Source organism: Musa acuminata, chromosome BXJ1-6, assembly GCF_036884655.1.
Source record: "Musa acuminata AAA Group cultivar baxijiao chromosome BXJ1-6, Cavendish_Baxijiao_AAA, whole genome shotgun sequence".
NCBI classification, from domain to species: domain Eukaryota; kingdom Viridiplantae; phylum Streptophyta; class Magnoliopsida; order Zingiberales; family Musaceae; genus Musa; species Musa acuminata.
The window spans coordinates 19,088,729-19,143,930 of NC_088332.1; the positions used below are offsets into that span (position 1 = coordinate 19,088,729).

General features: G+C 41.5%; 2 protein-coding genes and 1 long non-coding RNA gene across 7 annotated transcripts; 2 read left to right on the forward strand and 1 right to left on the reverse strand.

Annotated features, from left to right (window-relative positions):
* The first annotated feature begins 3,936 nt into the window (after positions 1 to 3,936).
* On the forward strand, positions 3,937 to 6,873 carry LOC135676587 (RPM1-interacting protein 4-like). Its single transcript, XM_065187925.1, has 4 exons — positions 3,937 to 4,183; positions 5,465 to 5,923; positions 6,059 to 6,232; positions 6,618 to 6,873. Exons 1-4 carry the CDS (start codon positions 4,178 to 4,180, stop codon positions 6,648 to 6,650), a joined length of 672 nt encoding a protein of 223 aa, XP_065043997.1. The 5' UTR covers positions 3,937 to 4,177; the 3' UTR covers positions 6,651 to 6,873.
* Positions 6,874 to 7,142: 269 nt separating this feature from the next.
* LOC135676586 (violaxanthin de-epoxidase, chloroplastic-like) lies at positions 7,143 to 13,020 on the reverse strand. 2 transcript variants are annotated; one of them, XM_065187923.1, is made up of 6 exons: positions 12,874 to 13,020; positions 12,028 to 12,311; positions 11,764 to 11,936; positions 9,805 to 9,901; positions 9,315 to 9,706; positions 7,143 to 7,973 (listed from the first exon to the last, which is right to left on the reverse strand). In XM_065187923.1, the coding sequence occupies exons 2-6, from the start codon at positions 12,301 to 12,303 to the stop codon at positions 7,472 to 7,474; spliced, it is 1,440 nt and encodes a 479-aa protein (XP_065043995.1). In that variant the 5' UTR covers positions 12,304 to 12,311; positions 12,874 to 13,020; the 3' UTR covers positions 7,143 to 7,471. The 2 variants fall into 2 exon arrangements, with proteins under 2 accessions (XP_065043995.1, XP_065043996.1); XM_065187924.1 differs by having other exon boundaries at positions 12,832 to 12,883.
* A 20,914-nt stretch (positions 13,021 to 33,934) lies between these two features.
* LOC108953135 (uncharacterized) lies at positions 33,935 to 54,136 on the forward strand. Of its 4 annotated transcripts, none has more exons than XR_010514338.1 (4): positions 33,935 to 34,191; positions 34,273 to 34,347; positions 34,709 to 34,907; positions 53,760 to 54,136. It is a non-coding gene; the product is annotated as an uncharacterized LOC108953135 (long non-coding RNA). The 4 variants fall into 4 exon arrangements; XR_010514337.1 differs by having other exon boundaries at positions 53,821 to 54,136; XR_010514339.1 differs by lacking the exon at positions 53,760 to 54,136 and having other exon boundaries at positions 34,704 to 34,917.
* The last annotated feature ends 1,066 nt before the right edge of the window (positions 54,137 to 55,202 follow it).

Sequence of the window (55,202 nt, forward strand, 5' to 3'; positions counted from 1 at the left end):
ATATATATATATATATATATAGCTTTCTTGTTGTTTCGTGGGCAATTTCATGAATCCTTTTAACATTTATGAACTCTCATGTATACATTTTTTTTTAAGTTTTATTTATCATTTTAAAATTTTTATTAGCATAAAATCTATAATCATGCTATCTGAAATGTAAAAAAAATCTTTTATGTTAAGATTGAAATCAAATAAAATTAGATATAATAATATTATGATACATACTTTTTATTGTTGTTCAAAAGAATAAATTTTATCTGATCTATAGACTCATCATCATTAGATCTGAGATATTAATGTGTAAGAAGAACTAGAGATTCTTTCTTCTCTCTTTTTATCTTTTCAAAGATCACTTAAATTAATAAATTAGGGAGAGGGAGATTGAAAGAAAAACCTTAATCTCTTAACTGCATTGACATCTTCTTTTTAATTCTTAGAGGTCCTGTCTATTTATAGGTGACAGCAGAGGATCTAGGATAAATTATTATGAGAGTTCCTCCCATCAAAAACATCATTTAAATAATCTTACGAACTTTTTTTCTTTTGGTCAATAACCAATTCAATCTTATCTATAATATATCTTACCTAATTAAATAGAACCACGTAATCTAACAGTTTTACCTATTTTTATATGTATCCAAATATTCTACAAATCCCCAAAAGAAATTCTAATGAAATTTTTTCCAAATTTAAATCTCTATAATATATCTTACCTAATTAAATAGAAATTTTTACTCCTAAAACGAAGCAATCTAATTGTTGCGAGCTACTGAAGCATGGTTAGTTCAATCTCTACCTGTTTGTTTTTTCTTTTTTCCTTTTAATTATTTATTATATTTGCCATCCTCGCTGTGGAATTGTCATCGTTGAATAAGTGCAAACTAACTCTCAGTCACGGCTTTAGATGATGAAAATCTAAGAGGAGATAGTTAAAGGCTTTTAAATGTTAATTTAAGAGAGGTTTGAATTGTCAGACTTGTCGGAGCAGATGTACATCACAGATTTTGCGATGAGAGAGACCCATGTTTGGTCACCCCTCGTTGTAAAGTCTTTTTAGGAGGATCTATTTTGGGAGTAGTGATGCAACAGTGAAGTAAAATTCCTCTTCTTTTGCCGGGAAATTAAACAAGTATACTTCCTAAAATAAATTAAGAATATTTATTTACCAAATACATGCATTATGTCAAAATATCCAGTTCTCTCCATATCCTATTGATCTTGCTAGTTTTAGGGTGATTTGCAAGCCATCTTCACATTTATTATAAAGTACCGATCTTCCTTGTGATTGTTCAAAGTCAGCACTAGTGCTTCTACATCATAGTCAATCTAAATATTTTGGGCTCCTTTCTTCAAAGCTTGTTTCATCTCTTTCTTAATCGTTTCATTATAAATAATGAACTTATGTTGCCTATATATGCATTATGATCTCTAATAAGGAAACTTACTCCATTCATTTTCTTGGAAGAACCATCCGTACCTATAATTGGACATCACTTTTACTTAGTTATTGTTGTATGCCAAAATCATGACTACAATAATCATTATCCTGTAGCATACATTTCTATCATTTCTCAGAGATAAATGACTTCAAACCCATGACAGTTAATTTAACAAGTCAAAAGGTTTAATTATAGAGCATGTTTAAAAGACAGAGTCTCCTAATAAAGAGAACTCAAGAGACTTTTTTTGTAAGGGACATAAATTTTAAGATCACATCAGTGTTTTTTCAATGTCTAATAATGAGTAATTCAAGAGACTCTTCTAAGTAAAAAGCTGAAGTCAGATATATATATTTTTATTTATATCAAGTAAGTTAGGTTAGTAATTATTTATCATAAGTCCTATGTTTATCAATTATCCTTTGCAAATATTATATATATATATATATATAGTTAACTTTGCTAGAATTTACAAGGTTAATAGGCTATGGAGGGAATTGGCCTCTTGAATTTATTTTATTTTATTTTTTGGAGCTTTTGGGAAAAAAGAACATCTCTTGCAATATTTTATTGAAGTAAATTATCTTCTTTAGAAAATAATTATTATCCCATTACCACATAACTTTCTCCATGCATCCATCCACATCCATGCCTTAATTTTTTCATCTAAAATGGTGGTGTCCCTTTCTCTTTCTTTTTTTTTCTTTTATATTTTCCTGGGTCCTACTCAATGATACATCATCCAGGGTTTTTATTTGCCTTCAATTATTATCCCTCTTATGCTCCTAACAGGCTTATACCCCCTTCCTTCTACTATGGCTTCAGACTTGGCACATCCAGCAGTGCCTTGTATGCCTTTTGTTTGATGTCATCTGTCAAACTTTTCAAACCAATTCATAGGTCCAGAGGTTCAGGTTCCTGCAGATCAGCTGACTTGGAATTCAATTCTTCAGCAATCTGCAGACCAAATCAAGCCTATCAAATAGTCCTGCCACCTACCTGTCCCAATTTAATCCCCCAGGAAGAACTGCAACTCATTGTCCCATCTTCCATGGCTCAAAAATACTCTTAAAACCGGAATGCTTTTTTAGCAAACCTAATCTTAGCCTGTTTAGTGATCCAATGAGAGTTACAAATAAATTTCTGAGCTAAACAATACCTGAAAAGACTTGGAAAATATATTTGAAATAAAAAATATTCTCAAGTTTGTGCTGACATGACAAACAGGTGACTCAGCAGTTTGTTCTGGAGTTTCATGACGATAATCCGAGGGTCGCCCCGCTCCCACGTCATCCTATAAGAATCGTCAGTAAAACCTACGTTCCGCTCCTCACCATAGGCTAACTGTCTGCTCCTCTCCACTCTTCTCTCAAATTGATCCTCCCACCATAAACCAAATCCCTCGACCTCTCAGAGAAGAACTCGCCGCATCGTCGCCTAACGATCGACCCCCCTTTCTATTTTGTTCTCTCTTTTTCAGGTTCGTACTGATGTGAGTGATAGAAGATAAGATTTTTCTTGAGGAAATCTCTCTATTCTATTGAGGAAAATCTCTATTCTGTTGAGGAAATTATTTCTCCTAATTTATATAAATAGGAGAAGGAACATGTTAATGTATTGAAGCATTTTCATTTCTTCAATAAAGCTTCTTCTCTTTTTCAATAAAGTTTCTTCGATAATTGTTTTTATCCCTCTTCTTCGAATGCTTTGTTCGTTTCCAACCCTGCGAGTTCCTTGTTGTCGTGTGCTTTGACGATTTATAGGGTTGTGAATTCAATCATCTCAGTCGGCCTATAAAGTTGTGCCTTCTTCTCTAAAGCTGTGCTGTGCTGTGCAAGTGTTTGGAGTCAGTGTTAGAGAGAGCATATGAATGCTCATATTAATATCATCACTGTTGGTTGAAATTGAAACATTGTTCCAGTTTTAGCGATCTCCAACTTTGACCATTATTTTTCCAAGTATGAAGGCCAAGATCTGACTACCAAACCAACCAAGACATGGGGGAATCTACGTAGCTAACCGGACTGAAGCCAGCTCAAGTCTTGTATTTTTGTGTTGGATCTCTTCTTCTCTGCCAAATACAATAAAATAATAATAATATTAAATTAAGAATATATATATATATTTGTAGCAAAAAATTAACAATACAAAAAAATAAATTTGTAGCAAAAAATATATTTTCTACATTTAACCGACCGACAGATCGACAAAAAAAGGTTTTTTTTTTTTTTTTTGGAAGGATGCCAATTAACTTGGTCGATAAAAATTATTATTAACCCTAATATTTTGAGATGGAATCTCGTTTATCATTTAAAGAAATATATATATATATATATATATTTTTGTTTTATCAGCAAACAGTTAAAGATTAAAGAAAAAAAGAAAAAAGCTAAAATATTGCGTGTGCAACCAACCAACCCATCTCGATGTGAAATATTTCTTGTTTTAAACTATTAGTTAGTTAATCGCAGACTTACGCAGTAGCGATCGAGACATGGAAGTATTCCTCGTTTCCCACTCGCGTTTCCGAGCTCGAAGACAAGTTCAAAGTCGTGGCCAAGTTGCTGCTCGTCGACGGTATCGTCATTGCTATTATTGCGATCTCCGGTGCCGTCTCTCCCTTCCATCATCCCTTTGGCTTTCTCCATCCAGAGTGGGGATTGTTAGAGCGATTCAAAAGAGGAAACCCGTGGCAGGAGAAAAGCCCGCACCTTTTTAACTCCTTCGAGCATCGGATGGCGGTGTGTCTTTCGCCTTTTTCTGGTTTTGATGTTTTGGTTGGTTCCATCGGGAAAAAGATGGAATCCTTTTGCTGCTTTGGGTGACTATGATGGTTGCTCGAGTGCTCGGTGGCTTTGATGTGGTCGCGCCGATGGTTCCCTTGATGCGGAATCATTCAGAAGCGGACGTTTGATGATGGGTCTGGGATTTTATACCGTCTGATATTGTTTTGTTTCTGAACTTGTGTCGAATAATTTGAACAGATTTGAATGGGTTTTTTCTGCCTTGTCTTTCTGGAGAGCGCAATCATATATTGCGGATTTGGGGATTTTGAGTTTTGAATGCCATGGAAAGCAGATTTAATTAAATTTAGTTTCTTTAAATTTGCTTCTTTTATTCAAATATTACATGACATGCGCACTTGACACGTACAAAATTTCAAACTCTGACCTCTTCCTAGGAGATCATTTGCTTTGATTCTGTATGGAGTTGACCGATTTAAGATGGTTGAGAATTGAGTTTGTCCTTTCCACAGGGAGATGGTGATCATGTTTAGGGAGTATGTTTCTGGTTGATGTTGTATCGCTTAGTTTAAGCTTAATAAATTTTCCTTTTTCATTTAGAAAAAAAAAAAGAGAAAGCTTTTCGTTTTTATTTTCTTCAATGAGGAGAAAAAAAAAAAACTGATGGCCTAAATAAAAATAACATCTTACTCAAAAGACATAGCATTGGTTGCTACTGCACAGTTGCTATGAATAAAAAACAAGTGATTTAATTACCCTCCGCCAAACTTGTGCCACGAACTTCAATTTTAATCCTTGCTACTTTAAACAAGATTTGTTGTGCATTTGGTAGATCATTGGGATATGTATGAATATTTCAAATCTGATGAGTATTTGGCAGATACCAGTCGATATGCATGTTTCATCTAAAAGACAAGTGTCTCTTTTATTTTGTCCTGTGATACATGCCTTTAATAACAAAAACATGTTTACTTCTGTCTCTCTCTCTCTCTCTCTCTCTCTCTCTCTCTCTCTCTCATATGATTTTTCTGCATCTTTTGGTTCTTGATCAGACTCTTTTATCTGCATGAATCGTTGCTTAGTTTCTTCAAAATGTAGGAGAAAATACTAAGCATTTTGATGTTGAAGTGTACAGGATATTTCCAATTACGTTGTGCAGTAGGGAAATCATTATAGGATGTCAACATTTCTTTTTCAATTTCAAGTTTTTTAATGCATCATGTTTCATATTTTTTTTCTGATATGAGAAAGTGTGCTGCATGGTTTATTTGGATGCAGCAACAAGCAAAAGTACCTAAATTTGGCAACTGGGAAACTGCTGAAAGTGTCCCTTACACGCAATACTTTGATCAAGCTCGGAGCAAAAATGACAGAAAAACCACTACTAATCCAAATGGTGGTACTGAAAACTCAAAGATAGTCTCTACTGGTGTAGAATCTCTGGTCGATGCATCTTCAACTAAAACTGGGTCCAATCTTGAGACCACCAAACCTAAGGATCCAAGACCATTGAGGAAGGATGCTGGTAATATCAATCAAACTGATACACCTGTGAGTAAAGAAGGTGTTGTTCGCAAACCCGATAACAAGAGGAGATCAAACAGACAACATGGTGGATATCAGGGTAAATCGGTTGACAGAGCTGCAAATGATCCTCCTCCATCGGGCAAAAAGACAGCATTGGAAGGTACTCCAGGAAGAATTAGAACAACTCCTGGTGATCGAGCCTGTGGAACGGTAAGTACTTGCTTCGGTTGTTCTTCCTATGTTGCATGATTGAGTTGGTGCATATCTGAAGAAATCTAAGAGGCATAATTCGGATTTGATGAAAAATGAGTTAGTAGTCAGCTAATGTCGTTCTTTGGGTAGCAGCCTCACCATGATGTGACAGTGCCACCTTTTGCTGGATGGGATGAAAATGATCCAGCATCTGGTGAGGAGTACACTGGCATCTTTAAGCTAATAGCTGAGAACAGAAGAACTCCTGGTACTCCATATGAGCCACCACAACCAAGTGGTCAGAAGCAAGAAAGTACTGGAACTAAGGTCAGGACCTCTTCTTTGTAATCTTTATAACAGAATACAAATTAGAATCATCTAAGCAATGGAAGTCATGTTTTCAGATGAAAGACCTCCTTTTTAACCACTCTTGTAGCAGAACTACTACTTAGGTTCATATGCTTTTGTGGTTCCATGTTCACATATTATCAGGAAGCCAGTTTCATCCGTGTTGTCGACTTCTTCTGTTCCTTTTTTGTTACAATGCTTTTTTTTCCTTCTTTCCTTCCCAGGCGAAGGAAATGCTTAAGAAAGAATAATATAAATTGCGGCAACCTCTTCTGCTCTGAAAGGAATAAGAAAAAAAGGAAAAAAAAAAAAACTCTTGTGCTGTTCATCATAGTTATAATGAAATTCTTTGTTCCTACTCCAGGGTTGTGGGTGCTTAAGCTGGATTTTGAAGTGAAAATCTTCGTGGTAAAGATTTTGGAAATCTAAAGCTGCCAAATTCATCGAGAAAAGCCTTTTTTAGGGAGTTCTGTTTCGGAAGTATATATTTTCAGCATTTAAGCATAATGAGTGTTTATATGCAATTTAACATAATGTTCTTTTTTCTTATTTTTGCAACTGCTTTCTGTGGTCTCCTGAACATATTTCATATGCCATCAAATTTCTTGTTTATGGTTTAACTGTCATTCTTTAGTCGTAGAAATGCAGATTTGTGTAGATGAAATGAATTCAATCATTCAACATCATGGAAATCAATGAAGTATTGTATAGGCTTATGAGCTTATTGTTCATTTGAGAACTAGAAAAGAAAAAACTACATAGAAAACTTATATTGGTTGTGGAAAGATCATTACTGACATCAGCATGAGACAAATTCATGAATCCTTTGCATGAAACTTTTTTTTTTTTTTTTTCATTTAGCTTCGTATCAAATATTGCAATTGTGAAATAAGTAGTCAACCTGTGGTTCTCTAAGAATATTTGAATTATCACAACCTTAGCTCATGAAATGCATCCACAGAAAAATATTCAGTGCTGTGAAGAAACAAAAAAATAGAAAGATAGGACTCTTTACATACTATTTCTTGAATTCAGTATGCTGCTGGCATCCAATTATGAGAACCACTCCAGCCCACAAGCTTGAATCTTGGTTGGCATCTTGAAACAATCCTTCTCTAACCCCTTTGACGTCCTAAAGGGAGAAGCCGGATCGAAAACTTTCTTGATTCTTGATTCTTCTGCTTTCAGATCTTTGGAGACCCACTCGACCATGTTCAGCTACCTTAGCTTCCTCAATGGAAGTGCTCGGCCGAAAACATTTTCAACTACTCTCGCTTCCATCTTTAGATCATCCAACAGCTCCATCTCTTCCTTGCTCAGCCCTTTCAGTAAATTCTCAGCGTCCCGCTTAACTTCCATGAATCCATCTGCAAGCCTCTGTAACAGCGTCACTTCAGTCTTTCCAATCTCCTCAACCTCTCCTTCTATCTGTTCTACTTCTCTTATAATCGTTCTCTCTCCCTCCTCTACCGTTTTCTCCAGCCTTTCCACAAGGGGAGGCTCAGGGCCACAGGTATTGTCTGTCCTGATGAACTGACTAAAATCATGTCCAATACTCTTTGCGGCCTTTTCTAGTTCAGGAACTATGCTTTCAGGTAAAACAGCACTCTTTGTGTATACAACTGCACCTCCATACCCATCCCACGCATCATTTCTACCTCGGTAGTATACAAATATATAATCATCTTCTTTGTTCTCTACCTTTGATGAAATAATGTACCTGAAGAAGACATGGAAAAGATGATAAACTCCCAGTTCTTAAGCCAGGTAAGTGAACTGGCCAAAATTCAATGATCTACAAGCTCAAAATAAAAGGCTATAGTGACAGATTGATAAACTACTGTCATAAGCAGAGACTCATAATTGCATGTAAGGTTGGAATAAAAACTCATCCCAAAGGCCATATATTGAAGGGACACTGTTTCCACTTGATCAGTTGAATTTACAACCATCACATAAAGTAAAGTTCTCTAGCTAGGAAGCAATGGGTGGAACATTGCTTACATGCATCTTCTTTTTATAACTCATTTTTTGAATCATCGGTGCTCTTACAAATATAAGATTTGATAGGGTTATATGTTGGATATTGTATTAGCAACATATAAAGCACTGAATCCAGGATAAGAAAATCCTTACATGCATCTTCTTTTTATAACTCATTTTTTGAATCATCGGTGCTCTTAACAATAATTCTTGCATCTTAATTTTATAAATGGACATATACCAGGAAGTATATAAACCTTATGGATCATAAAATGGTTCAAATTGTACTGCTGCTGCAAATATAGGATTAATTAATTTTTACATGAATAATGTTCACATATATTTAAAACATGGCATAACCTTTTTGCCCCTTGTTTTTCCACATATTTATTTTCAGAATTTCGATTCTTGACAATCTCTATGATTTGTATCTCTAGAAAATATACCAAAATTTCATGATACATAAATGACAAATATTTTTTTTTTTTAACTCTCCTTATGTTTTGTCTCTAGAAAATATGTCAAATTTTCATGATACATAAATAACATAAATATTCTTGACTGTCCCTATGATTTGTATCTTTAGAAAATATACCAAATTTTTATGATACATAAATAACATAAATATTTTTCTCGACTGTCCTTACCATTTGTGTCTCTAGAAAATATGTCAAATTTTCATGATACATAAATAACATAAATGTTCCTGACTGCCCCTATGATTTGTATCTTTAGAAAATATACCAAATTTTCATGATACATAAATAACACAAATATTTTTCTTGACTGTCCTTATGATTTGTGTCTCTAGAAAAAAATGTCAAATTTTCATAATACATAAATAACATAAATATTCTTGACTGTCCCTATGATTTGTATCTCTAGAAAATATGTTGAATTTTCATGATATATATAGATAACATAAATATTCTTGATTGTCCTTATGATTTGTATCTCTAGAAAATATGTCAAATTCGTATGTTACATAAATAACATAAATACACCATGTGACAAACAGAACATATAGCAAACAATTAGGGATGACAGTAGATGGATTTATATGAATCGAGAGAGATACCAATCATCTTGATAGTGGAGGTACTCATTGTCATGATTGTAGAGTACCCCAGGCTGCGAAGGATCTTGTACAAATCTCTGGACGGTGGATCTAGTGAAGAAACCACTATCTGGTGTACGTATCCTCCAAGACAAATTTCCCACGAGCCTGTCTGATTCCACGTGAAACTCATGTAATTGGCAGTCAAATGTGTCAAAAGTAGGATTTAGGCCGCTTGTTATGTACCACTTCCCACTGAAATCTGATATATTAAACGTTCTGACAACAACAGATGGATCGGGCACAGGAAACTCTCCGACATTTGATTTTCTTGGAACACATTTCTTACGTGAGACTGCACAGTCATTGAATTCATCTACAACACTGTTCTCAAACAGGTCCCCACATTTAATCTGCAGGATATAAGAGCTAAAGCAAAGTCAAATAAATAATTTTCAGCATATGTAATTATGCATGCACAACAGGAAGAAAAAAAAAGAAAAGGGGAAACCTGGCATTCAGTCTCATCGGGCCTATCATTGCAGGTTTGCAGACATGCAACATTTGCAGCGCAAGAAGGGTTAGCAATGCACTTTGCTAGTTCCACCCTGAGGAAAGAGAAAAGAGCATGTGTAGCAATTGAATAATCATGCTCATTGCAACCAACAAGAAGATTAACCATTTGTTTGGCCTTGGAGATATGTGGGCCAACTTTGCTTAATCTTCCCTGAATTCCATTTTTATATCTACCATTTCAAAGTAGCACCTTGCTTGATGTTTTATGAACTTTAAACTGCATATTTAGTGAGGTGGTTATCTTTCCCGGTTTAGTCTTCTATATTTGACAGGAGATTTCACTCTTATCAACTTGCTAACTACACAATAAGAACTAAGAGAACATGGTAGGGCAAATGATAGCTGAAGCCTCCCTAACAAAGAGAACATGTGGTGTCAACCAAGGATTGTCATGCCAATTGGTAGAGCAAAGATCCAAGTGTTGGCATAAACCATGTTGACCATGCCAGAGGTGCTGACACAATACTATATGGTGCCGAAAAGGTCTCGGCAGACTCACACGCCAGGAAACAACAATCCTTGTTGGTAACACATAAAAACAGAACTTATGGGTATCTTGTCTTGGGAACAGCACAAACCATCTCTATAAATCCAATATTGCACATCCGAAATTCTATAATAAAAATGCAAATATAGACTAAGAATCCAAATAAGTAGCTGCAATAAAATCTTATATCAACATAATCTTCCACCTTTTCAAGTTGAAAGCATGCTAGTATCAATAAATCAACGCATCAATTATTTCTGGTGTTTAGTTTTGTAGAATAAGAACAATATTTGTATCTCTTGTTAGAATGTTGTCTATTTAAAATAAATTACAAGTGAATTATAATTAGATCCCAAATCGTAATTCAAAACTATAGATACCTACCTTGAATCCATCATTGGCAAGTCTTAGGTACAATTCATGGCCATCTAATAAAGAAACTATGAAATAATTTTTTGTAAAAGAAGAAGAAGAAGATATCTAGAATACATCATTGACAAGTCTTAGGTGCATAACCTTAAAAGTTTAGCATCGACAAACTCAAATTTCATGGTAACAAGCCATTTCTCATCTTTAAATTTTATATCAAGTAACTAATAATTTTATATAAATTGATAAATGGTCAAAAATATTAACTAATAATTTGTGCTTAAAGTGAGAATTTTGAAGTGGTGGTGGTTATGGGCAATGCAGAAAAGAGGGAAACAATACTTGTTATGAACAGTCTGTTCTATAGAATGCTTGATTCATAGGTCAATGGCTAGAAAAAAGACAGAGGAAGAGAAATACAAAAAAAGGAGAGAGAGAGAGAGAGAGAGAGAGAGAGAGAGAGAGAGAAAAGAAAGATGACAATTACACAAGGTTTCTGTAAGTTGGACATGGAGGAGAACAAAAAAGTAAGGAACCAAATTCTCAAACCTAGCGCATAAAAGAATATGCAAGTCTTTTGATTGAGTTTTCGAAAAAGTCCAATACAAAATTTAACCAAATAGACAATCTGATAACAAAGAGAACAGACTCACAAACTGAAATGAAATAGGCTCAACACAAGTTAGATGTGAATATTTGTCTGAATAAATACAGAAAAATAGACAAATTCTAACGAAAACTAACACTAACGAATGCTCCAAAAGCCATACATGTCGATACAAACTCGATAGAAAGGTCTGTCAAAATCCCAGATCAGCTAGTAAGTACCAAAATCCATGAATGTAAGTGTAAAATCCATGTCGAACTCAACAAGAAGTGTTTGTTGTTACTACTTTGTGATTATATGCTGTGGTTAAATTAAAAAGTTCAGAATAGACATTTTTTAAAGCAAGCAACACAGTTACAGCAGTGATAGAAGCATAAGGTTGGTTGGGGAGGAGGGAGCAGGAGAGAATGTTTTAGCTCAGACAAAATTACCTGCATTCCTTCAATAGGCAAGAACATGTCTTGAGGGAATCAACTGCCTCAGCTGATGGCACAAATAGAAGAGTACACGCTAGCAACCCTGTTATAGTTGTTACATACAACTGATTCCACTTGTTAACTATGGTAGACAAAAGCAATGTTGACGATTCAGTTTCTTCTTCAACCTATGAAAAACACAGATTTAGATGGTTATTAGATGTGTAAATTGAAAATATACATCGAAAATTCTTTATAGTGTCACTCTTTGACAGATACCTTATATGTACATAAAGAAGACCTGCTTGCCACTACAATATCTCCACTGTCAAAGACAGCTTGCCTCCTGAACTCCAATCGACAGCGATTCATCTGAGATTTACGCCACATGATCCTTGGTATTCCTCTGTTGGACCACGATTTTACCTTCTTCGAAAATGAATGGTACGTAGAGATGCTCCGTGGAATCTTTCCATTAAGCATAGGAAACTGTTTGACATGCGGAACAAAGCTTCTATTCGTGGAGAAACCAATTGTAAAGAGGCCAGATTTCATATCTATGACTGAAAAATGGCAAAGCAAGAGTGACTTACAGAAGTCAAATTACAAAATAACCTTAACTTTCAACTTCAACTAAAAACATGGGTTATCTTGATGCTGTATTCTTCTTCTTATTTGAGATTCTGCTTCAAAAATCTGTCATCTATTTCAACTTTTAATGGATATAAGTATCACTTAGAGATTCAAATATTAACTACGGAACCTATATGCATTATGAAAAAGGCCAAGAAACAAACAATGGTAGGAAGCAAGAATCCCATCATGCTCAAGGTCCCGAATGACGGACCTTCCGGTTCATCACCACCCCGAAACCCAACCAAAACAAAGAACCCGAATCGATGCGCCAAGGAACCATGCAACCCTTAGATGATTAAAATCACAGCCCTAGTATACTCGATCTTTGATTCTTACAAGTAGCGACACCAAAAACCCATAAATCGTCAAAGCACACAGCGAAAAGGAACTCTAATGGTGCAAAGCGAACGAAGCATTAAAAGAAGAGGGGAAAAGGTTTAATATTACTCTGCGAAAGATAGGAGCGGGTGTTCTCATATCGGGACGAACCTGCGAAAAAAAGGGGAAATCTGCAATGGTTAGGGATCCGAATAGTTCTTCTCAGAGACGTCGAGGGATTTGGTTTATGGCGGGAGGATCAATTTGAGAGACGAATAGCAGAGAGAAATGAGTGACGGGGAATCGGATAAGAGAGCAGCTTACGGTGGAGTGGCGCGGAACGTGGAAGCGTACGGCTCTTACGGGTAGCTATTTCCCACAAGTCATACGCGATGACGTGGGAGAGGGTCGACCCTTAGGATTCTGACCATATAACTCTACAACAATCAGTTAGACAATTTAAAGTTATGTTTTTTTAGTTCACGTCGCTGTACTCCACTGCCAGAAATCAGTTGTGGATTTCTAACGGACTAATCCACGTCATTACATCTAACTCATCACTAAGAGAGAGAATAAACAGACGATGCGTAATCATAAGATATATTTTGGCAGGTCAGCAATTGGAGCACCCTCACACGCTAAGTCAGAATCGATACTGAGACACTGTTTGGCATGTCCCGTCCCGGAGGCTCGGGGTGGCGCCGTTTGACGTCGTCCCGCACGTCCCGGGACAACGACCGCATAGTACCATCTCATCCCCCGAGGTCATTATTGTCTTCGCTCTCGGTTCCTCCCCAATGGTGACAGGGAGGACCATGGTCTTGAGCGGGGAGATGGAATCCCTCGTAAACCTGGTGAGTGCTGACGCCATGGGGGTGAGGTCTCCCTCGGTCAAATCGAGCTTCTTGAAGGCGTCGAAGTAAAGGACGTAAGAGGAACTCCCGGTGTTGACCATCACCCTTTTGACTCGAGAGTTGGCGATCTGGATGGAGATCACCAGAGCATCATCATGATGGGAGCGCTCAACTTCTCTAGCCCCGAAAGTGATTTCTGGCTTGAGCTCGGGCCGAGGACTTTTCTCAACCTTGCCACAGGCGTAGGCCTTCCTCGCCGTAGAGTTATCGCCGCCGGCTACTGGTCCTCCGGAGATGATGTCGATTTGTCTTTCAACGGGTCCCCTAGGGTGTGGAGTCGCTTCCCGGGGTTCCTTGAGGTAGTGTTCGAGGTGACCTCTCTGGATCAGTGCCTCGATATGATTCTAGAGGTCATGGCAGTCCTCCGTATTATGGTCGTAGTCCCGATGGAACCTGCAATATTTGGACCGATTTTTATGAGTGGCCCTTAGGGGATGGGGTTGTCGCAAGAGACCCTTTTCCCTAATTTGGAGAAAGATCTCGGTGCGGGACATATTCAGGGGGAGAGGCAAGGGCCTCGGGAGCAGTAGCTCTTGTCAGTCGAGCCCTCGGTGGGGTGGCATCAGGGCTGCTGAGGTTGTTCCTCGAGATTGTTCTGCCCTTGGCCTCTTGCCTTCCATGCGCTTCCCCACCACCAACGCTTCGGCGACGACGTACTGGTTGGCACATTGGAGCATTTCGGAGACGGTTATTGGCTGCTTCTCGATCAATGACAAAAAAAACCTCGAAGGCTTCAAACCCATCAGAAATGCCTGCATGATTAGAGAGGGGAGCGTTTGGGAATCCCCGGATCTCAGTGGTGAAACGTGCCACGAACTTTGAGAATGACTCGTCTTCACACTGAGATAACGTGAGTAGGGTGGCCATGGAAGGCCTAGGTCACACGTTGGCAAGGAAGTTCTGCTCGAACTCCCTAGCGAGTTGGTCGAAGGATGAAACTGAGGATTGGCGCAGCCGGCTGAACCACGCTCGTGCTGGTCCCCTCAGGGTGGTCAGAAATGCCGGACACATCAATGTATTGAAGGTGCCATAGAGGGCCATCTGAGCCCAAAATGCAGAGACGTGCTCCATAGGATCGGAGCCGTCGTCATATGTCTCCAATGTCGGTAGCCTGAAGTTGAGGGGTACTTGCTTATCCTATACTTCCTAAGTGAAAGGAGACCCGCCTGAGCCGCCTTCGCTGGACTCGCTCCGCGATTTTCGGAACTCGCGCTGGAACTCGTCCAGGCATTGGTTGACCCGGGACAGCTGGGCCCTAAGCGAGTCGTCTACTGAGTCAGATGATATGGTGTTAGGCTCGAAGTGGGGTAGTGTGACTCAGCAAGGTGCGGGTTATTGAATCTCAAATTTTGATGATGAAACCAATTGATAAGTGTTTATGATTTAATCTACGTTTTGAGTGACGTAGGATACTTCGATCAGGATGAGACAATTAAAACAGGAAGAATCATGTTAGGCCGGAGGATTTGTCGACATATCGACAGAAGGCTTCGGGCCATGGATTTGAGCATCGGGCCAAGAAGAGTGGATATTGTGCCAAGGATATCGGAGTTGCGGAGGTCAACTTGCCGATTGGGCAATAGGCTGCAAGAGAGGACGATGCGCCGAAGAATCGGACGAAGTGTCGATGGACCAATGACATGTCGGACAACATGATTCATGCTTAGTAATAATTGTCTAGATCGAAGTATATTTTTGTGTGTGTAGGATTAACTACGATAGCAAGACATAAAGCAAAATGAAGTCCTAGAGAAAAGAACGTGATTTCGTTGGGAGTTCGAGAGTTCGATGGAAGTTTGGACGTTCGTCGGAAGTTCTACGGGAACCAACTGAGAAGTCTAGGAGCTTGCCAAAGGAGCTCATCAAAACTCACCAAGAAGATCATCGTGAAGTCCAGAAGCTTGCTGGGAGTCCGTCGGAATATTGCCGAGATATCATCGAAAGTTTGTCGAAAGATCGTCGGAAGCTCACCAGAAGAAATCGGACTTATCTTGCTTAGATTATGTCTTAAGAATCGTAGTTAGCACATAATTGGAGTTGGGATTAGGAGGTAATCCCATCACCTCTGTTAGGGGCCAACTGAGCTCGAAGTTGGATTGGTTTGGGCCAGATTCAAGGCCCAACCAGGGTGCTGAAACCCTGGCCAACGGTGGTACCGCCCCTGTTCGACAGTGGTACCGCCCAGTACCAGATCCTGCGGTTGTAGTACCGCCCAGGAACGATGGTGGTACCGCCAGTACTCAGGAAACCTAGGAGGAGACCTTTTTAGGCTCCAAGTTTGAATCAACTTGAAGCCTATAAATACCCTCTCATCCCTGGTTAACAAACATAAGCACAAAGAGTTTAAAAGTAAAAAAAATGCTATATAAATCTCTTGAGAAATCCCTCCTCTAGATCTAACTTTAGTATTCTATTTAGAGAGGAGTGTGTGTGCTTGTAAGGGTTGTCTCCTAAACCCGGTAAAAGGAGAAGAGGGGTGTAAGAAGGAAGTTGATCTTTGCCTATTAAAGAAAGATTGATAGTGGATGCTGGTGGCCTCGACGGAAGAGGAATCAGCGAAGTGGATGTAGATCACGATGACCGAACCACTATAAAAATCTGGTTTGCATTTTCTTTGTACACTTTACTTTAACTACAAGCCTCATTCTTATTGCTTTCAAAGTTAAGCATTTCCGAAATCGATTTTATCGTACAAAACGAAATTTCTTAAACCAACGTTTTTACCGCTGCACTAATTCACCCCTCCCTCTTAGTGCCGACTCGTTTCTAAAAGTTGGTATCAGAGTCTCATATTTCTTATTTGGTTTAACACCCAAGAGAAATAACTCTTTTTGGCATTCAAGAGGGTCACTCTCTCATTCGTCATCTCTTGTTCAATGGGACGAACTACACTTATTGAAAAACTTGTATGAGAGTTTTCTTGCTTTCCTTAAACCTTGATTTATGGAATATTATTGAAAATAATTTTCGAAGGTCTTCTCTTCCAATGAACCATTGGAATAATTTGGAGAAGAAAACATTTTCTTTAAATGCTAGAGCTATGAACACTCTATTTTGCGCTTTAGACAAAACTGAGTTTAATCATGTTTCTATATGCGAAATAACTTTTGACATATGGCGCACTCTCGAAATTCACAGATAAAGGCAGTAGCAAAGTTAAAAATTCGAAAATCAACTTTTTAATATATGATTTTGAACTTTTTCGAATGAAGCCAAGCGAAACCATTGTTGAGATATATACCCGTTTTACGAATGTCATCAATGGTTTAAAAGCTATTGATAAAAGTTTTTCGAATCTTAAACTTGTGAATTAAGTTTTACGCTCATTTTCTAAAACTTGGGATTCGAAAATAACTGCTATACAAGAATCAAAAAATTTGAATACTTTTTTGATCGAAGAACTCATCGGGTCTCTAATGACCTATGAAATGACGTGCAATACACGTGAAGAACTCAAGAACAACCTTCCAAAGAACAGGAAGGATTTGATACTTAGAACACATGAAGACCACTCGAGCATAAGCTTATGTGATGGTAAACTTGAACTACTTATGAAATTTATAAAGTTAATGAAACAAAAATTAAAGAACAAAAAGAACGCAACTACTTGCTACGAATGCAAGAAGAGAAAAGAACTTTGGGATGAATCGAGCTCCTCCGAAAACGAGGAGAAAATCAATAAAGGCAAGGTGGCAAACTATGCCTTAACGACTTTCTACAATGAGGTTAACAACTCAAATGAAACTCCTTTAACTTATTTCGAAATTACATGATGCTTTTAATGAGTTATTTTTAATTTAGTTTAATTATTTTTCTTGAAATTTGCATGTTTAATGATGTAATAAAAAATACAAAAATAAAATATGATCATGCTTATCATGCTAGTAATTTTAAAAATGATAATAAAAATTACATGTTTTATGTTAAAGGAATAAAATGTTAGATTTAAATCTAATGATAATCCTATGTATGTTTTTCAAGAAGAAATAATGTATATCTTGATGGTTTTCGTATTGATTTTTTATTTTGTTTGAAAATGCTTTATGTTAAATGAAATCATGATTGATGAATATGCTTTTTGTTTTCTTTGGCTTGTATGTCTTATCATGATGAATGTTTTGAAAATAAATATTTACATCATGTTTGATGATTTTATTGCATGAGGACTTGAAATAATGATTTGAAATCATATGTTTTGGAATTATGTGTTACACTTTTTGATCTTGATGATTTTTTATCTTTCCGTTTTAAACGTTGATGTATAGTTTTCATACGAAAAACTTGAGTATGCTTATATGAAATCAATCACTTAAAATGAAACATATAAAAAGACAAATATATTATCATTGGAATTAAAATGATAAATCAAATATCTTGTTTAAAGAAGCCTTATGTTTAATATGTTATACTTTTTTAGTCTTGATGTTTTTTATGATGAAATTTACTTTTCGATCCTAAATGTTAATGCATGTTTTTATTTGGCAAAAATGAAAAAGGCATGCATCTATGAAATCAATCTTATTAATTGAATCACTAAAAAGAAGAAAGCTTTTTCCTTAAAAAATTTCTCTATTTTATCGATTTTTCAATAAGGAGAGATTAATGAATCTACCTATGTTTTTTTATAAATCTCTTGAAAATAATTTTGATTTGATGATTTGAATATTAATGAGTTTTATCTTAATTTTTTGAGATTTATAAATTGAGATTTCTTATGCATAAGTCAAGATTTTATATGTATGAATATGAATGCTTGAGTATCTTGTATGATATGATGATTGATATATTGTTAGTATCATGCATAAAGAAAGGATGAAATGTAAGATTTTGAAATTATGCATATTTTAATTTGAAACTATTATGATGCACAAACATATTGAAAAAGGATTGATACTTTACCTTTATCATGATTTGAAAATTTTTGTAAAGGGAAAAGAATTACAACATTATATTCTTCCCTTCTTTTTGACAATGACAAAGGGAGAGAAAAATTACTAGCTCAAGATGAAAAATTTGGAAACTTACATATTACAAAAGAAGCAAATTTGCTAGCTTTCTCATCTCAAAAGAGAAGCAAAAAGTGCTATCTTGCAAATCTCAAGACGCACAAATATAAACTTGCAAAATTTGTAATTTTGCACATCATTAAAATTTATGATGATTTGGTAATTATGCATATTCTAAAATGTTGTAAGATTCACTAGCTTGCATGATGTAGAACTTGCTATCTTAAACATCACCAAGAAGTGCTATCTTGCCTATCTCAAGAAGCAAAAAATATTAACTTGCACATCTAGCAAAACTTATAGCAAGAGTTTCTTTCTTGAACATCTCAAAATTGCTAGCTTGCATGTTTTAAAATATTGTAAAATGTTGCTAGCTTGCACTTTGCAAAGGAAGCAAAAATGGCACTTCTCAAAAAGAAGAAAGAGCTTGCTATCTTGAACATCGGTATCTTGCATTTGCTTTCGAAATTTTTGCTAGCTTGTATGTTGTAAACTTGCTATCTTACTACCTTGTATATCTAAATCTTGATAGCTTACATGATGTAACACTTGCTAAATTTTCTAGCTCACAAATTGCATGATGATAAAACTTGATATTTTTTATGCAATGATTTAAACGTATATCTCAAACACTTGATAGTTGGAACTTTTCCATTTTGTTGATGATAAAGGAGGAGAAGTATAATCATGTTATGCATGATGACGTATTGCAAATATTCATGATGAAATTTACAATGACTTGAATTCAGCTTGAATTCAAGGTTATATCAATATGGCATATTGATAGGGGGAGTTTGTTTAAACTCCGAGAGTTAAGGTTAACTCCGTTATCAATTGGTTGTCATCATAAAAAAGGGGGAGATTGTTGAATCTCGAATTTTGATGATGAAACCAATTGATAAATGTTTATGATTTAATCTTCGTTTTGAGTGACGCAAGATTTTTCGATTGGGATGAGACAATTAAAGCAGGAAGAATCATGTTGGGCCGGAGGATCGGTCGACGTATCGACAGAAGGCTTCAGGCCATAGATTCGGGCATTGAGCCAAAAAAAGCGGATATTACGCCAAGGATATCGGAGTTGCAGAGGTCAACTGACCGATTGGGTAATAGGCTGCAAGAGAGGACGATGCGCCGAAGAATCGAACGAAGCACATCGACCAATGACATGCCGGACAACATGATTCATGCTTAGTAATAATTGTCTAGATCGAAATGTATTTTTGTGTGTGCAGGATTAACTACGATAGCAAGGCATAAAGCAAAATGAAGTCCCGGAGAAAAGAACATGATTTCGTTGGGAGTTCAAGAGTTCGACGGAAGTCCGGACGTTCGTTGGAAGTTCTACGGGAACCAATCGAGAAGTCCAGGAGCTTACCAAAGAAGCTCATCGAAACTCGCCAAGAAGATCATCGTGAAGTCCAGGAGCTTGCCGGGAGTTCGTCGGAACATTGTCGAGAGATCATCGGAAGTTCGCCGGAAGCTCGCCGGAAGAAATCAGACTTATCTTGCTTAGATTATGTCTTAGGAATCGTAGTTAGCACATAATTGGAGTTGGGATTGGGAGGTAATCTCATCAACTCTATTAGGGGCCAACTAGGCCCAAGTTGGACTAGTTTGGGTCGGATTCAAGGCCCAACCAGGGTGTTGAAACCTTGGCCAGTGGTGGCACCGCCTGGGGAACAGCACCCCAAGATTCCTGGGCGGTGGTACCGTCGGCAGCAATGCTGCCAGTGGTGGTACCGCCCGTGTTCGGCGGTGGTATCGCCCAGTACCATATCCTGCGGTAGTGGTACCACTTAGGAACAGCGATGGTACCGCCAATACCTAGGAAACCTTGGATGAGACCTTTTTAGGCTCCAAGTTTGAATCAACTTGAAGTCTATAAATACCCTCTCATCCCTGGTTAACAAACATAATCACAGAGAGTTTAAAAGTGAAAAAACACTATAGAAATCTCTTGAGAAATCCCTCCTCTAGATCTAACTTTAGAATTCTGTTTAGAGAGGAGTGTGTGTGCTTGTAAGGGTTATCTCCTAAACCCGGTAAAAGGAGAAAAGGGGTGTAAGAAGGAGGTTGATCTTCGCCTATTAAAGGAAGATTGATAGTGGATGCCGATGGCCTCAACGGAAGAGGAATCGACGGAGTGGATGTAGGTCACGATGACCGAACCACTATAAAAATCTGATTTGCATTTCCTTTGTGCACTTTACTTTAACTGCAAGCCTCCTTCTTATTGCTTTCAAAGTTAAGCATTTCCGAAATCGATTTTATCGTACGAAATGAAATTTCTTAAACCATCATTTTTACCGCTGTACTAATTCACCCCCCCCTTAGTGCCAACTCGTTCCTAACACGGGTATTTCTGCCCGGGCGGACCTCTTGGGTCCGTCGCTTGCTCTCGGGCTTCTCCGGTCCTGACCTGCTCCCCGCTCGGCCTCTGTCGGGTCAAGTTAGTCGAGGGAGTCGCTAGCCGCACGATTTAAGGAATGAGTGAAGCGAGCATCTGCATCATGCCCGCCATGGTGTCACGAACAAATATCTAAACAGGATGTTTGATGTAATGCTTATGTATGTCCGTGTCTTTTGGTATGTTCATGCTTTGCACAGCATGTAGAGGAAAGGTCGAAGGCTTAACAACCCCATTTTAGTTTGGTTTGGTGGCCTTCTTCGGCTTGTAAATAAAGGTCGTGTCATGTAGAAACTTGTGAGAGATATTCGATCTGTAATGGACCATTTTGACCCTTTGTTGTGTAACTGTTCAGAGCTTGTAAAGTCTGTTTACAATTTGCATTGTCTATGAAGTGTTTTCGGAAATGTTTGCTTGTGAATCTCGAGTGAGATATTTTCTCTAATCCATTTTATCTTTTGTGGGTCCTAAGTGACCATGGGAGGCTTCAGGGAGGTTGACCTTTGCGGACGGACATAGGTACCATACGACTTAGGCAAAACCAGCTAAGTCCGTGGCAATGGCTTGCACTTGCTTAGTCAGGCCGAGGAACGCCTCGGGTGTCATGGCCGAGAGTCCTGTGGTGAGTCCAAGGGGCGACAATCCCTGGTCATTGAACAGGCGCCAGTAGCGGTCTGGCATTGAGGCCAGGATCGCTCCTGTGACATGGCCCTCCTTCTAGTGCCAAAATGTTAGCGAACAAATATACCGTGGTTGATGAGTCAGCACGGCAAGATCCGTGGGTCAATGTTGGGAGCTTTTTGTAGAATGAGCTGGATGATGGGGCAATCGTGCCCTTGGGAAGGAGTGCTGGTTGGTGTTGTCCCCTGGGTCGAGACGCTCACCGCTCGCGGGTGGTCGTTCGCCTGCAAAAAACGGCCCTCACGTGGTGATCCCCGGCTTTAGCCCCTCTGACGAGCAAGTCAGTAATGGGATCGATTGTTTTTTCTCCTCCTCTTGGCCGGAGGCCGGCCTGGGGCTTTATACTATTGCATGAGGGTGGCAGCACGTCGATTTGACGTGACGTTGGCCCTCGAGGGATGGGACGGCACCTTTGACCGGCCGTCGTCTCGGGGCATGCGAAGCAGCGTCAGACGGCACCGCCCCGAGCTCTCGGGACAAGACAAGTGGAATAGCTTCTTAGTATAGTTTTGACTTGGCGTGTGGTTCTGACTTGACATGTGGCGTCATCTGTGACGTGTCCGGGACTCAAAATATGTCGTATCACACCCAACACGACTACACCCATCAAAGTGGTCGAGCCATCGATGAATTTGACAGACTTAATAAGATTGGCGAAGGCTCTTATGGGGTTGTCCAAAGATAAGAAGACGAGAGAAATCATGGCTCTAAGGATACTAAATCTGACCAAATCGGGAAAAATGATGGATGGAACAGAGAAAAAAAATGATCCATGGAAGATAGAGATCGATTGTCTGATGCGATGTCACCGCTTGTCCATCATGGAGCTCAAGGATATGGTCTGATGCAATCGTAGATATGATACTATATTCTTGGTCATGGAATATGTCGAGCATGAACTCTCGATTGCATGGAATCGAGGAGAAAGGCTCTTTTTGAGAGTGAGATAAAGCTTCTCATGTATCAGTTCTTGGTAGGTGTTAAGCATCTCCATGACCTCCAGATGTTTCATAGAGATTTCAAGACTGAAAACATCCTACTGAGCGGTCATGGAAATTTGAAGATATGTGACGTTGGAAAGTGTCATAAGTTTGGATTCTTATTCTCATTTAGTTGTTTAGCTTTATGTTATTTTTTCTACTGGTCATTCTCTGCTTCACCTTTTGTTTTTTATATTTGTTGTACAGAACAGGCAACATCTGGATTTGTTGATCTGATGACATTTCAAAATGAACAATGAAGCTTGCAAACCAGTTTCTCCAGCAATATGTACCAACGCCAATTCCACATAAATAATTTATGCAAGTTTGGTACAAGCAGCTTATTGTATAAAACCCTATGAAGGTAATGTTAAACGGTAAAACTTCTATGCACTTGTGAATCACAGGTTCAGGCTGCAAGAGTTGTTAGAAGGGACCTTTTTTTTCTTTTTTCTTTTTTATAATTATTGTAGGCCTATGCATGTTATTATCATGGTTTAAACATATTTCTTCTTTTAACCTTGTTTTTATTTAACTCAGTGTATGCTACTTATTAAACGGACAAGGTAGACTATGTTCTTGTGGTAGTAGATAGTTGGATTAACCTTCTTTTTTCTTATTATAGTTATCCTCTTCATGATAGATTTCTTAATTGAGAGCATCCAAATGTGCACTTTATGTAGATATCTTATTTTAAGTTGATACCATTGTCCTCATGGTAGGCACTATTTTCATTTATCGTAAAAAAAAACAATTGGTGGATTTTAATAAGGAAAGCCAGAAACATGATTGCGGTAGGTGACAACACAATATATGCAGTAATTTTCATCAACTAGATTAAAATACGAGAAAGTATATTCCTATTCACCCAAACATCCTTTAGATTCATTTAGATTAGCAAGCACATTTGATATGAATAAAAGAAAACCAGAAAGATGACTGTGGTTGTTGATAGCATAACATCTGCAGCAATATTGGTCATTTAGATTAGTATATGAAACTATTGAACTAATCACCCAAACATCATTTATAATCATTTAGCTTCTATAATTTTTGGCAAATATAGAAACAACACCTTTTTTCCTTGTCTTCTAGCTTTTTCTTAGGTCTATCATGTATGCTTAGATTTTTGGTGGTTTAAAGTTTAAACATGTTCCTTTTTTTTACCTTCTTGTTGTTGTTTGGAGCATGGCTACTTGGCTCCTTTTGTTTTTGTGCATGTGGTGAGCAAAATTCTGCAAATGTTTTTCATATGGACATGGTACACTGAGTAGTTCGACTCCTTCAAGGAGATATGTGAACCGCTGTTGTCGTCTTCAGAAATATGTTAATGACTTCAATAGTTAATCTCTGATCTGTGTTTGCACTTTCCATAATTTTCTAACTATTCTATATGATGTTTGATGAGAGTGAATGATATACTCGTTTCACAATATGTTGTATCTCATTTCAGGGTTGTTCTACAATCTTCCTTATTATAGATCTATCTCTCTCTTGGGAGCACACAAAATTGCTGCTTTAAGCTTAGGCACTACTACATTCAGGATTAATTGTGCACTACATTCAAGATTAAACAATAGAAGAAAATAGAAAACATGAATGTGGAAGTTGACATCATAACACAAGCACGATGATGAAGAATCGGAAGATGTTTGACACCAGTAGTGAAAGAGAAATCAAAAGAACCAAATGGAAAGTGAAATTTTTTTCTCTCTTTCTCTGTCTTTCAGAGAGGCTTATTTATAGCCAAACCCATCCAATAAGAATCACATGTCAATATGCAGTAAGCTGTCATGGACTTAGCCGAAATTACCTAAGCCGTGAGGTACCCTTGCAGCAAAGACACGAACTTAGGTTGAGTTGTCTAAGTCGCGAAGCATCCTCGCGCTAACTTCTTGGACTTAGCTAGAATTGCCTAAGTCGTGATGCGCTCTTACAATATACGTCCGTAAAGGATCAACCAATTTGCAACCTCACTCAGATCCCGAAGGACCTGTAAAAGAGAAAGTTGATTAGTTCAAAAACGAGCGACGTACAAGTCCCAACGTCTCGCAGAAAGGGGAAGCTTTACAAGCAATTCAATGAGCACCTCGCATGCATGAGAGAAAAGAGGGAAAGGAGAAAAACAAAGACTTTAGAAGGTAGAACGAACAGTTGCAAGTCCACAAACAACTACTCACTGGGTCCCGGGTGCGAAGGCAAGTTCCCGTCAAGTTAATATACGAACTTGTGAAGATTTTTCAATGCCCGATAATATACAGAAGCTCCATTCAACCTTGTGCCACCTAGGGGGTTCTAGAGTGCTTAGATGGCTGACATTTGGTGTACTACTGCGACTTGCAGAAAATAAGCAGTGGCACGTGAAAACGGAGCCATTTTGGGGTAGTTCGGCCCGGCACGGCGAGTGGTCGCACTGTAGCATTGTAACCTGTTTGAACATGCATTTTTATAAGCAAAAACACACAAAACCAAGGCAAAACAGGCTACTATATCTCTATACAACCATACAAAAGCAACAAATGGTTCGTTGAAGGAAGTTGTTGTGAGTGCTTGACGACCGTTCGTGACATTCTCTCCCACTTAAATTGTCGACATCCTCATCGACGCTTGTTGGTAGTTGTTGATGACTATTTCTTCATATCGTAGGGCGTCTTCAAGCTCCCAACTAGCTTCAGTTCGAGAAAGCTTTCGCCACTTCACCAAGTACTTAGTCTGCTCAGTTCCATAGGGTAGCTTTATCTTGCGATCCGCTAAAATGATTTCAACTTGCTTTTCGTAGGAGGCTCTAGTGGGGTGTAGCCGAGTTGGAACACTTTGGAAAGTATCTTGCGGATCTGAGTGGTAGGCTTTTAAGTTACTGGCATGAAAAACATTGTGAATTTTGAGTCATGCTGGCAGCTGCAACTTGTAGGAGACATTGTCTTCCCTACTGATAATTGGGAATGGCACTTCATACTTGCGCACCAATCCTTTATGTACTTTATTCTTAAAGAATTGGAGTAATGCTGGATGGAGCTTTACCAACACCAAATCACCGACTTTGAACTCCTACGGTCGCATTCCCAAGTCTGCCCACTTCTTCATATTTTTGGTTGCCTTCTCCAAGTAAGCCCGCACAATATCTGCATTTCGATGTCATTCTTTTGTAAAGTGTTATGCTGATGAACTACTCCCAGTATATTCAATAGCTAAGGTGCGAGGAGTTGACAGTTGTTGTCCTGTAATGATCTCGAAGGGGCTCTTGTTGGACGCAGAGCTCAGTTGCAAGTTGTAGGAGAATTGGGCTATGTCCAACAACTTCACCTAATCTCATTGGTTGGCACTCACGTATTGCCGAAGATATTGCTCAAGGAGCAAGTTTATCCTTTCAGTATGACCATCCGTCTGGGGGTGGAGGCTTATGGAGAAGTATAACTTAGACCCCAACAATTTGAATAGTTTGGTCCAAAATCGTCCCAAGAACCGAGCGTCTCGATCATTGATGATATTGTGCAGGACTCTCCAATAACTTCACCACATTCTTCATCATCAGCTTGGCCGCCTCCTCTGCTGAACAATATAGGGGTGTAGGAATGAAAGTTGTATACTTTGAAAATCGATCGACCACCATGAGTATTAATCCGAGTCCCCCTACTGCCGGTAAGCTTGATATGAAGTCCAAGGAAATGCTCTCCCACGACCTTTCTGGTACAGGCAACAGTTCCAAAAGTCCCATCGGCTTCCATTACTCCACCTTGTCTTGTTGGCAAGTGAGGCACATTCGAATATATTCCTCCACATCAGTCCCCATCTTCGGCCAGTAGAAGGCCCTCTCCATGAGAGCCAAGGTTCTGTGAATACCTAGATGTCCAGCCCAAAGGGAATCGTGACACTCTCTTAAGAGTTCATGCCTCAAATTGTTCACTCGAGGAACATAAACTATATTCTCTTTTGTGTAAACAAGTCCCTTTTGGACCTAAAATCGTCGTGTCTTACCTTCTTTGATGAGCTGCATCAGGGTTACCGCATGGGGATCACTGTACAGTCCATCCCTGATCCTGGAAAGGAAGTTGGAGTGCAACTTACTTGCTTGGCCTCTGCCCTCTAACTGTATGGCATTCACTCGCTCCACTTTCCGACTCAATGCATCGGCCATGACATTTGCTTTTCCGGGCTTGTACTCCATTGCTATATCAAACTCAGCTAGGAAGTCCTGCCATCGTGCTTACTTTGGGGAGAGTTTCTTTTGAGTTTGAAAATAACTCAAAGTGATGTTGTTTGTCCTTAGCACAAATCACGATCCAAGAAGGTTGTGCCGCCAAACTCGTAAACAGTGGACTACTACTGTCATCTCCTTCTCATGCATCGGATACCGTTGCTTGATCTCGTTAAGCTTGCAACTCTCATAGGCCACTGGGTGACCCTCTTGCATGAGTACTCCTCCAATAAGGAAGTCTGAAGCATCTATATGGACTTCGAAGTGCTCTCCATAGTCCGAAAATTTGAGCATCGATTCTTCTAACACAGTAGCCTTAAGATCTTATGGAATACAACTTCACATTTATCAGACCACCTCCAAGGCTACTCCTTCTTCAGCAACTCCGTCAATAGAGTTGCACGCTTCGAATACCCCGCTATAAAGCGCCGATAGTAGTTGACGAAACCAAGGAATGATCTCAGCTCTAGCACCTTCTTTGGAGTTGTCCATCTGAATGGAGCCATTACCTGAATAAAATATTCTCCCTGAGAACCTTAAAAATTATCCGAAGGTGCTCGATGTGCTCCTCGAGCGTTTGGCTATAGATGACGATATCGTCCAAGTAGACAAGCACAAACTTATCCAAATAGTCTTTGAATAGTTGGTTCATAAGAGCGCAGAACGTGTCCGAAGCATTAGTTAAGCCGAAAGGCATCACCAAGAACTCAAACACTCCATACCTGGTCACGCAGGTAGTCTTCACTTCATCGTCTTCAGTAATGCGCACCTGCCAGTACCCCGACCGGAGGTCAAGTTTGGAGAAATACTTGGCTTTGCCCAATTGGTCGAACAAGTCCGTGATGAGTGAGATGGGATACTTATTCTTCACCGTTACTTTATTGATAGCTCGATAATCGATGCATAATCAGAGGCTCCCATCTTGTTTCTTTTGGAAGAGAACTGGAACTCCGAATGGTGCTTTGGTACTATGGATAAGACCATTGCTTAGCAGTTCATCTAACTGCTTTTTGAGTTCTGCCAACTCTGGAGGGGGCATGCAGTATGGTGGTCTCGCTGGAAGCTTCACTCTTGGCTCCAGCTCGATATGATGATCAACGCCTCTGCGTTGTGGCAGAGTCTTTGACAACTCGGGTGGCATAACATTTGCAAACTCCTTCAGAACGTTAGCCATCACAGCAGGTTCATGAATGACCTCATCATCGAGTAGCTCTAGCTTCATAGTAGCCACGAATGTTAATTCATCTTTTCGTATCCCTTTCTTTAATTGTAATGATGATATATGTTGGGTTTCCCTGGTTCCTCTCCGAGAGATGGGAACCACATAGGGGTTGCTATCTCCCATCATACATAGGGAGTTTAGGAACGGTATTGGCACCAACTTCGCCACGTGCATGAACTCCATTCCAAGAATCACTTGGAAGTTGTCCAATGGCACCACCATCATGTTTATGCTACCGCTCCATGTTCCGATCTTGATGGAACTCCCTTTGTCAACCTAGAGATTCACTTGGCCTCCGAATTCACCGCTTTCATTCGACTTGGGTTCTTCTCCAAGATCAGCCCAAGTCGTTTTACTTCTCGATCAGTAATAAAGTTATGGGTAGCACTCGTGTCCACCATTGCACGGGTCATTTGGCCATTGAGCTTAATGTCTACGTACATTAGCTCACTACTTCATGCTTTTTGTGGCCTTTCCTTCATGTTCTCCCCCACTTGACCCTGCATAGCATTCAACAAACGCATTGCTCCCATCCGGGGTCCTTGCGACACCTCATTGTCGCTGATGAATTCTGAACTACTCGAACTAAGAGCGATAGCCTTGCCCTTGTCCGATTTGGGGGGATGGATAGAAAAGCTATTAAAGCATTGAGTGCTTATTTCTATAGGCACTCTCTCATCATGTGCAGCCCTCCACATAAGAAGCATCTGCTAGGTTTTGGGGCCTTGCCTTTTGAGCTTAGCCCTTTGTGGGAACTCTTCTTCCTTTGTTCGCCCTCAGGCTCCTTCCCTTGAGAATATTTTGGAGGGTGGTTTTATGAAGATTGTTTCCTTTTTCTTGAGTCCTCCGAGGAAACAAAGTCAATGAGCCTTTCTACGGCCGCAATTGCCCCGATCACATCAGTGACACTCCTTTGATGCAGTTCTTATTGAGCTCATAGCTTCAAACCATCAAGGAAGCTGAACAGCTTATCCTTCTTGGACATGTCCTGTATGTCCAGCATTAGTGCAGAAAATTGCTTCACGTAGTCTCGAATGGAAGTGCTTTGACGGAATTGTCTCAGTTTCCTCCTTGTGATGAACTTTATGTTCTCAAGTAGGAATTGAGTTCTCAACTCCCACTTCAAATCCTCCCATGTGTCCACCCGACACCGACCTTGTTGGATCTCCTTCCAATATGTTCGCCACCAAAGTTTTACATCCCCATTCAAATACATGGTTGCTATCAAAACTTTGGTTTCTTCAGAATCAGGCCTCGTAGCTCGAAAGTATTGTTCCATGTCAAACAAAAAATTCTCAAGCTCTTTAGCATCTCTGGCACCCCCATAACAATGCGGCTCGGGTGCTCTCAAGTTTTGTGGCGGCACAACGCGGGTGTTGCTTCCTCTTGCATTCAGTGCCCTTATGAGCATGATCACCCTGGAAGTGAGTTCCGCCATGACTTCGTGCAGATGTTGCATGGAGTCTTTGGTGTCATCTAGTAGTCGGTTGACTAGGGCCTCAACCTTATCGATCCGAGATTCAACTTCTTCTTGCGAGCTCTCTACCCCAAGAAGCCTTCGTTGGCCATAGTAAAGTTCCTCCAAACTCGCTTCAAGAACATCCAAGTGGGTTTCTACCGCTGTGAGTCACTCCTTATAGCTCTTTTTCCTGGTTGGCGCTCTAGATTGTGCCTCTTATACTCGTGGAGAGTAGCCAACTTCTCGCTCATCATATTCACTATCGCGCTCCTCCTGAGTGACTCCAACAGCATGAGAGCGAGTATGCACTTGCAGCCCACCTACAGCTGCTTGGGGCAAGGGTTTGGCTTGCCCCTTCTTGCTTAATTCGCCACGATGCTTTGCCATGGTGAGATTGCGAAGTTTCTTCGCTACTTGCTCGAATTGCTTGCCCGCTCCGATACCACAATGTCATGGACTTAACTGGAATTGCCAAAGTCGTGAGGCACTCTTATGGCAAAGACGCGAACTTAGCTTGAGTTGTTTAAGTCGCGAAGCACCCTCGCACCAACTTCTCGGACTTAGCTGGGATTGCCTAAGTCATGATGCGCTCTTGCGATATGTATCCGCAAAGGGTCAACCAATTTATAACCTCACTCAGGTCCCGAAGGACCTATAAAAGAGAAAGTTGATTAGTTTAAAAACGAGTAGACGTCTAGCGGAAAGGGGAAGCTTTACAAGCAATTTAGCCAGCACCTCACGTGCATAAGAGAAAAGAGGGGAAGGAGGAAAACAAAGACTTTATAAGGTAGAACAAATAGTTGTAAGTCCACAAACAACTGCTCACCAGGTCCCGGGCATGAAGGCAAGTTCCCGTCAAGTTAATGTGCGAACTTGTGAAGATTTTTTAACACCCGACAATATACCGAAGCCCCATCCAGCCCTGTGCCACCCGGGGGGGTTTCGGGGTGCTGAGATAGCTAACGTTTTGGTGTGTTACTATAGCTTGCAGAAAAAAAGCTGTGGCACGCGAAAACGGAGTCATTTTGGGATAGTTCGGCCCAGCACGGTGAGCGGTTGCACTGCAACGTTACAACTTATTCGAATATGTATTTTTACAAGCAAAAACACACAAAACCAAGGTAAAACAAGATGTCATGTATATGTACAAGCATGCAAAAGCGATGAACAGTTCATTGAACGAAGTTGTTATGAGTGCGCGATGACCATTCGTGATAAAGCGACGGAACAACACGTGGGTGGTACCTTTGCATAGCCGACTACCATGCCATAAAAATAAGGGTAGTACCTGCACAAAGCTAACTACTGTGGCAAGGATAAAAGGATGATTTTATAATATGATAAAAATATAAAAAAATAAAATATTAGATCAAATTCTCCAACCCAAATTAAGTGCACGTGAATGAGTTTAGGCTAATCATCCTGCATAGCAGCATGGCAAATGTGGATAAGAGAATAAAGAAGGGAGGAAGAAACGCTTCAACTGCTGATGTCGGACTAAAGGCCTTGCACGGTGAAGAGAATTTGAGTTTTTGCCCTTCATGTCCCAACACAACACACCGTTAGAATTGCAAGGTGGTAAGCAATTAATTATTTCCTTAGAATTTTGACAGCTTTAAGGAGGTACATTTGGCCTCCGCTATCATATTTTGTGAAGATAAAGGCCTGAAGTTTTTCCTTTTTGTAAGTTTTAGACGGCATACTTTTCACGATATTCGTCGTTTCTATTGCTTATAGTTTTATCCAAAATACTGATTTCCTTTAGTCATTTTAAGTTAAGATGAATTTGGTAGTACTACATGCAAAATTTACTAGATTATATTGTTTACTAGTTAATGTTGTGGAGCACTGAAGGCTTCACTATTAAATCCTTAAGATTTAGTGACTGGTCAAATTGTTTGATCTTGGTGACATAACTAAGGGCTGCTGAACTGAGGTCTAGTTTTTTTCTTCTGTCCTTTCTGGACCTTCTGTGACTATTTTATGTGTTGTTTAAACTTTAGTAATAAATGATATACACCTTGGTGTGCTTTTGTAATGAGAAGAAATATGTTATACGCTTCTATGTGGTATGATATTTTTCAAACTTGACACTAGTATCCATGTTATATCTTAACACACAGCTCAGATTTGCCTGTATTATGCAACTTTGTATGATAAAAACCGTTAGAGTTTTAGAGTGGTAAACTAAAAACCATTATTATGCAACTTCGTAGCGGTAAAATAACATTGGTTTAAACAACTTCGTATGATAAAAACCATTTCCGATGAAAAATCGTTTCGTAAAGGTAATACTTTGAAAGCGTACATAAACGTATTGAAGGCAGTAAGCTATTAAAGAGGTTTGTAGTATGTAAATGACAGAAAGTAAATGCAAACCAGAGTTTTAGAGTGGTTCGGTCAATCTTGACCTATATCCACTTTTGGCTTCCTCCTCCGACGAGGTCACTGACGTCCACTAGAGGTCTTCCTTCAATAGACGAACGCCAACCACCCTTTTACAGCTTTTCTCCTTTTGACGGGCTTAGGAGACAACCCTTACAAGCACTCACTTACTCGTTTATCAAACTAGTCTAACACTTAGAAGAGGGAGAGGAGATCATATAAGATTTTAGCAACGTTTCTTTCTTTTTAAACTCTTTGTGCTTGTGTGCTTTAACCAGGGATGAGAGGGGTATTTATAGGCTTCAAGTTGATTTAAACTTGGAGCCTAAAACTTTCCCATCTCGGGTTCTCCGGGCACGGGCGGTACCACCACTTGCATTGGGCGGTACCATCGCCCAGTGTCAGTCGATGCTGATACTGTCCTGGGCGGTACCACCGCCCAGGTGTGGTGGCACCACTGCCTGGGGGGTAGTGCTGGACGGTACCATCACCTGGCACCTTGCCAGGGGTGGTACAATCACTCAGACTAGCGATACCACCGCCTTACACAGTCTCGAGGTCTGTGCCACGACGGTGAGACTCCTTGGGGCACTATTTGGGCTTATTAGACCAACACAGTTCTTACATGGGCCTAGCTAGCCCCTAATTGGGTTGGCTTAAATCCAAACCCAATTACGTGCTAACTACGAAATCCTAAGACATTTACTAAGCTAAATAAGTCCCTATGTCTATCTTCCGGCGAGCTTCCAGCGATCTTCCCGTGAACTTTCGACAATCTCTCGGCAATATTCCGGCGGACTTTCGGCAAGCTCCTGGACTTCACAATGATCTTCTTGGCGAGTTCCGACAAGCTTCTCTGGCAAGCTTTGCGACTTCTCGGCTGGTTCCGTCAAAACTTCCGACGAACTCTCGAACTCCCAACGTGATCATGTCCTTAACTTCAGGACTTCATTTTGTTTCATGCCTTGCTATCGTAGCTAATCCTACATATGTAAAAACATACTTCGATTTAAACAATTAATACTAAGCATTAATCAAGTTGTCCGACATGTCATTGGTCTCTCGACGCTTCGTCCGATTCCTCGACGCATCGTCCTCTCTTATGGCGTATTGCCCAATCGGCCAGTTGACTCCGCAACTTCGATATCCTTGGTGCAATATCCGCTCTTCTTGGCCTAATGCTCGAATCCACGGCCCGAAGCCTTCTGTCGATACGTCAACAATTCCTCCGGCCCGACGTCCAATCTTCTGACATATTTTCCCCTGGCACAACATGATTCTTTCTGCTTTAATTATCTCATCCTGATCAAAGCATCCTGCGTCACTCAAAATGCATATTAAAATATAAAGATATATCAATTGATTTCATCATCAAAATACGAGATTCAACATATATAAACTGTCAAAACAATTTGTGGATATCAATAAAAGGAATCAAAAAATACGATTGATATAGATGACAGATTAATAGTTGTTGCAATTTTCTTTGATTAGATTAGAAATCTGAGGAACTAGAATTCTACTCGTGCATTCTAAAGCATGATTTAACTAAACATTGCTATTTTGGAAGTATTCTTGAGGAGCTGTGTCATTGTATACTTGAATTTGTGGTTTGATAGTAATTGATTATTTTTCTTTGATTTGAATTGTATGCCATTTTCTGTATAAACCTCCTGAATTTGATGACCTGTGATGTGGTTTATGGTTACTAGACATGTGGTGGCAGCATTTGATGGATATCATTCTATTATTATTATTATTATTATTATTATTATTATTATTATTATTATTATTCAGTTTTTGCTTAATTCTGTCCTAAGTAGTGTATTCTATTACGGTTGAATTCCTCAAATTTCCACTATATTGAATTCCTCAATATTCTATTCTAATGGAATGGTATTCTCTGATAAATTTATATAAATAATTATATTAGTGTATAGTCGTCTTAGAACTTGTCACATTAGGTGGCTGTGAGAGAAAATGATTATGTGAATCGAGGATGATATTGTACTCGTAACAGCTCAGATATGCCCTTTTCTTCTGCATTCCCTCTTTTCCCTCTTACCCTCGAAAGTTTACCCGATTCGGCACTTCAAGTACTGCGGCTTATGATCACGATCACGATATGGAGCGCACATCTCCCCCGCCCCACAAACGCCACTTCAGCGCCGCCAACAGCTTCTTCAACCTATCCCGGTTTACGATCACCAGTTGGAAAAGCTTGATTTCGAAACAAGGTTGTATACTATGCTTCTCTTTATCTCATACGATATATGTATAATTTTACGGTCTCGATCAATCATGTTGTATTAATCCAGATCATTACTGTTCACTAATCGCGAACAGCGTGACGATCAATGAGACAGCACGCCGCAGTCGGGTTGGGGAAACAGGTATTCGTCTCCCCCTTTCCGTTCCGCCTGTTCATGCCATTCTTAACAATTGATCTCTCTGGTTTCTGGATTCTTGCGCTTTGGATCGATTGTAGGGTTTCGTCACCGCATGTTTTTGGTTTCAAATTGTTCTTTTTTCTTTGGGTTTTCGTCTGTTCTTCCATTTTTGAGGATGTGTTCTAAGGTTTTGCCGCGAGATTCTTGAATACATTAGTTTGTAGTATAATGTTTTTATCATCTTTAATCGAGAAAGAGGAGGATTCTTGTTTTGTAGTATAATGTCAGATTTTTAGATCTGACTTCTATATGTTGTCATCACCGGTCTCGAAAAAGTTTGGGTTTTTTTTTTTTTTGAGGTTAGCGAATAAAAACAATTGAAGGACTTCGAGAAGCAAGATCAATGTAGCAGCCAACTATTTCAGGATCAATTTTGTGCTTCGGATGGGTCTGTCTATATTCTTTGGCGTCATTTCTTTTATGGTATTTTGTTATGCTGCAACAATGTCGAAGCTTCTTCCAGAATCAGGAAATCAGATATTATTATCCATTCAAAATGACTGGTAAATGTTACATATCTCGGTCCACTTGTGGTAAAAATGAGTTTAAGCAAATTGCATATTACTACTTCTGAATGGAATTAGCTTAGATAAAGTTGTCCATCATGCTTGTCCATAATATAAGCAATATCTCTATCTTTGAACTTTGGAGTTGTCACAGATATTTCTGGAATCACAAGTAACTTCACTAGGATTGATAAACACTTTATTTTGTCTTCAAATGTTCTTCTCTTATAATCATCGGACACGTTTTTTACTTGTTGCAAATGTTTATATGAGGAAGATTACTATGATAACCGAGTCTTCAAAGGGCGAAAGTGGATCAAATGCAAATACTGGAATTGACGTTTTAGAGTGTCACATAGAATAGCTCTGGAAATAATCCAAAGTTCCATCAAGAATATATAAAAGTGTTGTTAGTGAATAAAAGTACGGTGGCCGGTGAGTATGATGATGGTCCACGAGCTGACGTCGGGAACTTCTGGTGGAATAAGTATGATGATGAGGTGGCTGCGCCTCTTGAGCATCTCGGGCGAGGGTTGGATCGATAGGTTCGGTTGAGTCCTCGCGAGTGGCTGGGGGTTGGCGCTCCGAGACCTGCCAACTTGAGTGTCGTTTGTGGCGGGATGTGTCCTCTCGTCTCCGGTGTGGTTGGCAACCTTTCTTTGCGACGTGGGCGCGCCTTTGGGATGGGAGGCGCAGACTGGCGTTGGTTGGGATCCGAAACGACGGATCACCCTCTTCTACGCACCAAATGATGACTTCGGGATGAAGACGCCCGCCACTCGGGGGTGACCACCTCCCTGCAAAACGGCCTTCGTCGGGAGCTTCCCGACTTTGGCCCCTCCGACGAGCAAGTTAGTTCGGTTCGCCCTCTTGTGTTTTTTCTCCTTTTTTCCCCTTCTCGACCGGGCATCGGATGGGAGTATTTATACCTGTGTGTGAGGGTTGGTTGCGCCTCGGTTCGGCATGGCCGTTGACTTTCATGGGGGTGGGACGACTTCTCTGACGAGATGGCGTCTTTGGGGGTTCTTGAGTGGCGTCAGATGGAGCTGCCCCAAGAGCAGACGACATCGCCCCGAGCTCTCGGGGTGGTCAAGTCACACAATATATTGGTACCGAATTTGACGTGGCGTGCACCTAGTGGTTTTGACGGCGTGTGGGGTTGCGTTGGTGGCTGACGGCGTGTGATGTTGTTGGTGATTCATCTAGGGCCAAAATATGTCCTATCACTGATGATTCATCTAGGGCCAAAATATGCCCTATCACTTCTCCCCCCCTCCGGGGCGTGCCGACGGATCCCCAACAGATCGGGAGGCATGCCTGGGGCTAAGGGACGTGATTGTACTAGGCGTCTCCTTGGGAGAGGTGGATTGACTCATCGGGGGCGATTAGGGGAGTAGGACCCCATGATGTGGGCAGGACCGACCCTGCTAATTAAACCGTAGGGGCCTGACGAAGTGAAATCGAAGCGTCGAGGTCGTCGCGGGGCGACTTGGATAGCGAGATACGACTCGGGCATTAAATTAGCCGCAAGGTGTGGCTCGGTCGTTGGAGTCAATCCCGTGGGCCGAGCGATTGCGTCCGGGCACGGGTTCCGATGCCAACAGGTCACAAACCAAGATCGATTTAGCACGCTTTGGACGGAGCCAGATCTAGGGGCCGAGTGGGTAGATTCGGCTCTGAATCGGTCCTGGGGACCCGATAAGTTTGACTTTGATTCTAGTATGGGGATCAAATTTGTGAGCTCGGCTCCGAATTGAATTTGGGGACCAAGTTTGTGAGCTCGGCTCCGAATTGAGTCTAGGGACCGAGTTTGTGAGCTCGACTCCGAATTGAGTCTGGGGACCGAGTTTATGAGCTCAGCTCCAAATTGAGTCTAGGAACCGAGTTTGTGAGCTCGGCTCCGAATTGAATCTGGGGATCGAGTTTGTGAGCTCGGCTCCGAATTGAGTCTGGGGACCGAGTTTGTGAGCTCGACTCCGAATTGAGTCTAGGGATCAAGTTTGTGAGCTCGGCTCCGAATTGAGTCTGGGGACCGAGTTTGTGAGCTCGGCTTCGAATTGAGTCTAGCGGGTCGCCAGTCGAGAGTGACCCGAGCAGGAATCAAGCATGGGTTGCTGACGGGTCCCCAGTCGGGAGCGATCTTGCGACACGGGGAAGGATCGAGCTTGGGTGCTGATGGGTCGCCAGTCGGGATCGACCCAGAGAAGGATCGAGCTTGGGGTGCTGATAGGTTGCCAGTCGGGAGCAATCTGGAGCGTCCCGGGCAGGAATGGAGTATGGGTGTTGACGGGTCGCCAGTCGAGAGTGATCTGGAGCGTCCCAGACAGGAATCAAGCACGGGTGTTGACGGGTCGTCAGTCGGGAGCGATCTGGAGCGTCCTAGGTAGGAATCGAACATGGGTGTTGACGGGTCGCTAGTCGGGAGCGATCTAGAGCGACCTAGGGAAGGATCGAGCTTAGGGTGCTGACGGGTTGCCAGTCAGGAGCGATCTGGAGCGACTCGAGGAAGGATCAAGCTTAGGGTGGTGAGCCATACCTGAACACCGTCTTGCCATGTGGCGGGCCAAGCAGAGCATCATGAGGCCTGGCGGGAGACTTCATTTTGAACGGTGCTCAGCGGGGGGTCTCGGGTGATGGGACTCCTTTGGCGGGGAGTTCGAGGCGGGCAAATCTGGCGGATCCGAGGGGTTGTGATGGGTCTTAAATGCCGCGACTGTTGCTCTCCTTGGGAAGCCCTAATCGTCGCCTCGCCGTGGGTCACGCCCATTTTATAATCCCCATCTAGGGCAGTTATCATCACTCTTGCGATCAGCCTTTCGTTTTGTGCCTCAATTTGCTCCTCGCAACTCCGTTGTCTTCTTTGCTTCAATCCCTCGCCCCGGCAACCGGGCTTCTTTCTTGCGACTCTGAGGTTGGGATGTCTCCGTCTTCGTCTTTGTCTTTGTTTTTGTCTTTGTCTTCGTTTTCGTCCCCTTCTCCCACTCCTCCCTCGCCTTCCTCCTCTCCTCCTGCAAGCTCCCGGGATGAGGTAGTGAGCGTGTCCTCGGGTAGCACCTCTACCAAGGCCTCGAGGGGTTTAGCCGAGCTTGAGGCCCTCAAGTCTTGGCACGATGTGGACTCGGTGGTGACCAAGGACTTGTTGAGAGTGCTCCGGGATCGCTACCGCATCCCGGAGTGCTACGGCCTGCATGCCCCTCGTCCGGGGCAGTGGCCGTATGACCGGTTCCCCGACGAGTTCGGGCTGACTGTGGGGGCGCTTGAAGCCGGTCTGCGGTTTCCAGTGCACCTCGTCATTAGGGATTGCCTTCACTTCTGGGGGATTTCCCCATCCTAGGTGTCGCCCAACTCCTGGCGCTACCTGGTGGCTTTCATTTGGGAGTGTCGGGGGGCTAGGATTGTATCATCTCGATCTCTGTTTCTGGCTTACTTCCGCCTGGGGAGGGGACCAGGCGGATATTACTTGACCGCCCGCAGCGGTTTCAAGATTAGCGGTGTACCCTCCAACAACAAAGGTTGGAAGAGGCGCTTCTTCTTCATCAATTGTGATCAAGAGTGGGGCTTCTACACCGGGTGGGCTATTCGGTCCATCGATAACGCCCTCCCGTCGCTCTCTACTAGTGACACAGCGATGGTGGATTGTCTAAGGGGTATCTTGTCCTCTTCTCGAGTAATAAAAGAGATGACCGAGGAGTGGATGGTTGGAGCTAAGCTGAGCCCCGCCACCGGGGGTATGACCATTCGTATATAATGGTTCATTCGTTCATCCCATGCCGTATGACCGCTATCTATTCTTGTAAAAATAGTGAACCTATGATCAATGAAGAAGACAGCAAGCACCAGGGCCGTCAAGGCCCCGTCTCAGGACGGGGAGGGCTCCGGAGGTGGGATTGTCCCGCTGGAGGGTACGCCGAAGAGGGCGCCGGCATCGGAGCGCCCTCCTAAGAAAATGAAGATGGCGGTTCGAAAGATGCCGACAAGTCGAGCCACTCGCTCGAGTGCCTCCCTGGCATCGCCTGCGGTCCCTGCCCAGGTGGAGGGCTCGGCGAGTAAGAAGGGGAATGGGTCGGCCGGGTCGTCTGATAGCAACCCTTCCAAGAGGGGGCCGGCATGCCCCCTTCTGGTGCGGGAACTGTGCCACATCTTCTCCTGGCCCGAGGGTGGGTAGTTCCAAGCCCAGCTTATGGCTGATCTTTCGGTTGGGGATCCGGGAGCCCCCTACATCGCCCGGTGGTCGACTCTGAAGGCTGATAGCTGCCCTTGGGGCGATGGGGAAACCGCCTAGGAGTTCGTCCGAGGGGCGCTGCACCCCTTGCTAGCCAAGGACCTATACTGCTCCGACTCGGAGGTGCTGGTAGAGTGGGCGGCCAAGTCGCTCGTCTGGGTAAGTGATGGCCTCTCCTTCTTGCCGATTCTTTCCCTTGTGGATGCTGACAATGATTCTCATGCAGAGCTTGCACTATGGAATGGCGCTGATCGACTGGGTCCTTGACGTTGGGCGGGCGATTGGGCATCAGATGGAGCTCGACGATGCCCTTCGGAAGGTGAACTTGGAGCTGCGAACCAAGGGGGGTCTGGAGGCAGTTGCCGTGGCCGAAGAGCACGCCACAGCATTGGAGGAGGAGGTGGCTCATTTGAAGACCGAGTTAGAAGAAAGCCGGTCACACATCTGTTCGTTGGATGATGAGCTACTGACCCTCTCCCAGGACGTTATAGCCGCCAAGGCGACGACCCAGGCCGCCGAGAAGGCACTCGAGGAGGAGCGGTTGGGATTGCCTAGAAGGGTCGAGGAGGCGGTCGCCAGGTACAAAGCGTCCTGTCACGGACAAACTTCTAAACAAGATGTTTGATGTAATGCTTATGCATGTCCGTGTCTTTTGGTATGTTCATACTTTGCCTAGCATATAGAGGGATAACCGAAGGCTTAATAGTCCTATTTTAGTTGGGTTTGGTGGCCATTTTAGGCTTGTAAATAAAGGTTGTGTCATGTGGACACTTGTGAGAGATTTTTGGTCTGTAATGGACCATTTTGACCCTTTGTTATGCAATTGTTCAGAGCTTGTAAAGTCTGTTTGTAATTTGCATTGTCTATAAAGTGTTTTCGGAAATGTTTGCTTGTGGATCCCGAATGAGGTGTTTTCTCTAACTCGTTCTCTCTTTTGTGGGTCCTAAGAGACTGTGGGAGGCTTCGAGGAGGCTGACCTTTGCGGACGGACATGCAAGGGTGCCGCACAACTTAGGCAAAACCAGCTAAGTCCATGATAGATGGTATCAGAGCGGGACAAGCATTCATAGAAACACTTAGCATGCAAATATGGGGGACCTAGCGGGGCTGCGTTGAGGGCAGTCAGCACACGCGCGACCGTTTGGGGGAAAACGGGCATGGAGGTATAGGGAAAAGGAGTCGCTCGAAGGAGCGGGCATCTGAGATTGGCATTCAGAGGAATGGCCAACCCTTCACGCAAGAGGTACCACGAGAATAGTCAAGCTTGGAAGAATGCAGAGCACACAAAGGTTGGGCTGGTTGAGTTTGAGCTATGGCTCAACGTTGACAACTATACTTGATAGTGCTCAAGGCAAGCGAGGCGCTTGATAAAAGATGAGACCATGCAAGGTGGAATGAGTTGCTCAGTGACCGTAAGAGTTGTGCAAAGCTCACAGAGGTGAGGGGAATTGCTAACTCAAAGAATTCGGTACTCATACATGAGCTTGTATGCGGACGATGGAATGTTCGTGACCATCCCAAGGAGATCGAAACTCGACGCCATAGAGCATTGAAACTTTCTCTTCGACATATGAAGGATATGTCCGTAGGAGGCTGAAGTGTGCAACGAGTTCAGCATGATGCTAGGCCTTGAGTGGTGCAGCGGGGGCTGTATTGATGTCGAGTCACAATCTAGCAAGTGCGTTTGTAGAAGGTAGAACAATGCACAGTTTGTTCAGCAAATCGGAGTAGTCTAAGGGGATGGTGGTCTCTGAAACGAAGAGAGATATTGCTCCAATGGGATAGTTATCCAGGAGGGATAAGTCCCGACTCTCTAGAGGGAGAATCATGTAAGATGGACCTCACATGTTGAGGAGTACCTCAACAAACAACAACTCCATGAAGCTCAATGGACTGAGTAAGCGGCGAGGAGTCGTCGCATGATCTCGCTTGAGAGAATGCATTGGTGGATGCATTGCGAGATCAAGTGGGGGAGCAATCCAAAGCAACACAAATGAAGGCACACTTGGAGTCGATATGGAGATCGGACTCAAGGGAGGGCTGACCCGTGGAATGGTGGGCGCGAGGGCCACCATCAACTCAATGCAAAAACGAGGAGCGGAGCAACTTGGGTGTAACTTGGCAAAGTACCCAAGCCGCATGAAGGGAGCTAGCATAGAAGATAGAACATGGAGCGGAGGCACAGTACTTTCCTTGGACAGAGGTCAAGGACATGAACTCTTGTAGAGGCAAGAGCAGGATCATGTTGTTCCATGGGTCCTTCATTCTGACAAAGCGGACTCATCTTGCATGGTGCCAAAGACGAAGGGAGCTTCTGGGCACATGCACCTTATCTCAGAAAAGCATTTGATGGAGGAACTAAGGCGACTCAATTTGCGGAGGCGAAGTTGGGTTTAGAAGGCCTTGGCATGGGGCAAGAGGACGCAGAGGCGGGTACTCTTGAAGAAAATGTCATAGTGTTGCCGTTCAAGTTGCCAGGTAGGAAGCGGTGCGCAGCGGAGATTGTGCTGGTAGGGGCAGAGGCCCAGGATCCAAATAATGGTGCACTAATTACAGCGAAGTCGGTGGACTTCGGGAGCTACTAGGCGACGAACTGTCCTAGAGCGGTGCTTCATCTAGGTGTGACCCAAGAGTGGGTGGATGAAGGTCGGTTGCCAAAGGAGCGAACAAAATCGAAGGTGGAAGAGACCCTGTGATGTATTGGCAGAGGCCACACATGGAGGGATCACAATTCAAGTTCATCCCACAAGGATCAGAATGCAATGGAGATGTCACCAGGAGGCAACATTTTGTAGCGGATCGTGGTGGAACAGTTCGTGGCAAATGCGATACACATGACATAGTCCCGTGAGGGACTAGGTCATACGATGGTATGATCGGGAGCTACTGGAAGCTCCACTTCGGTGAACAACACGACAACAAGAAGAGCTATGGATTTAAGAAGTGAAGGCCATGGTACCGCAGAGGCGGGTCTTCCGTGCGTGCATCGAATTTTGCATCGGATGAAAGCCTTGGTCATCAGCATATGGGGGCTGTGTTCCACCAAGGGAAAAGTTCGAATGCAAGTACCAGTGAGTTCCATGGGAGGGACTTGATCATGCAGAGGTATGATTGAAGCAGCTGGAGAGTTGGACTGCTCTAGAGCCCATATTCGCTTAAGGGAGCCAGGCAAGTCAGAGGACAAGGTCGAGTAAGCGAACGTTGCTACCAAGGAAGCTAAGGAGAATAGAATCGGTGCAAACCCTATAATGCGATGGCAGAGGCCATGCATAGGAGTTGCAGTCTGTCTTTCCATCGACCAAAGGGAGCTGCTTGGAGAACACAGAGGTGTTGAAGTAGGGGGTCGAAAGGGGCGAGGAAGCGACGACGAGTCCAGAGGGACTTAGCTACCCAAAATCAAGCATCAGTTAGAATGGAGGTGGGCTCAAAGGAGTGCCACATAGACATATCTACTGATCGTGACGAAAAGGGATGCAGATGCGAGGCAACGGATAGTAGAGCCATGGGCATGGCAGCGCTATGGTACCGCAAAGGCGGGACTTCCGTGAAAGTCATTGATCCCTTGCTCTCATGGAGGGAGAGCGCTTGGTTGTGAAAGGGCCGAGGAGGTGGAGCATGCAGAGGCAAACTCCAAGTACCGAGACAAGGCTGAAGGGCAAAGGCCAAGGAACTTCGTAAGACCGGTGTCAACAAGCTTCTCACCAAGATAGCCGAAAGTGAAAGACTTCGGGTCAGGCAAGAGTGCATAACTAAGGAAAGAAGCAGGGCAGTATGCGGTGCTGTACCTTTGCTACTAAGTGGAGTAGGCGACAGGGTTGATGGAGAAGACGGTATAATCCCAGAGGCAACCAAACCTATGAGAGAATTACTCCAAGTTGGGGTGAAAACTTCCTGCATTCCAAAAGTTCGATGGCAATGAGACGGTGAATCACAGTAACTTACTCAACGCAAGGTGTGCAAACACTTCAAGTGCTTCAGAAGTGTGAGCAAAGAGCAGGCGAATGCCAGTATCCAGCTCGATGCATGGAGTACAACCTCGAGGAGACGGGCGAAGTTAAGTAACCTTTGCCTTCTCAACCCTTAAGAGAATGGGCGAAACCGAGTACCCCAATTCTTTTATCTATCCAGCAGAGGAGCTCTGCACAAGTTTAAAGACCCTTCGAAGATAATGGAAGACAATAGTTGTCAAATTCTCACCAACGGTGATCAGTGCTATTGAGAGTAGATTGTCTGCTTCATTTCCCAATGAAATGCCAATCGAAAGCGGAAGTGATGTGAACCTACTTGGAAGTGATAACTAAGTGAAAGAAGAGTCAATGGGCAAATTTTATGGAGGAAAGACCCAAAACATCAGAAGTTTGCGAGACAATGCTCGTTAAAGCTCCAACAAGCATCCACCCAGTTCAAGCAGCATGAGGCATTTGAGAGACTGGCACAGTAAGGTTGGTCTTTTCCTTCATCTGGAGGATTCGTAGGAACCAACAGGGATTAACACAACTCAGCCAACCCCACACTAGAGTCAGAGTCATTGGCGAGTTGAAGCTGCATGGTGGATCAAAGGTTCGACTACTCAAAAACAACAGCAGAGAGCAGCTAGGAGCCAAGAGGCGCATTGCAGCTGGACAGACGATTGAAGACTCAACAAAGGCGAGGAGTTGCAGTGTCGATAAAGGCTTCGACGAGGATGTCGAAGGAATAAGTGGGGGAGAATGTCACGGACAAACTTCTAAACAGGATGTTTGATGTAATGCTTATGCATGTCCGTATCTTTTGGTATGTTTATACTTTACCTAGCATATAGAGGGACAACCGAAGGCTTAATAGTCTCATTTTAGTTGGGCTTGGTGACTGTTTTAGGCTTGTAAATAAAGGTTATGTCATGTGGACACTTGTGAGAGATTTTCGGTCTGTAATGGACCATTTTGACCCTTTGTTGTGCAACTGTTCAGAGTTTGTAAAGTCTGTTTGTAATTTGCATTGTCTATAAAGTATTTTCGGAAATGTTTGCTTGTGGATCCCGAATGAGGCGTTTTCTCTAACCCGTTCTCTTTTTTGTGGGTCTTAAGAGACCGTGGGAGGCTTCGGGGAGGCTGACCTTTGCGGACGGACATGCAAGGGTGTTGCACGACTTAGGCAAAACCAGCTAAGTCCGTGACAGTCCGTCAGGTTCGAGCGTGGCCTGGTGAGGTCAGGCCGGGTCACGTACGAGTACGGGTATCAGGTGGCCTATGCTCGTTTCCGGGCGAAGTACCCAGACCTGGACCTAGAGTCAGACCCGTTTGTTGACAACCCGGCGGACTAGGATGTCAACATGCCGGCGAACGTTCCCTTCGATGACGAGCTGTCGACTCCTCCCTCGAGCTAGGGGGTGCACCCCCTCACCTTTTTAGTTTTGTTTTCCTTCCTTTTCTTTGTTTGGTCGGGCTTGGGGCTATATCGCCCGACCGTTATATGTACCTCCTTTATAATCTAGAAGCACTTTCATTTTAGAATTATGGCTTGCTCTTCTCCCTAACCGTGGATATGCGGGCTCCCACATCTTTCTTATGCCCCGACTAGCCCCCCCCCTAAGGGTAGAATTTCTTCAGGTTCGTGGCATTCCATGTTCTCGGCAGGGGATTTTCCTCCATAGTTTCGAGTCGGTAGGTTTCTTCTCATACCATGTCGTAGACTCGATAGGGGCTTTCCCAGTTGGGTGCAAGTTTTCCCCTTGCTCGGGTCGGGTTGCTTACTTCTGCTCTTCGGAGGACGAGGTCTCTGACTTAGATCGGCCGCGGACGGACCCTTCGGTTGTATATCCGAGCGGTCGCCTTCTTGTATGCTAGGGCGTGCAGGTGTGCCCTGGCTCTTCTCTCCTTAAGGAGATCCAGGTTAGCACGCAGTCCCTTCTTAGAGTGCCGTCGCTCATAGTTGGAGGTGCGTAAGATAGGGAATACCATCTTGGGCGGAAGGACCGCCTTGGTCCCGAACGCCAAGCTGAACGGAGACTCCCTCGAAGCGGTTTTGGGAGTTGTTCGCATTGCCCACAGGACGTTGGGGAACTCATCCACCCAAGCCCCATGCACGCCCAATATTCTTCTCTTGAGGCCTTCAAGAATTGCTTGATTCATCATTTCGGTCTAGCCATTGGTTTGGGGGTGTGCGACCGAGTTGAACTTCAACTGGATTCCGTATGACTGGCAATAAGCATCGAAAAGCATTATGGTCAAGGGAGTATCCAATGAAAACGCAAGGTTTAGATTTTGATGTTAACTTATGTGAGGCATAGGGACGGAGCCATAGATAATATAAACTTCCAAACACTTTGAGTTTTTGAAGGTTTAGGGATTTGTGAAATAATTTTTCAAATGGTGACTCGTACTCAATGACAAGAGTGAGCATACGATTAATGAGGTAGATGATAGCTTAAAATGCTGCAGTCCAAAAAGTTGGTGGCATAGAGGCTTGGTGTAGGAGTGTGAGACTAGTTTTAACTATATGTCGATGTTTGCATTCAGCAGAGCCGACGAGTTGAGGAGTGTGTGGAGGTGACTTGAGGTATTGTATACCATAAGCAGATAGGCAGGATGTGAGGGTTTGATATTCACCACCACCATCGGAGTAAATAGTTTTAATTTTAGACTGAAATAAGTTCTCGACCAATCTTCGAAAGTTGGTAAAGACTGTTGAAACTTCAGATTTATGGTGAAGAGGGTATAACCATATGTATTTGGTGAAATAGTCTACGAAAATAACATAAAATCTGAATGTGTCAAAGGAAGTGATTGGAACGGGACCCCAATCATTAGTGTAAATAACCTCAAGGGGTTTAGAGCAAGATATGAAGGATTTTCCAAAAGGAAGTCTATGAATTTTATTACTTAAACAAGCATCACAATGAGTTATGATGTTATTGGTTGTAAGCGTAGGAAGAGAATAACGGGAAAGCATTTTTTGCTGAATAAAAGTCGAGGGATGACCAAGACAACGATGCCACACATCAGTTGGAGCTACGACCGAAGAGTAGGCAATGGTTGGGTGATTTGTGGAACGGATGACCACTCGTAAATGTTGTTTTTACTCTGTCCTCGGATCAAGGGTGCCCCCGTGCTCAAATCCTTGACAAGAAAGGAGTTAGGAAAGAATTCAATTGAGGTATGATTCTGTTTGCAGAATTGAGAAACAGAAATGAGGTTTCGTTTGATGTGGGGTGCACACAAAACATCATCTAGCGTAAACAAAGTGCTATATAAATTAAGCATTGTGGAACCAATATGAGTAATGGGGAGTCTGTTACCGTCACCGATGATGATGTCTTCATTTCCGCCATAGTCATTATGGATGGACAAGTTTTGTAAATCAGAGGTGATGTAATGAGATGCGCCAGAGTCCACAATCCAATTTTGATGACCAGTAGTCGGAGTAGTTGTAAGATTTGCGCGAGGCCAAAACGACGGAGGAGGAAGTCTGGGTCAAGTTATACAGACTTTTGCAGAGTGGCCAACTTTGTCACATAGTTGGCAGACAACTCTTTGTTAATTTGTGTGATCAGGACGCCAGGGTTGAGGATAATTGAAGTAGCCGCCTTGATAGTTGTAATTGAAATGTTGAGGAGGGGAGGTTTGTTTGGAGCCCACAAGTGCAAGCATGCTGGCCAAACCTTTGTTGATAGATTTGTTATACCGGTTGCTCTTCTTCTTAAATTTTTGACTGATTTGAGCTGTGATGGATGGTCCTGACAACTTGTCCTCATGCTTGAGATATATCTCATAGATAGTCAACTTGTCATAGAGTTCTTCAAATAACACTGGTGAATCACGTGTGCGTATTGCTGCTACCAATTCCTTGTACTTGTCTCCTAGGTAGTTGTGGATATGGACAGTAACTTCTTCATCACTGAGGGAATGACCTATCAAGGCCAAGTTATCGATGATAATCCTTATGTTATGTAGATAATCAGTAACAGTACTTCCCTCTTGTTTTATCGTCATAAGACTGGATAGGAGACTAAGCATACGAGTGCGGGAACGATTGGCTAGGGTGGTTTGCAACTTGCACTAAGCTTCGGCAGTAGTGTCACGTGAAGAAATGAGTGGGGCGAGGGATCCAGCGATCGAGGCTTGAATAACTTGAAGGATGAGACGATCCTGGCATAACCATAATTTGTGGTCTGGATTTGGTACTGGACTGGGTGCGCCTGGGATATTGAGCATCGTTGATGGACAACAAAGAGAGCCATCGACATAGCTTAAAAGATCATAGCCAAATAGTAGATTAGAGAATTGAGCACGCTAGGATGCGTAGTTACCACCTTTGGATAATTTGAAGGGGATGAGGGTTGCTGTATTTATGGAGATAAGGCCTGTATGTGGGAAAGTACTATGGTTCCCTATAGGAACAGTAACTTGCGAGAAGAAGCAGAGGACAACAACTTGGGAGAAGAGCTGATCACTATTACTGCAACTGTTGCGGTTGTGAGGGCTGCTACGGCAAGGACGACGATAGTGGCACTTCTCGCTCGAGCGAGATGCGAGAACGAGGAGGAGAGGTCGCTAGCCGGGGAGCAGTTGCGAGGCTACGTCGGCTCTGCTTTTGCAGGAAGAGGCAGAGGAAAGGTGGCGTGGTGGCCCTTGTTCAGCTTCGAAGGAGGCCGATGCAATGATCTTGGAGGACGTCCGTGGAAAATGCTGCACTACTTTGAGATAGAGTCGCGGTCCACGGGGCAGTAGGAGGAGCCGGGATTCGATGGAGTCCGACGGGGAGACGGGTCTACTTCGAGATGTTTAGAAGTGGCCTTCACGGCGAGAGCTCTGATACCATGATAGAAATGAAATAGAAAGAAGAAGATTATATTGATTGAAACTGATAACAGTCAAGATCTCCCGTGATAACAACCTCAACAACAGCCAAGATCTCCCCAACTACATGATGAGATATCATAAATCTGTTAAGGAAAATCCTCCTCTATTGAAGAAAATTCTCCAATATGTATAAATATGGAGTATTGTGTATTGTTTCAATCAATACAATCTTCTTCTTTCTATTTCATTTCTATCATGGTATCAGAGCTCTCGCCATGAAGGCCACTTCTAAACATCTCGAAGTAGACCCGTCTCCCCGCCGGACTCCACCGAATCTCGGCTCCTTCTCCTACTGCCTCGTTGACCACGACTCCATCCCAAAGTAGTGCAGCGTTTTCCACGAACGTCCTCCAAGACTGTCGCGTCGGCCTCCTTCAAAGCTGAACAAGGGCCACCATGCCGCCCTTCCTCTGCCTCTTCCTACAGAAGCAGAGCCGACGTAGCATCGCAACTGCTCCCCGGCCAGCGACCTCTCCTCCTCGTTCCCGCATCTCGCTCGAGCGAGAAGTGCCACTGTCGCCGTCCTTGCCGTAGCAGCCCTCGCAGCCGCACTAGCCCTCTCTGCCGCAGCAGCTGTAGCAGTAGTGATCTACTCTTCTCCCAAGTTGTCGTCCTCTGCTTCTTCTTCCAAGTTACTGTTCCTGTAGGGAACCATAGTACTTTCCCACATACAGGCCTTATCTCCATAAATGTAGCAATCCTCATCCCCTTCAAATTATCCAAAGGTGGCAACTACGCATCCTAGCGTGCACAATTCTCTAATCTACTATTTGGCTATGATCTTCTAGGCTATGTCGATGGCTCTCTTTGTTGTCCATCGGCGATGCTCAACATCTCAGGCGCACCCAGTCCAGTACCAAATCCAGACCACAAATTATGGTTATGCCAGGATAGTCTCATCCTTTAAGCTATTCAAGCCTCGATCGCTGGATCCCTTGCCCCACTCATTTCTTCACGTGACACTACTGCCGAAGCTTAGTGCAAGTTGCAAACCACCCTAGCCAATTGTTCCTGCACTTGCATGCTTAGTCTCCTATCCAGTCTTATGACGATAAAACAAGAGGGAAGTACTGTTATTGATTATCTACATAACATAAGGATTATCATCGATAACTTGGCCTTGATAGGTCTACAACCAATAACATCATAACTCATTGTGATGCTTATTTAAGTAATAAAAGTCATAGACTTTCGTTTGGAAAATCCTTCATATCTTGCTCTAAACCTCTTGAGGTTATTTACTCTAAACCCCTTGAGGTTATTTACATTGATGTTTGGGGCCCCGCTCCAATCACTTCCTTTGACACATTCAGATTTTATGTTATTTTCGTATACTATTTCACCAAATACACATGGTTATACCCTCTTCACCATAAATCTGAAGTTTCAATGGTCTTTACCAACTTTCGAAGATTGGTCGAGAACTTATTTCAGTCTAAAATTAAAATTATTTACTCCGATGGTGGCGGTGAATATCAAGCCCTCACATCTTGCCTATCTGCTTATGGTATACAACACCTCAAGTCACCTCCACATACTCCTCAACTCGTTGGCTCTGCTGAACGCAAACATCGACATATAGTTGAAACTGGTCTCACACTCCTACACCAAGCCTCTATGCCACCAACTTTTTGGACTGTAGCATTTTAAGTTGTCGTCTACCTCATTAATCGTATGCTCATTCCTGTCCTTGAGTACGAGTCACCATTTGAAAAATTATTTCACAAATCCCTAAACCTTCAAAAACTTTAAGTGTTTGGAAGTTTATGTTATCCATGGCTCCATCCCTATGCTTCACATAAGTTAACATCAAAATCTAAACCTTGTGTTTTCATTGGATACTCCCTTGACCATAATGCTTTTTTGTGAACCCGTATCTCGAAAAGTCTGTACGTCCCGTCATGTTATTTTTATAGAGACTACCTTTCCATTTCACAACCCTGAGTCTCCTGCTGTGCGACCTACTCCATCACATATACATCACTGGAGTACACCATCAATCCCGTCAACCAAGTCTCCTATAATGTCATCCAGTCCTTCACCTCAGGATCCACACTCTCTCCTTCTCCTGGTGCAACAGCTCCTCACCCCCTCCATTGTGCCTCTTCCTTCTTCACAAGGTTCCCCTATGACTGAAGGTATTCCCTGGAATCACATTCACTACCTTTATCCTCTTTTGGGACCAATGACACTGAAGTCTCTTAGCCTATCCTAATCTATGCCCCTCCACCGCCCATACCTACAACATCCTTTATAGTCCCTAGTCATCCAATGACAACACGCTCCAAAAGTGGTGTCTTTAAACCACGATAAATCCTTGACCTACATACCATCACAACATCCTCGTCACAGACCACTGAACCTACCACAATTACTTAAGCCCAAAAATCTCCATACTGGCATAAAGTCATGTGTGAAGAATACGATGCACTCCTCCATAATTCTATATGGACCCTTGTACCCTCTCATCCCACACAAAACATCATCGAGTGTAAGTGGGTCTTTTGAATTAAGCAGAACCCAGATGGGTCCATAGCCAGATATAAAGCGCGTCAAGTGGCCAAAGGATTTCATCAACGACCTGGTGTTGACTTTACAAAGACATTCAACCCTGTTGTTAAACCCACAACAATCTAACTTATTCTGAGTTTGGCTATCTCAAAAGGCTGGCATTTACGTCAACTCGACATTAATAATGCTTTTTTACAAGAGACCCTAACTGACGATGTCTTCATGCAGTAGCCTCCTGGCTTCATCTACTCTCAATATCCAAAGCATGTTTGTAAACTACAAAAAGCTATTTATGGACTTCATCAGGCTCCAAGAGCTTGGTACACCGAACATGGCTCGTTTTTTACATCAATTGGCTTCATCAACTCTAAGTCTGATACCTTCTTATTTCTTTGTCACCAAAGTGGCAATATATTATATCTTCTAGTATATGTAGATGATATTATTGTCATAGGCAACAATCCTATGGAAATCAAGGCATTCCTCAAGTATTTAGTAGATCGATTCTCCCATAAAGATATAGGAATCTTGAGCTATTTTTTGGGAGTGGAAGCAATATACACATCTTCCGGGCTCTTCCTATCAAATGAAAGTATATTCAAGATCTATTACAACACCTCTGTCTATTGGCAAGTCGCTCAAACTATGTGATGGAAGCCCTACTACAGACCCAACTTAATACCGTTAAGTCCTTGGCTCCTTACAATACTTATCTCTTACCCGTCCAGATATCTCATTTGCGGTCAATAAATTATCCCAATTCATGCATCGACAATCTACTATGCATTGGTCTGCAGTCAAACGAATATTGTGATATCTTCATGGGACTATCAATCATGGTCTCTTTTTTTGCAAACACTCCCCCCTTCATCTCCATGCCTTTGTTAATGTTGATTGGGCAAGGAATTTTGATGACAGACCATCCACATCGGGCTATATTCTCTTCCTTGGACCTAATCCAATCAGTTAGAGTTCCAAGAAGCAAAAGACAATTGCATGTTCTACAACTGAAGCTGAATATCGTGCCATTGCCACCGCTGCTGTAGAACTCAATTGGGTCATGAATCTTCTCAAGGAACTTCATCAACATCAACTCTACTCCTACAATATATTGTGACAATATCGGAGCCACTTATCTATGCGCCAATCCGGTATTCCATTCATGCATGAAACATATCGCCATCGACTTTCACTTTGTGCGAGAACAAGTTGTCAGACATCAACTACATGTTTCTCACGTACATACGACTGATCAACTAGCAGACTCTCTCACGAAGCCTCTCACCCGTAAATTTTTATCACATCGGTCCACGGTCCACGGTCCACGTCCTTGACAGAAGCACCGTCGTCTTGCGTGGGCATGATAACAGTCAAGATCTCCCATGATAACAATCTCAACAACAGTCAAGATCTCCCGTGATAACAACCTCAATAACAGCCAAGATCTCCCCAACTACATGATGAGATATCATAAATCTGTTAAGGAAAATCCTCCTCTGTTGAGGATTTTCAAATGATATCTCCAAATAAATCCTTTAAATTTATTAAATAATAAATACATAAAATATCAATCTCTCAATAGTCCTCAATCAACCAAAACTATAATTGGAATATCTCAATTGACTTAAACCAAACTCAATTTGATTATGACCTAATGGAACCAACCTCAAATCCTTATATAACCAATCTAGAATCACCCTAGACTGGTCTAATTTAGATTTGATTGATCTCGATTAAGTCAAATAGGTTTGAATTAGTCAAGTTAGTTTGGAATTACCCTAAATCGACTTTAATCCATCAAACCTGTCTGATTTAGTCAATTAACGAGCTCAAACTAATAAAGGGAAAAGAAATTAGACTATATCGTATAGTGCTAGCCTAGACCAGGGGCTAGATAGAGGAGCAACGATGTGTCTAATGCCGATTGCATAGTTGGGCAGGCTTAACTAAATGGACTAAGCTAAGCCTTACTTATAAGTTAAGTTGACCCTTACCAATGAACTACGTCATGCTTGGCTCGCAAGTTGGTCGTACCTAGACACATGGGTTGGAGTCGTATCTGACAACATGGATTGGGTCGTTCATAGCTGCATGAATTGGCTCATGCTTGGCCACATGGATTGGGTCGTACCTAGTCACATGAGTCAGTTCATGCTTAGCCACGTAATTGGGTTGTACGTCTAGTCACACGGGCTAGATTATACTTGGCCACACGGGTTAGGTCGTACATGATCACATGAGCTGAGTTGTACATGACCACATGGGCTGAGTCGATCCGATATGACAAATCAACTTAACTCAAGTTGGACCCCAATTAGACTCTTCTTATCAAATTAAATTTTAATATTTAAAATCATAAAAAAATAACTTAAATCCATTAATTAAAATTTTAAATTCATGATCTTAAATTTAAAACTAATTACATTATAGAATTTAACACATAATTCTTAAAACATAGATATATCTAATTAAATAAATTAAAACTATTATGCTAATTCAAAAATAAGAATTTTAATAATTACATCAATATTAAAATTTACTTAAGCTTACGAGATTAATATAAATCAAATAATTATTCTAACAACACAAATCAATTATTATTAATTACTAATCATGAAAATTTGAAATTAAAACATCATTATGCATTATAAAATAATAATAATCTCAACATCAAGATTTCAAAACATAAATCAAAGCAAATTAAAATGAGTTATCTTTTCTTCAATGTCATCTCCTAGGGAAGTCCTCCCCTCAATCCTCTTATTGTTAGGCTCGGTGAGGAATGAGAGAGAAATAGTCCCCAAAAGATGAGAAGATAAGTAATAATTTAATTCTTATTTTTAATTTAATTTAATTTTTCTTTCATGCATAAAGAAAAATATAATATTCATTTCTTATAATTCACACACCAAAATAAAATGTAAACTATTTACTTTCTAAAAATCAAATCACTCGTTAGAAAATAAATAAATTAATAATATAATTAATTAGTAGAATTCTTAACTCAGACTCCCTTGTATCCATCTATAAATAAAATATATTACAAATATTTACTGTTATTTGTATTTTAAAATTTTAAAACTATATACCAACCAAAATACTTAAGTTGAAATTAATAATAATACACTTATCATATCTTTATAAGTCAATCTTAATCTTGCTCACTTCCGGGGAGTTATAATTTTCCTTGTAAAATTTTTAATTCTTTAAATCAACTAATATAATGCTACTTTTTTTTTTTTTCACGAATCATAAATCATTTGACTTGATTTAAAGCATATTTGGGAACCTTGTGATGGAGATTCGTTGGTGACGTGTGTGGACTTGTACCTTGTAGAGAACTCATTGTGATGCTGACCTTGTTCTTCAAAATGTTTCTGGAGGTTGTCATTCTTGTTAGAGCTTCTATCGTGCAAAGATTTATGAAAAGAATGGATGGTTCATGTTTAGTCTGGAGTTTTCACCCACGCACTCTTACAGTCCATCTACGGCATAATCAAACTGAACCAGATGCGCTGTCCATCTATCTTTCTGTAAATATTTGATTTTCTATAAGAATATGTATGTGCGATTAAACTTCTATTTTGTAAAGTCGGATTTGTCATATATTGTACTGGCAAGTCAGGTTTAATCTAAAGCAGGATTTGGAATTCTATTTTATCTTGGCATCATTTTAGTCATGTATCGTGTTGGAGGAGAATTAAATTGATTCATAAAGATAGATGAATTTACTATCATTGAATTGGATTGAAGTTCTTTAGATTGTATGTTTCTAAGATTACAATTTTAAAGTTAGATGTTTGGAGCTAGAGAATATTTTTACTCTACTATTCTTCTCATGTATTTTAAGACTTTAGTATGTGTGTGCAATTAAAAAAATGCTAGAGATTAATCTGCAATATTCTTGAGCTAAATGCAAAAGAACCCTTTTTTTAAAGTCCCTCGATCTAATTTAAAACAAGAAAGCGATGTAGTTTCTCTCTCCATCACTCCCTCTCCCACCTTATTAGACTTCCCCATGTTTCTGGAAAGTCCTTTTTCGCAAATTTTCCACGTAGCTCAAAAACGTTGGTTTTTTCCTACATAGCACCACCTTTTTTTTTTTTTTTAGTCGGACAAATCGTCGTCAACAACTCTTTTAATTTTTTTCTTATTTCCTTCTTTTTTTGGAACTCACTCGATTGACCTGACCTGTTTCAATCAACCCAAAACTTAGATCAATTCAAAATAAATAATATCAAAAAATTAAAAATTACTAATATATATATGTATATATTAGCGAAAATAAATAAATAATTATATAAAATTGACCTTAAAATGATAAATAAAATATTATAAAACAAATAAATTACGAAAAATAAAATAAAATTTATATTATAAAAAATGAAGTAAAAAAATTATAATACTATTAATTTTATACCTTAATAACATCTAAAAATTACTTTTTCAAATAACCTTGGAAATGATTAAAAGTACTAACGATTTTTTTTCCATTTCTAAGCATTTTAAATAGATTTTTATAACTAGTTTCAGCCATTAAAAGATTAAATATATGTTATTTTTCTAATTTCATCTAGTTTAACTTAAATTGACAATCACTTTAGACTAGAAACTACTTGAATATTATTAAAGAAGATTTTTTGAAGTTTCAAAGAAAAGAATTTGGAAATTACACTGTAACTCAGGTCTATTTTATCTAATTTTTTTTATGAAATATTG

Bases quoted from the DNA above. Each gene is read 5' to 3' on its own strand.
- LOC135676586 (XM_065187923.1), bottom strand. From the start codon at position 12,303: ATGAAATCTGGCCTCTTTACAATTGGTTTCTCCACGAATAGAAGCTTT. The intron at 9,902-11,763 runs GTAATTTTGTCT...CTCTTTCCTCAG, and splicing joins TGCCTATTGAAGGAATGCAG to GGTGGAACTAGCAAAGTGCA. The intron at 9,707-9,804 runs GTTTCCCCTTTT...TATATCCTGCAG, and splicing joins CCGATGAGACTGAATGCCAG to ATTAAATGTGGGGACCTGTT.
- LOC135676587 (XM_065187925.1), top strand. The intron at 5,924-6,058 runs GTAAGTACTTGC...TTTGGGTAGCAG, and splicing joins GTGATCGAGCCTGTGGAACG to CCTCACCATGATGTGACAGT. The intron at 6,233-6,617 runs GTCAGGACCTCT...TTCCTACTCCAG, and splicing joins AAGAAAGTACTGGAACTAAG to GGTTGTGGGTGCTTAAGCTG.